Raw genomic sequence first — 72,089 nt, forward strand, 5'->3', positions numbered from 1 at the left:
GCTGTTTTGGAACCTATCTTGCAAACAGTTTAAGGTATCCCAGCGTTTCTGTGAGTGTCAGGTGTAAGAGAGTTCTGAAGAGTTATTGGAAACATCTCTGAAATGTCATCCTCTGTCAATCGGCAATCTTCATTAACAGGTTTCTCGAATCTCTTGCACCAACTCATCAGTCAAAATGGAAGGTCCTCCACTCCTCTGTTCGTTATGAGCATTCGTTCTGCTTCCACTAAACTCCACACACCACTTAAACACATTCCTTCTGTTCATAGCATCTTCCTAGTAAACCATTTTGATTCGCGAAAAATTTTGGTATGTGGTATTCCTTCTGTGCGTAGGAAGCGCATCACTGCACGTGGATCCCTCTTTGCGGGATTTCTTACGGACATCTGTCACGCTACTGGACACTATAGGTCGCGCGGGATACGGTGGGCCATGCGCAGTGACCAGTTTTCGTCCAAAGAGCTGGGAGAGTTAATTCGTTTTTTTTTTTTTTTCTTTCGGTCGGTCGGCGATGATAGAATCGACGCGCACGTCCTGCAGTCTTTCTAAAACGATTTTACAGAAATTATTCGTTAAGAAAATTGCTGTACTTGTAGCGTTATATGTCAGGTTCATTATGATGATGCCATCATTTCGTTAATGGTCATAGTTACTGTGATATTTACGTGGAAGTAAGACACTGCTCGAAATACGAAAAAATGTATAATGAAAAATAGGGGTCACTATGATTTTGCTTCTGATGGATATTACATAATATGTTGCCGTGTATGATACTTAGCTAACATATTGAAGTTTTCTTTAGACTTGGTTCGAGGTTTATATCTGTCAACAATCTCAAGAAAACTGATCCGACGCAGTGCACTCATTCGAGATCGCACCGCCCCAGCGATAAATCCAGTGGGAAATATCCACAGTATTCCTTATATTTCTTCAGCCGGCCGCTGTGACCGAGTGGTTCTAGGCGCTTCAGTCCGGAACCGCGCAGCTGTCACGTTCGCAGGTTCGAATCTTGCCTCGGGCATCGATGTGTGTGATGTCCTTAGGTTAGTTAGGTTGACCATAGTGCTTAGAGCCATATGAACCATTTTGAGCTTTATATTTCTGTGGTGTGCATACTGTAAGACCTTCGGTACACACACCATCACATTATTTGACTTGTCGCTCTAACGAAGTAGGCGAGTGTCAGTAGTATGTCTCGTGGTCTAATCGTGGCGTGTTTATCTTCTGCCGTTAGGTCAGACGATAGAAATGCCACTTGCACGCTTAGAGTAGCAGATTGACGGTGACCAACTTTAAACAGAACTTGATTAATTTTCACACACATTAACTAAAATAATAAAAAGCATAGACGTTACGTCACTTGATTCTGGATGCTGTTTACAATTGACAATCTAAAGTTCCTTTCGTCTTGGTACGTTAATCTTATTCTTACATATCTCTGATACTTGACAAAGTGTCTATACATTTATCTTCATGGCCATGCACAGGAATATGATAATCTTCTTAGGTGCAGGCTGAAACTTGACTGGTACAGACTAATGCAGACTGGTACAGACTGGTGCAGACAAATGCAGACTGGTGCAGAAAAATGAAGACAGACTAATCGGAGGTCTGTACACTTGTTATAATATCTCGCGCATTAGTGTATCACTGCGCGAGTGTGATCCGTGAGGAGAAAATGTTCTATGTTAGCAGCAATCTCATTGGCTACGTTACATATTAATACGTGGATCGGCGGAAGCAGAACTTGGTCTGTCTCTAAGGCAGCGCCATCTCGTAGAGCGGAGACGGACAAGCGCTGCGCCTGCGCTGTTGTGCTTAGGGGGATGCGCTCTAGTGGGAAAGTTGTGTATGCACTGACTACACGGAACTATGTACACAACAATTTAATAAACAGTTTGAGACATCAAAATGAGATTTTGGCAAATGATAGCACACAAAGAGGAGAGTATTTGACACACGCCATTTACAAAATTTATTAAACAATGAATCTGGATGATATTTCATCTACAATTTTAGTGCTGAAATTAGCGTTTGACACTGATCTTGATGTGTGTGTGTGTGTGTGTGTGTGTGTGTGTGTGTGTGTGTGTGTGTGTGTGTGTGTGAGAGAGAGAGAGAGAGAGAGAGAGAGAGAGAGAGAGAGATTCAATGAGACAGACTTTTTTTTCTTGGGTCATTTCGTTTTTCAAGCTGAAAGATTCTTTGAAATTTTGAAAAGATGGTTTGTCTGATAAGTCCTCCTGCCGGAAAACCGTCGAAAGTCCTTCCCGAGTGCCAAGGCTATTACCATATGCTAGCACCGACGTCTGCCAGCTCCTCATTTGAACACACTATCGTAGCACTGTCTGGGAAACCAAGTCCGTGACGAACACAAAACAGTTGATGTTACGTGCCTGATGTTATTAGAACAATGAAATTAGTCGAATGTCAACACAAGCAATCAAGTTCGTCACACCTCAACGGTAGCTTCACTCAACTGGAACGACAAACACTGGCGATGAACCTACGAATTACAACTTACTGTACATTCTAACCAAGAGTAACCAAGAAAGTATTTCGAACATTTTATGTAAGAAAATGTTTCATGTAATGCTGGTATGTTCTGTCTCCTTGTGTTTCCCTTGATTAATGTGATTAGGAAGAGTAGTATAAAATGAGCTCTAACATGGAAATAAAGTGCTTCCGGATCCATTTCCATATAACAAGTTATATTCCTTTACGTGAGAGGAATTTTTCCTGAAAGTTCGTCCGCATCTTATTATTTCAATCTGTAGAGACGAACACTACCAGTAAAAAAGCAGTAAACCGCTTTCGACGCAATTAAAATCACCCATACTTCAACTATAATTGGTTTTCGAACGTATAATTATAGTGTTTTTCAGTTTTGAAGAGTAATATTTCCTCTAAGTGTACATTTAACTTTTTTGACTCCCTATGTAATAAAAACCAACCAGCCTCCTTTTTCTTCTACTTTTATGGCTCATTGGACTACTTCATTCATTTTCTGGTAATCTTCAACAGTAAGTTTTTTTCTGAATTGGCTAGTTCCTTTCCATTCGTTCTCAACTTTTTTGTCATCCGAAAATACCCTTTTTATTGTATTTCGTTTCTCTAATTTTGTTTTAAATCTTATTTTTATGTTTTTCAGTTTCTTTAAGTTTTCTGTTTTGTTTTGCAAATTGTACAAGGTTAACTCTAGATCTTTCGCAGCTCCCTGATTTGGTTTATCAGTCCTACTTGTTGATTCATGTTCCAAAGTTTCTCAATATTTTTTCTTGTTAATCTGGGTCAAGTTGTACTCATAATACTACCAAGGGACCAGATCCTTTTCTTATGTATTGTATCTGCAATATGGTGCGGTTCAGGGTACATCAATTCAAGTGCCACTATTTTTACTTTCTTTTCATTAACTGTTGTGGGACTCATTACTTTTCGATCTGCTGTCATTATCTCAATCTTTTCGAACGATATCTGGAGCCCTATTTCTTTCTTTATTATGTACGCTTGTTATTTGATTTCTAGATTCATGAATGTTATTACCTAGTAACGCTAAGTCATCTGCGAATCCCAAGCAACTTAAGTTTATTTGATCCTTCTTGGTTCCAACTCTTGTTTTTGTTAGGATATTCTTTGTACTATTCCCTCATCACGTACTCCAGAGCACAGTTGTAAAGTAATGTCGATAAACCTTCTCCCTGTCTTACCCCTGTCTTAATCGTAAATGGTTCAGATATTTCTCCTCTGAACTTTACTTTAGATCTGGTGAAGGTTAGAGTTAATTTTATCACTTTTATTAATGTAGGATAGTGGCCGAAATTCCTTATTACCTTCATCAGTGAAGATCTGTGGATACAATCATAAGCTTTTTCGAAGTCTACAGATGTTATGACTTGTCGCTTTTATCTTCTTTTGTAGTAATCCATTATCTATTCTGGGCAGCTTCTTCAGTGCCTAAATCGATATTCTGCTAGTTTCATTTCAAACTGATCTTTACGACGTTCGTACAGAATTATTGACATGAATTATATGTGAAGTCCAAAAGGAAAATTACTCTATTTTTATCTGCATTTCATTTTTGTCCTTTTTTGTGTAATGTGTTTCTTATAGCTGTAGTTCGGTGTTCTGGTAGTATTTCTTTGTTCCATATTTTCTCTATGCATTGGTGTAATGATATATTCACTGGTTCTGCTGCGTATTTGCAAAATTCCGCAATAGTTTGTTCTTCTCTACAAGCTGTGTAGTTTTTTATATCTTGCAAAGCTTCGTAGATTTCATGGACTGTTGTTTTAATAGGGTATCTGTGTTATTGGAAGGAGTTATGGAGGATATTCGCGATTTATTATTTTGTTAAATGTTTCTTCTAAAATTTTTGAATATTTTCTACTGCTATTTAACAGTTCTTATTATTTTAACAACAAATAAAGTTAATAAATATGACAGTAATATATATATATATATATATATATATATATATATATATATATATACTCCTGGAAATTGAAATAAGAACACCGTGAATTCATTGTCCCAGGAAGGGGAAACTTTATTGACACATTCCTGGGGTCAGATACATCACATGATCACACTGACAGAACCACAGGCACATAGACACAGGCAACAGAGCATGCACAATGTCGGCACTAGTACAGTGTATATCCACCTTTCGCAGCAACGCAGGCTGCTATTCTCCCATGGAGACGATCGTAGAGATGCTGGATGTAGTCCTGTGGAACGGCTTGCCATGCCATTTCCACCTGGCGCCTCAGTTGGACCAGCGTTCGTGCTGGACGTGCAGACCGCGTGAGACGACGCTTCATCCAGTCCCAAACATGCTCAATGGGGGACAGATCCGGAGATCTTGCTGGCCAGGGTAGTTGACTTACACCTTCTAGAGCACGTTGGGTGGCACGGGATACATGCGGACGTGCATTGTCCTGTTGGAACAGCAAGTTCCCTTGCCGGTCTAGGAATGGTAGAACAATGGGTTTGATGACGGTTTGGATGTACCGTGCACTATTCAGTGTCCCCTCGACGATCACCAGTGGTGTACGGCCAGTGTAGGAGATCGCTCCCCACACCATGATGCCGGGTGTTGGCCCTGTGTGCCTCGGTCGTATGCAGTCCTGATTGTGGCGCTCACCTGCACGGCGCCAAACACGCATACGACCATCATTGGCACCAAGGCAGAAGCGACTCTCATCGCTGAAGACGACACGTCTCCATTCGTCCCTCCATTCACGCCTGTCGCGACACCACTGGAGGCGGGCTGCACGACGTTGGGGCGTGAGCGGAAGACGGCCTAACGGTGTGCGGGACCGTAGCCCAGCTTCATGGAGACGGTTGCGAATGGTCCTCGCCGATACCCCAGGAGCAACAGTGTCCCTAATTTGCTGGGAAGTGGCGGTGCGGTCCCCTACGGCACTGCGTAGGATCCTACGGTCTTGGCGTGCATCCGTGCGTCGCTGCGGTCCGGTCCCAGGTCGACGGGCACGTGCACCTTCCGCCGACCACTGGCGACAACATCGATGTACTGTGGAGACCTCACGCCCTACGTGTTGAGCAATTCGGCGGTACGTCCACCCGGCCTCCCGCATGCCCACTATACGCCCTCGCTCAAAGTCCGTCAACTGCACATACGGTTCACGTCCACGCTGTCGCGGCATGCTACCAGTGTTAAAGACTGCGATGGAGCTCCGTATGCCACGGCAAACTGGCTGACACTGACGGCGGCGGTGCACAAATGCTGCGCAGCTAGCGCCATTCGACGGCCAACACCGCGGTTCCTGGTGTGTCCGCTGTGCCGTGCGTGTGATCATTGCTTGTACAGCCCTCTCGCAGTGTCCGGAGCAAGTATGGTGGGTCTGACACACCGGTGTCAATGTGTTCTTTTTTCCATTTCCAGGAGTGTATATATATATATATATATATATATATATATATATATATATAAAGCGCCACAATATATATATATATATATATATATATATATATATATATATATATATATGAATGCCAGTGTGTTTATACATATATACAGGGTGTACATAAAGCCTGGGAACACTTTCAGTTATTTATTGCAGACGAACTAAACATTGTACATCTCATACATATTGCATTTTGAAGAGAAAGTCTTAAAGTTTTCGTTACAAACATTCGATGTACACGACCCACCAATTTCTTTGGACTGCGTATGAATGTCTCTTGTACGTGCTCCACATTCACTTCACTCTTACTGGGACGTCCGCTTCTCTTTGCCGGGAACAAGCAACCCGACGTAACGAATTTGTTGTATCAGTGATAAATGGCCTTCCTTGCTGGTGGCTTCTTACCGTACTTGGTTCTAAACATCCTTTGAACAGTTGTAGCCCACTTGTTTTTGTCAAACTCCAACACACGGAAAGCTCGCTCCGCACCTGATCTCGTCATGTTTGCGACGATCGCTGTGGCCATATACATGAAAAAAACTTTTAGGGTTTATCTTCAAAATGACATATTTGACATCTGCACAATGTTTGGTTCTTGTGCAATAAATAATTGGAAGTGTTCTCGGACTTGATGTACACCCAGTGTATATACGTTCATTCCACTTTTATAAAATATGTACACATTCTGAGTTACAGTTGCAGTCAGTGAAGCCTATAAATCTGTATCCGGAGCGCTGTAGCACTTTAGTTTGAGTCGTGCTTCAAGCAGTGGCCTTCCGTATCCTACCAGATTTCCATATCAGGTTGCTTGTTGCTTAGCACGTATCGTGTCAGCCACCGGATGTGGTTCTGGTCCTCCGCATTGTGTTACACTTCAGACACTTGGGTTGTGCCTTGCTGGTGGTCAGCTGGATCGTAGATTCACTGGCCACGGAAGGCACGGCACGCACACCTGGAACCACGGTCATTCTTTGCGAATTCAACACTGCTGGTCCTGCGTGTCAGGGAAATTATCAGGATTAACATGTCGAAACTTGCCATGATTTTTTTATCACTAGTAATTCACGTCAGTGCTAAATTTTAGCTGCCGACGTGAATTGAAAGTTACTGAACAATAATTAAGAAATATAGCATTTTTTGCATCGTTTCGACTTTTGAAACTATCTGTTGTGCAGCCTAAATTATATCTCTGACGAAGAGGTTTTCTCTTGTCGCCGATGCTACTGGGTTGTCAGGCGAGCGCTGTCGCCGATTGAATACGATCGTAATATTATTAAATACAGAAATAGAGAAATATCTCATATTTTATCAGCATAGTTCCTTTCAAATGTGTACGGGGTATAAACAAATAAATAAATTTGTATTACTGAGAACCATAATTATACATGCGCCGCAGACAGGCGTAGTCGTTTTTAAACCAGGAGTATCGTTGAACACGATCTAAAATCTGTATATTTTGAGGAGAGCAACCCACCGTATCAAATTTGGAAACCGAAGAGGGGAAAACTGTTAGTGTATTAGTGATTGCAACATGAGAAATTTTAGTAGACCGTAAAATACAGTGATTTGTTAATGTTAATGTCCTGAAAAATACCTTTCACTGACGGATAAATTCTCTGTGTAACGGTCAGGACAGGACGCACGAGGTGGTGAAATCTGAAGTATCTCTGTCTCCTTGTCAGAGTAGTCTCTAAATGCGTCAATTAATTATTAGAAACTTCTATCACCTGGCCAAGAATCAGAAGAAATGATCTGTTCCAACAAAAGAGATGAGAAGGTTATCGCATAATAGTAAAAAGTTTTCATTTCATATTTTCCAAACTGCGATGACTCTACCCCAACATAGTCTACGGGGCACATGTGATCTTTTCACATGTGCCCAAAATTTCTGGTCGTTCCTTGAAGACAAACATGTTGCTCAGATACCAATGAAACATCCACGTGGAATATCGTCCGAAGCGTCATATGACAGATTACGCCTGCACATGGGGGTACTGCTCGCCACGCAACGCAGGAGACGGTGACAGACATTGTATTAGCGCGCGATGCAACACAAGGTTGATCCCTAATAATAATAATATCATGTGAGTCAGCGGCCTGGTGCAACTCTTTCAATTGGCCACAACGTCGTCTGCTGGCGTGTCACAGTTCTACACAAGTAACCCTCTCTGGGAAAGGAACGCTACAGTTTAAAGGGGGATCCGAACCGTGTGTCGTTCCTAAGTGAATCTTCACATCATTGACAGGTAGAGGCTACATTAAAGGCAGGTAGAAAAAATTCTGTGATTCAACGTGTATTTGATCCATTGACCTATCAGGTTCCAGTCATGCACTAAATCACTCTTTTTTTCGTCCGTGTTTTTTTTTTTTTTTTACGCCCATGAAGCTATCATTCCCGAGCCCCGGCAGTGAAATGAATGAATAGCCATGATCGCAGATAATACTGCGTACTTGTATCACGCCCCAATACGTGACAGAATTAAGCAGCAGGACAACAGCTATATAAACAAGCTGCAGTCTTGGAAAGACAACTGGAGATAAGATCTAACCTCACAAAAACCCGGTTAATACTGTTCCGTAACCGACACCTCGTTATCTTGCAAGCACAGAAACCACACTAACTACACTACTGGCCATTAAAAACGCTACACCACGAAGATGACGCGCTACAGACGCTACATTTAACCGACAGGGAGAAGATGCTGTGATATGCAAATGATTAGCTTTTCAGAGTATTCACACAACGTTGGCGCCGGTGGCGACACCTACATCGTGCTGACATGAGGAAAGTTTCCAACCGATTTCTCATACACAAACAGCAGTTGACCGGCGTTGCTTGGTGAAGCGTTGTTGTGAGGCCTCGTGTAAGGAGGAAAAATGCGTAGCATCACGTTTCCGACTTCGATAAACGTCGGATTGTAGCCTATCGCGGTTGCGGTTTATCGTATCGCGACATTGTTGCTCGCGTTAGTCGAGATCCAATGACTGTTAGCAGAATATGGAATCGGTGGGTTCAGGAGGGTAATTCCGCCGTGCTGGATCCTAACGGCCTCGTATCACTAGACGTCGAGATGACAGGCATCGTATCTGCATGGCTGTAACGGATCGTGCAGCCACGTCTCCATCCCTGCGTCAACAGATGGGACGTTTGCAAGACAATAACCACCTGCACGAACAGTTCAACGACGTTTGCAGCAGCATGGACTATTCAGTTCTGAGACCATTTCAGCGGTTACCCTTGACGCTGCATCACAGACAGGAGCGCCTGCGATGGTTTACTCAACGACGAACCAAGGGGCACGAATGGCAAAACGTCATTTTTTCGGATGAATCCAGTTTCTGTTTACAGCATCATGATGGTCGCATCCGTGTTTGGCGACATCGCAGTAAACGCACATTGGAAACGTGTATTCGTCATCGCCATACTGGCGTATCACCCGGCGTGATGGTAAGGGGTGCCATTGGTTACAAGTCTCGGTCACCTCTTGTTCGCATTGACGGCACTTTGAACAGTGGACGTTACATTTCAGATGTGTTGCGACCGTGGCTCTACCCTTCATTCGATCCCTGCGAAACCCTTCATTTCAGCAGTATTATGCACGACCGCATGTTGCAGGTCCTGTACCGGCCTTTCTGGATAAAGAAAATGGTCGATTGCTGCCCTGTCCAGCACATTCTCCAGATCTCCCACCATTTGAAAACGTCTGGTCAATGGTGGCCGAGCAAATGGCTCCTTACAATACGCCAGTCACTATTCTTGATGAGCTGTGGTATCGTGTTGAAGCTGCATGGGCAGCTGTACCTGTACACGCCATCCAAGCTCTGTTTGACTCAATGCCCAGGTGTATCAAGGCCGTTATTAAGGCCAGAGGGGGTTGTTCTGGACACTGATTTTTCAGGATCTGTGCACCCAAATTGCGTGAAGATGTACTCACATGTCAGTTCTAGTATAATATATTTGTCCAATGAATACCCCTTTATGATCTGTATTTCTTCTTGGTGTAGCAATTTTAATGGCCAGTAGTGTAAATATATGTCTCTAGGTGCCTATGTGCAAGAAATGATCCCATAAACGCACGTAAAATACCTTGGAACTCTCTTGCACGAAATGTTAAACTTCCAGAGAAATACAACATAAAAAATAAGACAAACAAATAATAGACTCAGCCTTGTGCGATTATTCTGTGGATACACCCGTGTCACTGTTTAGATACAAAATTTTCGTTCGTCCAACACCTGAATATTGAATGCGTATCGTACATGGCGAATGGCAACAGACTAACAAGAGAGCTTTGCAGTCTAATATGTCGAAACCTGCCCTCAGATTTCATGTACGGGAGGAGTACATCGAATGAAACATAATGCCAATATTTTTGCTACTAATAAAAGCTACTGGCTGAAAACGGCTCCGTTGCAGTGGAAGAAAATGAAAAACTCTTAAAGCTAATAACAGTCTACAAGACTGTCAGTTCCGTCTTTGCCGAGAGTGTGCCTTATTTCATGCTCATGTACATTCTTGTAGATGAATTCAGTGACACATTAGCCTAAGGGTAAATACTTGGACTGGTAATGGAAGAGACGTGAATTCAAATATGCAGCCAAATTTTTTCAAACCTTATCTGTTGTAGGAAAGTACAACTCGAAGTCGGTGAAGACTATTCTTAAAAGTACGTAGAAATCAACTCGCAGTAAAAGCTCTCTGGAATACCACACTACCTACTAACTTAAGGAAAGTCCCGAACTTACATAAAGCTGCCAACAGAGGGAGTATTCCATCCCCTTCCGCTCTGGGCTATCTTCCAAAACTTCCATTGAGGGACACGTCTGTCTCATCGTCATCGACTGCGGTAGTCCACGAAAACGTTACTTTCCGCATTGAACTCTGACTCGTATAAGTCTTCTTGCGACGCCATTAGATCCTGGGAAACAAATACGTTATAGTGATTCCCCTTTTTTGTATGTGTTCATTACTATCATATTTCTACTAGTCATTACTGGACTTCAGCTTATATTTTTTGTTTGAAAATTCCAATGTTTTCCTGGTTCTTTCTTAGTATATTTGTTTGATGATTTTTGTAGGGTGGCACCTGCTTCTTCAAGACGTATTATGTCCTACACACTAATGTAAATCTGTCTTCAACCCTAAAGTTGGTTTGAAATCCCAAGTGTTTTAACAGGAGTGTTTTCCGGTGAAAGAAGCGACAAATAGCAGCAAAAATTTTAGGATGAATTGGGGTATTACCCCTTGACATTTGGAGTTGAAGTGTGGCACTCACCTACTGTGCTGCGCTTTTCAATTATTTGTTTTATTTATTTCTCCGTCACTTCACTTCTTTAGCTGATCCTTACTGTCGCCAAAAGTTTTCCTCCATCGCCGTAGGCCCATAGTTCTGCACTTCCTACCTTCTAACGGTTTTTCCGTCGAAAACCAAAAGTTCTATCTTGAAACAAATCTTGTTCGTGTGCGAACACATGCCCGTGTAGCGAGGAGGCAGTATAAAATGTGCTCTGGCTCAAGTCGTTATACCACTCACGGATGTTCAAACGCTTGACGTTGCTGGGACCACTAGATGATTTTATTCAGAACTTCTTCTGATGACTGGAATTCTTTGATCTGTAGGATCTTCTTTGTAGGTCTTGGAGTATGAAATCGTTTCTAGTTCACTAAAATCTTCTAGTGATATAAAAGCCTTTTGGGATACTGAGCCTGCAACTTCTTAGAATGACTGTATTCTTTCCAGCTTCAATCGTGACTCTGTATCAAGCGCCTTCCTGTACCCAAAACACAAAACGAAAGCAAAACGGTCTCGGTGTGCAGCACCTACCCCCAGGCTTGTGTAAATTACTCTGATGGACGACCACTGCCACACCAAGACGCCATCTCTGATAAAAGCTCTCGTTATTTAGCCTGGGCAGGCGTCACCCTCAGGCCAGGCCCCGGTATAAATTGTGCGCGATGTCCAATAAAGCCGACGCCCGATCCCTCATGCGGAGAGAGTCGGCCGCCCCGTAAGTGAAGACCACTTGTCAAACATCCAGGCTTGCCAACATAAATAACGGCCGGGAAATTGCTCCTCCCGGCACACGCCCAGCGCCCACCACCGTGGGCTCTGGCGTTGCGACTGGGAGAAGAACGGCGAATAAAGAGAGGGACAGAGATCAGAGCTGAGCAAAGAGGAAAGCAAAAGGAGTCTGCCTGTGGCGTTAATGGCTGGCAGACACGGGAAGACAGTTCAGCCGTTGGGCCGAGAAGCTTTCCTCACTCTGACTTTAATTAGAAGGCTTCCTCTTATTGTTTCTCGCAGTTAATCATGTTCAGTCAGTGTGATGTGTGTGATTTTTTGTTTGTGTCGTTGATGCAAGGGTAAAGTACTAAAGTGCTTGCCACACTGTAATGCACCAACAGTGTCTAATAATTCACTCTATAACACAACGGAGAGAGATCTATGCATTATTCACGATGCTGATGCATAATGTGGAAATGATGATGTACGCGCTGCCTCTTCCCTTTGCGAGTAAATAGATATTACTTTTTTTAGAATCGGAACTATATATATGTATCAAAGCACCACTGTTCAGAGGACGGCAAGTAAGTGGGGAAACCATGATTAGAAGCAGAACAAAGAGAGTAAACGGATATAAATTGTTGATGGTTTACAGCAGCCAGCCACAAATTAGTTTTGGGTTACTTTATTTAAAAGGTACCGCTACTGGTTTTCAATTTATACACTTCGTCGTCAGACGGCTTTCATGCTTACATTAAAACAAATGATACACTGGTTTACTGGTGAATTGCTCTAGGATAAACAATTATTCACAGTTCCACAGTGTAATAAAAGCGGGTGCTCTACTGATTTGGTTGGATTGCAACTTCCGTGAAATGTCTATCGAATGCATTTTCACAAGTAAGTTTCCAAAGTGCATCACATGTTTTGATTCTCAACATATGGAATAAAATAGTACAGAGTTTACAAAGCACATGAGTGTCAAAGATACTGCGCTATAATGACACAAAGATATGGTATCTTTGAAAAAGGAAGCGTAAATTACTGTTGTGTTAAACGTAAGAAGTATTTTACATCTGTAGAGAGGTGTACGAACATTATTGATATTGAGTGTGGAAATTACTTCCTGGAAGAAGTGTTAGCCAAATCAATCTGCTCATTGAGGATACTATCAGGTGAATCTGCAAATCACGTAACTAATCTTACAACAGTATATGTATCTACCAAAGTCGGTATTGTTCATGGCTCTAAATGTTAATAAATTTTAATGTACTATTATCATCAGTGTTCGAATACGACGCAAAGATTTCACACACTATGTTGTCCACGTTTGTTTCTCTACTGTTGTATAAAATTAGTTTGTAACGCTGTAATTCACAAAATACGATTTATTTATCATTATCTACCTGTATTTCATGTCCTACATTTAATGTAAAATACTTTTTCTGTTTAACGCAATGGTAGTTTACGCTTTCTTTCCCAAAAATAACATTTCTTTGTATCACTGTGTCGCAGCATCTTTGACAGCCATGTACTTTTTAAACTCTGTACTTGTTTTGATATGTTGTGAATCAAAACATGTCGTGCGCATTGGAAATTCGTTTTGTGACCAAACAAATGTGTTTTATAATGCAAACCAGCGTATGTGATGGTGAAAATACGGACATCTTTGTGAAAAACTGCAAAAACATGTGTGCCAGATAGACGTTTCGCGTAAGTTGCGTTCTAACACAAATCTGCAGCGCAACGATTTTTGTTACACGCTTGTAACTGTGAATTATTGTGGATCCTAGAGCAACTCACCAGTGAAGTAATGCATCACTTGTTTTGATAAAAGCATGAAAGACGTCTGATGATGAATTGTCTAAATTGGAAACCGGTGTCGGTACTTTTTTGAATAAAGTAACCTGCAATCAATTTGTTTCTCTACACCATAAATAATTTATTTCATATGGCAGCCATGATCTGAAACCACGTCTTTAATTGACAAAAATGCAGTAAACGGATATGCTGAAACTGTGCTTTAAGTCACTAGAAGAGGATTATATCATTTTCTTTCCAAATAAACAACGGAGGAGGTAGGAAGACGAAAGCTCAATGCTTTTTAATATCTAGATATTTCATGACGGAACAGTACTTCAGATAAATGAAAATCGTAGAGATTTGAGGCAGTATGCTTAACTAAATGACATCTGTTTTCTGTTTCTGTCAAAAAAGGTGTCACACATACTTGACACAAACGCAATATTTGCAACACAATTAAATCCACCTGATGATGTTGGCATGACCACTGAGACGTGAAGTAGATGTAAACCTAGAGTTATTGAAGCAAGAAAGCTGCGTAACTTCGAATTATTTAGGCAGTCGCACTGAGCCTTTGTTAACGAAACGTTCCTGAATCGTGGCTGAAATAACTTATATTTCTCTGTTCTCGTCTTCAGCCCGAAGATTAGTTTCATACATCTCTTCATGTTAGTAGATAATGTGCAAACATTTTCATCTCTGATAAGTCCCACACTTCTTTCAACTACTGAACTGACGCTTCCTTGGTGCTTTGTGATTTGCCTTATCAACAATCCCTTGTGCCTTACCTAAACGTCCTTCTTTTAATGAATCTGTGCCATAAATTTCTTTTCCGCTCACTTCGATTCACTGTTTCCTCATTAGCTACTCGATCTGCCCATCTCACCTTCTGATGCCGCTGTTTATTTTTACCAAAGTGTCATCCAGCGACTCCTTGGAGCATATCGATTCCATTTTCCCGCAGGACATCATCAAGCTCTTTCAACCAAGTATTGTCACGGACTGCTTTATATAGAATACTGATTTTTACAAACAGTTCGAAGGCGTTACCACTGAGTTCAGTGGTTCCCAAAACCTGCATGGAGCATTCAGAAAAAAGATTGATGGACTAGGCACGTTGTAAACCTGAAGGCAACCACAAGTAACTTCAGAAAGTACCTTCTGAGGTGTTTACATTAGAGCAAAACCTTGGGCAAGTTTACTTTTGCCATTCGCTTAGGCAAGTTAATTTCAGGATCGCGCTGCAAGTACCTGCGGGAGTATTTCCACCAGACACGTGTCACGAGATCGGCAAGTGTAAGTTTAAACTGTTGTGCTTAAAAATCAGAGCTAATTGCAGTAATCGCTCCTGGATACTTGATGATGGATAAATTCCGAAACGCGTCATATGAGCAATAAAGTCATTTCTTGCCTGATGTTTGACTTTTACTACTGCGATCCAGCGAGTCTAAATGAAGAATTACTCATTGTTTCAATTTCAAGTTTGACGTAGATAAGAAATAACAAAGGAAATGCTTTCATCGTGAAATATGACTGCAAATTTACAGTTTACGGATTTTTTTCCTTTGGTTGTGTAGGTAGGCTGTTAAGGTTTTTATATTGGTAACGTCATGTATGAAACGCTCTGTATGAAAATCACTGGCTGTGCTGTGTGCAGTCTGTGGCTAGTTTGCATTGTTGTCTGCCATTGTAGTGTTGGGCAGCTGGATTTGAACAGCGCGTAGCGTTGCACAGTTGGAGGTGAGCCGCCAGCAGTGATGGATGTGGGGAGAGAGATGGCGGAGTTTTGAAATTTGTAAGACTGTCATGAACTGCTATAGATATTATGACTATTAAGGTAAATACATTGTTTGTTCTCTATTAATATCTTTCATTTTCTAACTATCCCTATCAGTAGTTAGTGCCTTCTGTAGTTTGAATCTTTTATTTAGCTGGCAGTAGTGGTGCTCGCTGTATTGCTGTAGTTCGAGTAACCAAGATTTTTGTGAGGTAAGTGATTTGTGAAACGTATAGGTTAATGTTAGTCAGGGCCATTCTTTTGTAGGGATTTTTGAAAGTCAGATTGCGTTGCGCTAAAAATATTGTGTGTCAGTTTAAGCACAGTCCTGTATAAATTGTTCAAAGGGGGAGTTTCATATGGCGACCCTGGCAGGATACCTCACTGGAATCTTTCGATTTTTTTCTTGTAGTTTGTGTAATTAGTGTAGCTATTTTTATTGCTAGCACATAATTGTAGAGAGAATCTCCTTTGTAGTTGCAGTCTTTCAGTGTTGTACAGCAAAACAGTTGTGGCATGCATGTAGATTTGCACCAAGTATTTCGCAGCTGTGCTTGCAATTAACTACATATTATTTTCAGTGCTATGTTAATGTGTTCTCTTATTTTTGCTCTTCAAATTGTGCTTTTCTGTGTTATCGTGTGAAATATTGTGACAATAATGGCGTGTGAAAAACGTAACACTAGGCTTCAAAGTAAACAGAGAAATAATAGTGACGATGAGCGTAGCTTATCAGCACCACTGTGTAGTGAATTAACAGACATTCGAAGTAGTAATTTGGTAATTGTGCATAGGGAAAGGGAGCGGCCGGCAAATAATGGTGTAGACAGTGAAACAGGTAGTGAACAAGGAAGCATTATCGATCGATCGGTCGGCAACAGCTCGCCTCAGGAATCCTAAATGACAGAACACAATATTGCAAATACTGTAGACTTAGGTTTTGGGTCCTGACCGTTTTCTCAAATGAGTCAAGACACATTTTCTGCTTGTCAAAATGTGAATGTTGCCGGTGAAAATGCACTGCCAAAAAGCATAGAGAAACAGATTCCAGACACTAATACATATTTATTGCAATTAATGCAACAAATGGAACAAAATCAGAGACAAATGGGACAAAGGCTTCAAAAGTTAGACACAATGGAACAACACCAGAGACAAACACAGCAACTGTTAGACACAATGCAACAAAATCTTCAAAAGTTAGACACAGTGGAACAAAATCTTAAAAAGTTAGACACAGTGGAACAAAATCTTAAAAAGTTAGACACAATGGACAAAATCTTCAAAAGTTAGACACCACGCTTGAACAAACACGTGAAGATTTAACTACTGAGTTACATAACATCGAATCGAAATGTCAAAAAGTCTGTAATGACGTAAAAACACAAATTTGTGAGCATTTCCAACCTATTTTTTCGCGTCATGAAAATGCATTACAGAATCACGAAGCAGCCATAAAAGAACTGCAAACTATTGTTCATGAAAATCACGACACCTTGCAAGCTAAAATTGACTCAGTTGCATCTACCGATTCGGTTACGCAACTTGCAAAAACTCAAGATAACTTAAAGGACACAGTAGATACGATTTCAACACAAATGGATACTCTGAAACTTGGTTCAGAAAAACACACTGAGGAAATAAGTACACTATCGGAGAAAGTAGCCGAACTTTCGGATCAGTTCACTAACTTATCTGCAAAGGTAGATGATGATCTGAATGACACAAGACCTGTAGCCACCACTGACACATAAGAGTATGAACAAATTAAGAAATTCAAACAAAATCAGAATCAAATTAATACGCAACACCAAAGAGAAATCCGGGAAGTACAAGATCAGCTGACACAGGTAATACAAAAATTACAAATTTCAGAGGACACTCGCGCTCCAACATGGGAAGAGGGACTCAGAAATACGGAAAAGACGCAAAATAATAACACAGGGCATTTCGGAAGTTACGAAAGAAACTGGCAATGTGCACCGAATTTTGAGATGGAACCGCCGACACGACCTAACAATGACCGATATGCGACTCGCCGACATGATGATTTTGACTATAAGCTGTTCATTACTACACGTAAATTCAAAACATTTAAGAATTCTGGCAACGACATTCATCCACAAGCGTGGCTTCATCAATTCTCTCATTGCTTTCCTCCCAACTGGTCACTGGAGCACAGGTTAGAATTTATGTGTGGCTACTTAGAGAATGAACCAGCTGTAAGAATGCGATCGGTCATTCACGATTGTCACAGTGAAGGAGAATTTTATCATGCCTTCCTCTCAGCGTATTGGTCTCAAGCTACACAAGACCGAGTAAAACATAGCATCATAATGATGAAACACTTTGAACTATCTAAATTTTTCAGGCTTGTCAAATATTTTGAAGACATGTTGCATAAGAATCAATATCTTTCAAACCCATACAGCCCTTCAGAACTCATCCGCATTTGCTTAATCAAATTACCTGAACATTTACGACATATTATTTTAGCAGGACGTTGCAAAGACGACATTGAAGCTTTTCAGGGATTGTTACAAGAACTGGAAATTGACACTGACAATCGCGGAACGCGAAAACAGGAGCACAAAAATTACAGGTCACATCTGTCACAATTCCGCGATGAAAGAAATAATAACTGGACATGACAAGGCTATTCTCACAACACATATTGTGACCAAAACAGACACCACCCGTATGACAAACGTTGGCAGAGTAGTAATAATTACAGGGAAAGATCACCTCTCCACAATAATGACTATCACAGAGACAATCAGAGAAACAGACAATATGGGAACCAAAACAATTATTATTACGGGAGACAGAATAACTTTAGACGCAACGGTCCAGCGCGCAGTTACGATTCAGGGAGAAATTCTCCACCACGTGACCGACAAGAAAGAAACTATGGCATCTACCGACATGACGACAGACGATATGATCGTAACGACAGACCTGAATTGCATCAGAACTGGCGGGATTCAAACAGAGCAGAGCCTTCTCGGCAAGGTGAATTTTTAGAAGTTAGGTCTCCTAATCCCAATAACGACGCGCGCCAACAAAGAGACAGACAATGACTCGCACCGCAGGCAGCCGCGTGCGCCGGCTGGCTCAGAGAAAAATAACATAGACGCTAACCTTGAGAAAAATTTTAGCATTCCTTACTGACGTATCTCACATGATAACTGCGTTGAAGTTGATACTCTGTGTACTAGGAAGAGTAAAGGTTTACACCACATTTCACATGTAAAACCGTTTATTGAAAGATAATCTGCTTTCTAACTTAGTCTTTGCCATAAAATTTTTCGCTTCACATTTCTAGTATGCTTTGTCAGACTTAGAATCTGTTAACATGCAACAACGTTTGAAGTAAAATATCCAGTCAAGAACCAAGAGAACTTATTTAAACAGAAATTACGAATGCATTGTTATAGTGAACAGACGACACAGTGTTGTTATTTGTACATTCTTGCTTGTTAGCTGCACGATTACGTAACGACTATCAGGCTTACATACTTCGAACATGTACCGGTACTGCTAATGAGGTTTTAATGCAACATTTTGGTTTACTTGAAAATATATTCTGGAGTTTATGTGACAACTACACGGTTTTATCACGACACTACTAATGAGTGACAATTTACAATGTTGCTTTTGCGGTGTATCTGTTTTATATCTGCACAGTTTTTCTGAATTCTTCTGGAAAGTAAAACATATTTTAGTAGTAACTTTTGTGGTATAGCTAGAAGGAGACAGCCTTTTCTGTAGCACAACAATACGTTACAGCACAGTACTTTCTTCATCACGGCAATAAGCGTAATAACTAAGATATCTATACTCAAAGCATTTCACTTTTGTTTATCATGAGGTAAGTACATTGACTTCTGCAGAACTTAGCTTTCGGAGGACGATAATTACGATACTTCCACAGAATTATCTTACAGCAAGACGCACATTTAGCGCTACAGTGATTAATTTTGTACTTAAAACATTTATTTTTAAAGATATCTGAAGTACAATGATACAAAGTTTTTCTGTGATACATTTCATTCCATTGCAATTATCTGTAACACCTGAGGGTATAATTACATTAATCCTCAGGGGGGTACACGCCTACTTTGTGTACCATGTGGTTAGCAAGCACAAGGAGCCCTAGCTAATATGGTATTTGCTTATACAACTTTACACATCGATACCATATTTCTCTAACACAGAATTACACAGCTATCTGATTATTTGGCAGAGAAACAAACATTCTTTTTACTACGTCAGTGACAGATGTTTACGCAGTTACACAGTTGGATACCTTCACACTTATGAAACTGTATTTTGTCTGTACTTTGTAAACTGTTCATATTTTTTTCGGACCATTGTGATACTATGAGAGCTTTGAATGATATATTTGGTATGGGATCACGATTTTTAAAGTGCGTTTGAGGTAAATGACACTATTGAAATGAGCAGAGAATTTTTTTAGGTTTTGAAATTATTGGAGGAAGCCACGACGATTTTGAGATTGGACTGAGGTGTTATGATGTTATTTTTACCATGACGATGTGTATTATGCTGTTGAGGTATGTTTATGATCAATAAGCTGTTGCTATATGAGGAATTTGATTATGCTATGTATTTATTATGATGAAATATTGAAGTGTTGTCGCAAGATTGACGTGTCGACGAATATATATGTGTGTAATAAGGTAAGGAGTAATGAATAGTGGTTAGGGACTCTGACTTGTGAAAAAGGATGTTGGAAACCAAGAATCGTACTTTAAGAGTTATGAAATGTGTGTAAATGCGTGAATGTATCACAATGCCGGTGAACATTTTTTGGACACTTTTATGTTTACAGGACTTTGTTTCTACATTTGTAACGCAAATTCTCGACCTATGAAATTTTTATATGAGACAGTCACTATAGCAGAAACTGCTGTCATAAATATTTCGTTAAGAAAGGTAAGTGACCTTGATGTAATGAGTTTTTGGCGCCCAGCTGAGAGGTAGTCGTCTGACAAAAGAAAGCCATTAGTGGGAGAAAAAAAGAGGCCATTATCCTCGCCATTGACATTCCTTTAGAGAAAGCATCGCAAATACGACACGCTCATTACTTGGAAAGATACATCTGCACACCTGATTATGACAAGCGTCTTTCTACGAGAGTTGAGAGAATTTCTACTAACTTATGAAATGTCACATGACTATTGAATGATATTTTAATGCTTTGCTTTTCATAGTTGCTTATTTCATTTGATATCTAGTTTCCAGCTGTTTCCAGCTGTGTTGCAGCATTGCTTTTATAAAATAAAATGCATTTGCTAATGTGAACACTTTCTGTCAACAGATCTATTAAATAATAATTTTGTAATCCACATTCTTAAAAAAAGGAGCAATTGGAAAGGAAAGAACAATAAGAAGGGACTAGCAACAGTAACTGCACACATAATTTTCTTTTCAAGTACATGGTAATATTTTTTTTACAATAAGTTGTTGTGGTGCACCACTTTAATTACATAGACATTAAGATGCGATTATACATTTCCTTTATCTGCATTGTTGTCTTTAGTGTACTATTTTTTCTGCTTGAGCTTTGTCATGCTTAGGTATACGTTATAGCATTTACTGCTGCTGTTTGCCAGGCTTAGTGTTACTGAATTTGACTTTGTGTTACTCTGCTAAGCCAGTTTACTACTGATTTATTATTCTTGTTTGCTGCACAGTGCCTTATATTAGTTGTAATATTGCAATTGCTTTGCCTATTTAAATTTTTAGTCATTGATGTTTGTGTTAATTGTTTTGTGCTGCTGCATTGCCTCGTCCCTTAGTTTAGCATCTGAGCTCAGTAGATTTAAGTTAGCTTAAGAGGGGGTAGCCTATAAGAGAATGAGTTGCGATGAATTTGAAGAAATGCACTGAGAGGTTATACGAGAAAAATACAGAAAGCACGCTTGGATAGGATTTTTTTTGGTGAAAGCAAAGGTTGAAATAAGATGAAAGATCTATGGAATGAAGTTTTGGGTTGGACTGCAGTACCAAATGTCACACTGAAAACAAACCCTGTCCTGTCCTTTTGTATCATTCCACTATGTGTTTGTGTACCCTTGTGTATTTGTGTTCTTCCTGTCTTTATGTGTTTATCCGATAAGACTTATGTTGTAGAATTTTTCTAATACTCAGCTACATGAACTATGATGAGGTATACTGTTATCCTCAAATATAATTTGCATTACTAATATGTTATTTACTTTGTAAAGATTTTAGACATTATTAATTCTGTTCTGTTTTAATGCTCATGTGTGAAGTTGATGTTTCAAAAGTCATTCTGATCTTTTATGTATTTACTTATGTCATAATTCCTGTAACACTGATGTATATGTAATTTTGATTCTTCTGTAAAGCCTGCATTACCACAAATGTTATCTGTATTGTAATGTTCTTTGATGATGTATTTTGTACCTTTGTTATTGTATTCTCATGTTATAAAATTGTAATTGACACCAGTTCATCAAATTAAGTAACTTGTAAGTTACATTTCACTGCACACGTTTCTGTTGGCCATAGTATATGGACAATATGTGAGAAGTAGGGAATGTTAGTGTTTACACGTGTGTTAATAATTCAGCAAGGGACTGGTTAACAGCTTTGCTGGTTCTAAGGACAATTCCAAAAACTTTGCAAGTGCACAAGTGGTGGTTTATGGACTTGCTATATTATCTGCAAGACACTTCAATGGTGATTGTGCACCTGCACAGTCACAACAGATGGCTGCTGGCCATCTCTACAAGGACTACAGTGGGTCTGCATCTTTGATGACCCACCAATACCATTATTTCTACAAGGACTACAGTGGGTCTGCACCTCTGGTGGCCCACCAATACCATAATCTCTACCAGCACTACTGTTGGTCTACTCTGTGATGACCTACCTACCAATACTCTTCAAAATTTCGACTGACTCTGCTGTGGGTTTGTTCTGTTGTGGACCAATAACTGTCTGCATGTCAAGAGTCAGCACTGTCTTTCCGTTGGAAGGACAACACTACTTCTTCAAGATTGCATGGAAATCCACTACTTCCGTGTGCATTTTCCTTTACTGCTCAGATTTTGAGAAAAACACAACAATTTTACTGTGATGAATGATCAGGACTGCCTTTATGGACTGTGAGACAATTTTAGCTTTTGACCAACATTGTATCAATAAATGTGTGCCATCGACCTTAGTACGTGGCGCAAATTTCAGGGTGATACACCTACATGTACCTGGAAAAAAAACGAGTCTTTTAACAGGATCTTACGTTTATTACACCGCCAAGGGCCTATAACCATAGTATGTGACATAAATTTGCTACGTGTACCCATTCCTGGAAAAAGGGTTCAAATTGTTCAAATGGCTCTGAACACTATGGGACTTAACTTCTAAGGTCATCAGTCCCCTAGAACTCAGAACTACTTAAACCTATTTAACCTAAGGACATCACACACATCCATGCCCGAGGCAGGATTCGAACCTGCGACCGTAGCGGTCGCGGAGTTCCAGACTGTAGCACCTAGAACGGTTCGGCCACCCCGGCCGGCGGAAAAAGGGTTTTTAACAACAGGACAGGACAGATGGACAGACAGACGGATGGAAGGACAACAAAGAGATCCTGTAAGCGTTCCGTTTTTACCGATTGCGGTACGGAACCCTAAAAATCGAGAAAAAAGTGAATTTTCGGTGAAGAAATGTATACACAGCCGAACGTATTTAAGCTATCATGAAACAGTAAGGAATGAATTAAAATTAAAGGACTTTCATCAGATTAAAACTTTTATGAGAATGTTATTTGCATGTCTCGAACATCATTTTTCTGTTGAACAATCAAACATTCAAAAATAGGATATAAAAGAGCAGCAAGCCATATTTCCAAAAGATCGCCTTTTAATTATTCCTCGATTGTTACAGATGTAACGCATTTATGATTGGGCTTAGGTATTTAAAAAATCAACTAAAACTTAAAGACATGTGTACTGCCATTCTACTTCCACTTCTGGTGAAAGTAAGTAATCGGAAAATTCATTTCGCACTTACTCGGTTGATGGCAGCCAATGCTTAGGGTTCCGTTCTTACCTTTGTTTCAGCCCATCTGTCTTTGTGACGTTCTCCTTTCATACACTGAGATTTTAGTACTGCTACAGAACACACGAAATTTCTGCAAGTTTGAGAAAAATATCCTACTACTGGCAAGTTGGGTGAGTACTTGCAGAAAATTGCAAGAATCTGTTTCCGCTAGCTTGCGGAAGCTACTTCTGCAACATGACAAAACTAGCAGAATCGACTTTCTGAGGGTGTTTCCACGTCAAAGAAATAGTAGAAGTAGCTTTTGCAAGCGACTTAAGGATGTTTTCCGTGCTAGTGGACACACGACTTGAGGTGTGGTATTTACACGTCGACGGAGACCCTCGTCTTGTGGAGCCGTTGTGACAAACAGCTCGGCGACTCCCTAAGACATCTGAACAGTCTCTACACCAACATAAAATTAATTATGGATGTAGCTACTTTTTATAGAAGTGCTGTCCACGAGGAATACTGAGAACCTGGGACACAACATGTATCGAAAACCAAAACACATGACCGATAGTTACACAGACTGTCAAATCATCACAGGCGCCAGAAAAATGAGCGGTTACTACGAGGGCTATTCGGAAAGTAAGGGACAATAGGTCGCGGAATGGAAACGACAGTGAAAATCAAAACTGCTTTATTTGCAACAGTTTGCTACAACTCCCAGTTACTTTTCTCCATAGTCGCCGATCCAACTTAGACGTTTGTAGTAGCGTTGTACCAACTTCCCAATACCCTCTTTACAGAAGGCAGCCACCAGTGCTTTCTGCCAGTTCTCTACGCTGGCCTACAGCTTGTTGTCTGTGCCAAAATGTTGTCTTCATAGCCAGCAGTTCATGTGAGCAGAGATGAAACTCAGAGGGACACAATTACGGGCTATATTGTGGGTAATCAAATATTTCCAATTGAAAACGATGCAGGAGCATCTTTATTGCCCCTGCAGAATGCAGCAGAGAATAATTGTCTTGAAGAAGAAAATGCACGACAGTTATGTAATGTTGGCTACATAGCTTCAGGCGAAATTTCTCTCCAGGCCCTCGTACTTGTCGGAGACACTATTGTTCTAGGTATCTTTATGTACTCCCTGTGTGCTCAGAACTAAAAAGAAAGACGTAACGAGATCGACGGGCATACTGGAGACACTGCCGAATACACCTGTGTAAAACTTCATCGGATTTTCACTGCGGTTTCCATTTCGCGACCGACCGTTCCTTACTTTCCGAATAACCCTCGTATGTTCGCAACGTGTCCAAGACGAATACGTGAGCCGCAGCACCTCGGACATGAGATGTATCACCTGGAATGCATTCTAAACAGCAATGGGCACTCCACCATCTGTTTTAGAAATTTTATGAAATTTAACACTGGGCGAAGTGTAACGTTAGAAGAAAACACATCGGATACGGCCTTTTCTGCCATACATCGCCATGGTGACTGATTGGGTCTGCCGTATACTCCAGAAACACAGTGTAGAACTATACTCATGGAAAAAAACATCACAACACCAAGAAGGTGCTGCATGAGGTAAACAAAAGTTGGTAGGCCTGTTTCTCAATCTGAAATATCACGTCTATTCACATTTCATACCAACAGCTTGAGAGTGGTTGCAAATCAGGTTGTCTTTAAATACGTGGTGTAAAGGTGGTGTGAGTAAGTTACCGTTGAGATTGAAGGTAATGAGTCTATTTAGTCAAGAGTGCTTTTAAGACTATGAAACCGCTATTATCAACTCATCAGTCAGTCTGAACAATGTCACATAATGAGGTACTAGAAGTTGGATGTTCCTTCCGAGATACTGCAGAAAGACTTGGCAGGAATGAAGCCAGTGTACATGGTTATTAACAGTGGTGGTCACGGGGAAGTATGGTCGCAAGAAAACTGGGCTGCGGACGGTCGCGTGGCACTACGATGAGGGAAGACTGTCGTTTTTGGCGTATGGCTGCAGTGCACCGTATTGTGTCTGCAGCAACAATTCGAACAGCAGTTGGCACCACAATGAACAACGAACTGTTACAAATCGGTTACTTCAAGGACAGCTCTGATATGCCCTACAGAGAGTCGACATATTGCCTTGACATGCTGGATCGCCAAATTTTTCTTCAGTCGAGCATATATGCCACTTTTTGTTTTCTTTGGGCCATCAGTCTTCTGACTGGTTTGATGCGGCCCGCCACTAATTCTCCTCCTGTCCAACCTCTTCATCTCAGAATAGCACTTTCAACCTACGTCTTCAATTATTTACTGAATGTATACCAATCTCTGTCTTTTCTCTACCGTTTTCTACCGCTTACAGCTTACTCCAGTACCATGGAAGTGTTTTCCTGATGTCTTAACATTTGTCCAACCATCCCGTCCCTTCTTTTGTCAGTGTTTTCCCCATATACTCCTTCCCTTGACGATTCTGCGGAGAACCTCCTCGTTCCTTATTTTATCAGACCACCTAGTTTTCAACATTCTTCTGTAGCACCTCGTCTGAAATGATTCGATTCTCTCTGTTCCGGTTCTCCCACAGAGCATATTTCACTACCATACAGTCCTGTGCTCTAAACGTACGTCCTCCAGAAATATGTTCTCTAAATTAAGTCCTATGTTTAATAATAGTAGACTTCTCTTGGCCAGCCAACGGCCTTGCCGCAGTGGTAACACCGGTTCCCGTCAGGTCACCGAAGCGCTGTCGGGTTGGGCTAGCACTTGGATGGGTCACCATGCGGTCTGCCGAGCGCTGTTGGCAAGCGGGGTGCACGCAGTCCTTGCCAGGCAAAGTGAGGAGCTACTTGATTGAGAAGTAGCGGCTCCGGTCTCGAAAACTGACATACGGCCGGGAGAGCGGTGTGCTGACTACATGGCCTTCCATATTCGCATCCAGTGACGCCTATGGGCCGATGATGAGACGGCGGCCGATCGGTACCTCAGGGCCTTCAGGGCCTGTTCGGGAGGAGAGAGTTTTCTCTTGGCCAGGAATTTCCCTTTTGCCAGTGCTAGTTAGCTTTTGATGTCCCTTTTGCTCCGTCCGTCATGGGTTATTTTGCTGCCAGGGTAGCAGAATTCCTTAACCTCTACTTCGTTATGACCAATCTTAATGTCAAGTTTCTCGCATTTCTCATTTCTACTACCTCTCTTAACTTTCGTTTTCTTTCGGTTTACTCTCAATCCATATTCTGTACATATTACACTGTTCATTCCATTCATAAGATGTTGTAAGTCATCTTCAGTTTCACTAAGGATAGCAATGTTATCAGGGATTCTAATCATTGATATCCTTACACCTTGAATTTCAGTTCCACTCTTGATCCTCTCTTTTATTTCTGTCATTGCTTCTTCGATGTATAGATTGAATTGCAGGGCCGAAAGACTAAGTCCCTGTCTCATACCCTTTTGAATCCGAGCGCTTCATTCTTGGCCTCCCACTCTTATTCTTGCCTTTAGGATCTTGCACTTATTGTATTTTAGACATTTTGCCTTGTAGCTTACCCTACTTGTCTCAGAATTTCGAACATCTTGCACTGTGTCACATTGTTGTTGTTGATGTCTTCAGTCCTGAGACTGGTTTGATGCAGCTCTCCATGCTACTCTATCCTGTGCAAGCTTCTTCATCTTCCAGTACCTACTGCAACCTACATCCTTCTGAATCTGCTTAGTGTATTCATCTCTTGGTCTCCCTCTACTATTTTTACCCTCCACGCTGCCCTCCAATACTAAACTGGTGATACCTTGATGCCTCAGAACATGTCCTTCCAACCGATCCCTTCTTTTAGTCAAGTTGTGCCACAAACTTCTCTTCTCGCCAATTCTATTCAATACCTCCTCAATAGTTATGTGATCTACCCATCTAATCTTGAGCATTCTTCTGTAACACCACATTTCGAAAGCTTCTATTCTCTTCTTGTCCAAACTATCTATCGTCCACGTTTCACTTCCATACATGGCTACACTCCATACCAATACTTTCAAAAACGACTTCCTGACACTTAAATCTATACTTGATGTTAACAAATTTCTCTTCTTCAGAAACGCTTTCCTTGCAATTTCCAGTCTCTCTACTTCGACCATCATCAGTTATTTTGCTCCCCAAATAGCAAAACTCCTTTACTACTTTAAGCGTCTCATTTCCTAATCTAATTCCCTCAGTATCACCCGACTTAATTCGACTACATTCCATTATCCTCGTTTTGCTTTTGTTGATGTTCATCTTATATCCTCCTTTCAAGACACTATCCATTCCGTTCAACTGCTCTTACAAGTCCTTTGCTGTATCTGACGGAATTACAATTCACGTTATCAAATCCTTTTTCCAGGTCAATAAATCGTATGAAAGTGTCTTGTTTTTTTTGTGTCTTGCTTCCATTATCAACCGCAACGTCAGAACCACCCCTCTGGTACCTTTAAATTTCCTAAAGTCAAACTGATGGTCGTCTAACACATCCTCAATTTTCTTTTCCATTCTTATGTGTGTTGTTCTTATCAGCTACTTGATGCATGATCTGTTAAGCTGATTGTGCTGTAATTCTCACACTTGTCAATTCTTGCAATCTTCGTAATTGCGTGGATGAAATTTCTCGAGAAGTCAGATGGCGTATCGCCAGGCTCATATATTCTACACTCTAACATGAGCAATCTTCTTTCCACTTCCCCTAATGATTTTAGAAATACGGTTGGAATATCGTCTATCCCTTCTGCCTTATTTGATCTTAAATCTTCCAAAGCTCTCTTGAAGTGAAATTTGGACGTATCTCCCGGCCTCTTCACGCGATTCTTGAGCAGAATATTCGTTGTTACCAGCTGAAATTTATTGTAGAGCTCAACTAGTCTTTCTCCTCGCCCATACCTAGCATCGTTCCCGTACTGTCCCATAACCCTTTCTCCTATTCCTTCCCCTACAACCGCATTCCCCCATGACTATCAGATTTTCACCTCTCTTTACGTACTGAATTGCCCGTTCAATACCATCATACGTTTCCTCTGTCTCTTCGTCTCCCACTTGCGGCCTCGTCATATATAGTATCTGAAATGTAGTTGGCGGCGTTGGTTTGCTGTCAATTATGATGAGAATAGTCCTATCACTGAGCTGCTCACAGTAACTGACACTCTGCCCTAACTTCTTATTCATAAAGAATCCTGCTCCCGTTACACCATCTTCTGCTACTGTTGATATTACCTTATTCTCGTCTGACGAGAAATCCTTGTTTTCTTCACTTCACTGACTCCTGCAATATCTAGACTAATCCTTAGCATTTCCCATTTCAGATTTTCTAGCTTCTCTACCACTCTCAGACCTGTGACATTCCACGCCCCGACTCGTAAAACGTTATCCTTTAGTTATTCCGTCTTTTTCTCATCATCACCTCCCCATTGGCAGTCCCCTCCCGAATATCCGAATGGAGTCGGCTGGGGTGGCCGAGCGGTTCTGGGCGCTACAGTCTGGAACCGCGCGACCGCTACGGTCGCAGGTTCGAATCCTGCCGCGGGCATGGATTTGTGTGATGTCCTTAAGTTAGTTAGTTTTAAGTCGTTCTAAGTTCTAGGGGACTGATGACCTCAGAAGTTACGTCCCATAGTGCTCAGAGCCATTTGAACCATTATCCGAATGCGGAACTATTTCGGAATCTTTTGCCAGTGGAGAGATAATCATGACAATTTTTCAACTACAGGCCATATGTCCTGTGGATATACATTATGTGTCTTTAATGCAGTGATTTCCATTGCCTTCTGCATCCTCATGCCGTTGATCATTGCTGATTCTTCTGCCTTTAGGGGCAGTTTCTCATCCCAAGGCAAGAGAGTGCTCTGAACTTCTGTCCAGTGCTCCAATCTCTTTGGTAAAGCAATTGGCTTAGTGAGGGAAACTTCTTAATGCCGTAAGTCCTCGGCCGGCATTGGTTCTGATTTCTACTCAAAATTTAGGAAATAGCGAGATTAGAACCCGGGACTGGGGGACGTTTTTTATTGTTAGTCAAAGTCGCTGCCCATAGACTACAAGTGTACGAAATCATCGGTCGACAAATTCGGTGTCATCCAAAACCAGCGTTGACGACTAAATGCAACAGACGTGGAACTCCAACACACGAACTGACATCTGACATCTGTGCGACACAATACATGCACGTTTGCATTCAACATCATGCTGGCTATATCAGTTATTAATGTATCAGCGTTTCACATTTGCCATAACTTTTCTCGCGCTTAAATTAACGAGTGATCCTGCAACGTTAATCAGTTAAATATGTTATCTAGACAAATGTATTTCCAAATATCATTAACTTCACATCGATTATTTTTTGAGTTTGCGAATTTTTTTGCGTCAATGAGTCTTGCGCTAGTTTGCAATCTGAACGCTTTCTCTGGGTCGACGTATTCTGTAGTAAAGCCTCGTCTTGCTTCTATTATCTGGAGTACTGTCAGAAGAGCCTCTAGTGATTAGCCATAATCTGTGCGCTTACCACCATACATGAGTACCTGGTATATTGTTCAATTCAAGAGAGTCTCTTTTAGCTGCACAATGTATGTGACGGACCTCAATAAAAAAATGATGCTCCATGATCATTAAGTTTCGTTTACGGTGACGATATCGAAACACTTATTTAAAAAAAATTAAAAAATAAGTTTCAGTATTTACACAGAAAGGACTATTAACCTAAGAGAATTAGGGACATTACTAAAGCTAAAAATGAGGTGTGGTAGAAAGTCGGAGAGTACGTAGTAGAAAACTTTGGAGGTACTAGAGCAAGCAGAGCGTGGGAGATACTAAAGACGATGAGAGTTCAGAACATAGATAATACTGGGATTAGTCTAAAAAACACGGTGGGTTGGGTAAAGTATTACCAAATCTTGTTTGCAAAGAAGAGAAAAGTATTCATACAAGGAACTTTAATTTTGACCGAAGAAGACGAATGTTCACGTACATGACGGAAAACCTCACAAGAAAATGTAAAGATGAGAAGCCTACGAAAAATGGGAAATTACCGGGTCCTGGTGGAATAAAACCTTTGTGTATTCCACCCGGAAAGGTAGCTTTTATTGTTGTGTGTGATACCTTGGCCCAGCTGCGTAATAAGATGGACCGGGTACCCAAAGAATGGGGAATGTCTATTACTACTTCACTCTGTAAGAAGGGGATAGACAGGACCGCGGAAATGAAATGGGTATAAGTGCGATGCCTCAGTAGTACGATTATACAGGAGAATCTTGAAAGAAAGAATAGAGATGGAGACTATAGAACAGATTGCTCCTACACCAGGGCGCTTATGTACATAAGGAATTATCACATTATGGAATCTAACAGAGAAGGAAACTGCCGGAGAATTAGAGACTCAATAATCTTCGTGTATTTGCAGAAAGTCTATGGTACCTTCCTGCAAAACAGTCTGCGGTCAAGTATGAGGAATAATGGCGTGTCAACTACTTCTATCAAAGCAGTTAAACAGTTCTGTACCGACCGTGTTGAGTGCAGTCAAACTAAGAAGTTCTGTGTCACCGGATTTTCCCGTCACAGAAGGGCTATGCCAAGAGTGTGTTATAGAGCCGATTCTGTTAAAGATATATGTGGAGGAAGCACTTAAAACCTAGAGGAGCAAATGTGAAGCCATGGAAGTCTCAAATGGTTCAATTGGCTCTGAGCACTATGGGACTTAACTTCTGAGGTCACCAGTCCCCTAGAACTTAGATTTACTTAATCCTAACTAACCTAAGGACATCACACACATCCATGCCCGAGGCAGGATTCGAACTTGCGACCGTAGCGGTCGCGCGGTTTCAGACTGTAGCGCCTAGAACCGCTCGGCTCCCCCGGTCGGCCATGGAAGTCGCGGCGGGACAGAAAATCTCGTACACACTTCTCTTCGCTGATGACCAGTCATCGTAGTGAGAGACCAAGACGATGCTGAAAACACGCTGCGGCAGTTAGAAGGAAGTATTAAAAATACGGCTACGCAATCAACTTGACAAAAACCGAATACCTGATGGTTGGCGACAGTGTCATAGGAGACGTTGTGGTTGGAATAAATATGATCAGAGGATATAAGTGTTTTAAGTATCTATGGGTTATGGTATCACCAAACGGAGAAAGTGACATTCACATAAATAATAAAATGCGCCGCGCGGGATTAGCCGAGAGGTCTCCGGCGCTGCAATCATGGACAGTGCGGCTGGTCCCGGCGGAGGTTCGCGTCCTCCCTCGGGCACGTGTGTGTGCGTTTGTCCTTAGGATAATTTAGGTTAAGTAGTGTGTAAGCTTAGGGACTGGAGACCTTAGCAGTTGGCTCTGAGCACTATGGGACTTAACTACTGTGGTCATCAGTCCTCTAGAACTTAGAACTACTTAAACCTAACTAACCTAAGGACATCACACACATCCATGCCCGAGGCAGGATTCGAACCTGCGACCGTAGCAGTCGCGCGGTTCCGGACTGCGCGCCTAGAACCGCTAGACCACCGCGGCCGGCCCTTAGCAGTTAAGCCCCATAAGTTTTCACATACATTTGAACAATAAAATGAGCCAAAGCAAGACGGCCGTATGACAACTGAACTAGATAATATGGAATAACAAGTGACAAAGAGGAAAAAGCAGATGATAACGTCGTTAAGTTGTTGAAAACACCGTTACGTACATAGCAGAAACATGAGTAGTAACAAAGCGTCAGAGAAACAAGCTGCTTGAGCTAGACATGGGCTTTTGGAGACAATGTTTTAATATCTACAAGCTGGGCCGTGTACCAAATACTAAGACAAGAGACGCTATACGTGTCAAGAAAACAGAAATAGACACCAAATAGACGAAACGTTTAAAATGGGGTGGACATCTAGAAAGGATGGACGATAGCCGATGGCCAAAGTCAGAGAAGCGGAATGCGTGAAGCGAGAAGCGCCGCCAGCCGTATAATACTGGCAATATGATGAAGGCTAATACGAAGACTCTGAGAACAATTAACTACAGCTGAGGACATACGCTATGAACTCCGTACAAAGTCCAGCAGTCTATGGAGAGAGAAATATTACTCAGGGGACAGTTCATAAGCACTGCACGATGTAGGAATAATGACATTGTCCCTGATGGATCGTTATATCCTAATTTCCCTTCCTTTTGTAGGTACGAAGTTAGGTGTCTTAATAGGCACGTATATGCCAAAGCCATCTCTTGTCCTCACTTAATATCTTTATTCTGTTTCGGTTATAGCTGCATGATAATATAGGGAGTTCGGGGGATGTAACTGCAGGTATTTCTATTTATCACTGAGGGCACTGTATTTACCAATGCTGCAACAGTACTTGTTGTATTTGCTTTTCTTTTTAAGTTGGTTAGTACCTCCAAGTACGAGTAGTACAACCAAATCATTAATGTTTACTTTCCTCCGGGAAGTAGTCCAGTTATTAAAGTGTGGACAATGGACGCAAAACGGAAAGTCTATATTGACAGGCGCAGGAGCAGTTACAATGTACAGAAAACATTTGGTAGTATATTATGTAATGTGTTCGTGGGGAGACTGTTAGATATAAACCAACTAACACACACAAGTAGATACATATTAAGGTACCAATTATCAAAATATTTGTACCTGTACTGCTAACTCCTTGTATATTTCAGGTATAATTGAAATACATAGGAAAGTGTGACAGATATACTCAAGGCATTAGCCTGTCCACCGTTCGGAGAAAGGAGACCTTGTTCTCGTGATGTCCTGTAAATTCGGAGAAACGCTACGCGGCAGTTTCAGTATCGTATCTTATATCTGTAACACAGAACATTAAAAAATAGGATGAGAGACCAGCACGCTTTCCGAGACATTCACACACTTGCGGCATCGCTGTATACGCTAATGGAAGTGGACAGAAGGACGCTAGTACTGGTACGAAATATACTCCGCCACTCACTGTACAGTGGCTTGCCCAGATGGTAGACGCGCATTCTTACAATTACCGCTTTAAGCAGACATTGTCGAGAGTTGGTAAAAAAGATGATGATTGTTCTAAATATTTGACAGTAGTGTCAACACCAACATACATGCAGTGCTAAACAGCAGCGTTAAAAACAGCCGTGAATTACGTGCACTAAACGCTGCTGATACTGTAGTTATTGATCACTGTAATTTAACCAGCGCTGATCGTAATGTAGCTGTAAAATAAAACGTGCATTATATATACAACACACCAGAATGGCCCATCATCACCGATGACTATCAGTATATGGTAAAAGTATAAATTTTATTGAGCCATTTGCTGTTATTCGTCAGAAATTCGTCGCACCAACGTATTAACTGTACTGTTAGTGAACGCCTCGACAGTAACGGCGTCGTTAGAAAAAGACGTTGACTGTCTACGATAACAATTCGTAACGAAATTGAAGTAAACACCTAAACGATTGACAAGGATCGAGTTGACAGCAAATCGATAACTGTGCTGCTTGAGATAGAACTAGCTGGACATAGTTTGTTAAGAAACAGTGATGTCAGACGGAGATAAAGAATAACCAACGCCGTATTACACAAAGTAAGGAGAAAAAGCAGGTGAATTGCCGACAAGTGTTATCCTGTCGTAAGGGTATTTTCAAAGAGGATTTCTGTGAATACGAATGCTGTCTTCCAAAGATGTTGACCTCCAGCCGTCTACAGCATTGGAACTACCTTCAGGAACAGCAAAGAACTTGTTTTCAAATCATCAATGTAATCAAAGCAAACGTATAAGAGTGATAATCATAATGGAGTTCCTAGTTATTTGATTATAAATATATCCATTCACTGCGACGAGTTCTGAGTTAAGAAGTAACCTTTTTGTACGTGTAGGAAGAGATATGATAATGCAGGAGATCGTTTAAATAGTACTCAGGCTAGTTTTCTGCCTTAACGCGCAATAAGGAACTGACAATAACAAGTAGATGACACAGTTTGCGAAAACATATCAAGAATTGTCATCTCTAATTTGACAAATAGACTACTGAAAATGGTCTCTAAGAATAAATGAATTTCTATTATTACCTTGTGTGTATCGATTGCTCAACCGTTTCAGCCGATACGGTATTAAGAAACCTACATCTGCATCTACATCTATTCTCTGCAAAGCACTGTTAAGTTCATGGCAGAGGGTACTCCCCGTGGTGTCACGTATTAGGGCACCTTCTAGTTCCGTTCTTGTCTGCGAAGTCTCCACAGGAGCGTTATGTATGGTTTCTGACTTAATACTGATTCCTGAGATTCCGTAAGTACGCTTTCGCAAGATAAATGACAAAAATTTTCAAGCATATAACAATTCATGTTTTTCACCATCTCCGTGACGTTCACCGGCGTGCCAAACAATCTTGTCGCCATTAGCGATGCCCTTTATTGTATAATTTCAATTTCCACTGTAAGTCCTGTTTGATGGAGTTTTTTGTAAGCCATTTCCTTTGTAAATGAACTGCTTTTATCAAGTGTACTACCAGTAAAATCAAAGTCTGTCACCATCTTTAACTCCGAAGGAATCTGCATGATGATACCATTTCTTATATGTACAAATAGTTACACTTTTTGTGAAATGGCTGTTTCCGGTTGTGATCTATTGACATTAAAGCCATATGGTACAATATTTCAGCGTTTTGTGAAAGATACAGTTTTACATTCCTGACCATTAATGCCAGTCGCCAAGTTTTGCATTACTTTGAAATATCATTAAAATCTTGCTCAAAATTTGAACACCGTTTTCCAGACAGTCCTTCAGCGCAAATAGCTGCATCACCTGCATTAAGTATTAGTTAACTAGTAACTTTTTCTGACAGGTTGTGCGTTGTGTTCCAAAAATGAACAGTATAGAGACAGAAGTGATGACACTTTCTGCAGGACCTGACCGTCATTTTGCAGGACAATGCTGAAGCACGTATAGTGCAAGATGTTACTGATTTGTTTGAGTGATGGGGCTGCTAAGTGCTATACCACCTACTGCACTCCCCTGACTTAAGCCCTCGTGAGTTCAACTCGATTTCTAAATTGAAGGAAACACTTAATGGCATTAGCTTCAGAACTGCTACAAATTCGTCGGTCAATTGACCGCGCCGCTCGAACTGTCAACACAAGTGGCAGTCCTAAGAGTATCCTACGACTTCCACATCGCTGGCAACGGGTTATACACAATGCTTGTGACTACTTTGAAGGTCAGTAAAACTTTGAAACACTTAACTATTTTGTACGAGCTGCAAATAAATAGTTGCCTCTATTGAAGTTCCAACCCTAGTACATTTAAAGCAAGTTGCCAGTCTTTGCACCATTCTGAGATGTTAACAACATCTGGTTTTGATGTCCATGAGAGCTTAGTAAACTACTCGTATGTACGTTAGTAAATGAGTTCACCATCAGTGAACCAGTCAATCTGAAAATTATTGTTCTGTCGCTTTATTAATTTTAAAACTTTAGTGTCTGTAGGTAGACAGGAATGGGGATTTTTGTTACTCAGAGTTTTACAACAATAGAATATTTCTATGCCATAAAAGAAAAATTAGATGGTATGTGTACTCTTAGGAAAACCCATGGCTCACAAATTTGAAATCTTAAATTTGGTCTTGATGTATTAATCCGAGTACCATTTACGGAGTTCTTAAACCTCTACGTGACACTTATCTCCTCCTCACCTCAATGAACTGAATCGTCTTTCCATAATCAGTGACATTCAACGTAATATTTTTATAGTACAAATGTTAACCATATTTCTTAAACAGTTTCCAAACCACTGGCGACTGCTAATTGTAGGAAGAACTACAGATCTGTGTATTTATTACTTTCCTAACACATTACCTAACTGATAGTACCATTTTCTGTTTTATTTTCCCTACCGGTACCAGAAATGATTAAAGATGGTTGTTACCCATATTTCGAGTCTCAATCTAGATAGAGCGCAAGTTACTTTCGTCTCCGAACCAATAGACAGTCCCTTAAAACGTGTTAATAGTGATTTTTTCCGAAATTGAAATTTCCCAGTCATTGTATAATACTAGTTCATTCTTATGGCAGTGAGAGATGAACCCTTAATGCGAAAACCATTCAAAAATCGAGGGTTGCCCAGAACTGAATGTAGAGGAACTTGTTGCAAACTACTGAGAGCGAAAAGTAACTTGCCACTGTCGATCAACATATGCCGATATCTTCCTGCTTTAAACCATTTCCTTCAAAATTACTGCACACTGACTGGTAAGCACGTTTTGTCAGGAAGTTCGCATTACTGTTGATGTTACAGTTCCTGCGTTCGCCTTGCAGTCCACCGGGAAGCCTTACGAAAAATTTTTCATGTTAGGTGTGCCTTGGTTTCGTTAGAGTGACAATTTTACTTCAGCCAGATTTTCATAATCCGGGTGTAAGTGTCTATTACGCAGATATTCATAATCCGGATGTAAGTGTATATTACAGTACATATCATCTCCTGAGATCCTCTTAAGATACGTAGCCTCCCGTGAAGTATGAGGTGATGTATCTGAACAAAGAATGGTTCTGGGTACCTATATCTATTGGCTTACCATCACATCACGCTGCGTGAGGCCGCATATTTCTCACGACATTGACTTCATGTTCACATATTTAACCATGATGTTTAATTACGCCGTCATTTTCAGTAACGAAGAAGGGGTGAGCCAACGGTAAAGTTTATAATCACCGTTACAGTGGATGTCCAGCGAATCGTGTGGTGATGATTACGTAGACACTTGATGGCTTCCCTCTTTCGAGGTATTGGTACACCGTATCAAAACTGACGAGTTTTCGAGGCACCATCGATGTGCTGATGCTTTGAAACATCATATGCTCATAGGATATACGTTATAATATAAAAACTGCCAAATATAGGGCTACAAGCGCAAATTACATAATACAATGAGGTTACAAAAGTCATGGGATATCTGCTAATATCGTGTCGGACCTCCCTAGCGCAACAACTCGACTCAACAATTCGTTGGATACCCCTGCAGAAATACTGAGCCGTGCTGCCTTTATAGCCGTCCACAATTGCGAATGTGTTACCGGTGCAGGGTCTTGTGCGTCAACTGACCTCTCGGTTATGAGTGATAAATGTTCTGTGGGTGGCCAGATCATTCACTCGAATTCTTCAGAACGATCTGCAAACCAATTGCGAATAATTGTGGCCCAGTGACATGGCACATAGTCATCCATAAAAATTCCATCGTCGTTTAGCAACATGACGTCCATGAATGGCTACAAATGGTCTATAATAACCGAACTTAACCATATCCAGTCAATGATCGGTTCAGTAGGACCAGATAACCAAGCCCATTTCATGCAAACACAGCACACATCATTATGGAGCCACCACCAGCTTGCACAGTGCTTGTTGACAACTTGGTTCCGTGGTGTCATGGGGTCTGCGCCACACTCGAACCTTATCATCAGCTCCTACCAGCTGAAATTGGGACTAACCTGAGCAGGTTATGGTTTTCAATTGGATCAGGATTCAAGCGATATGGTCACGAGTCCATGAGAAGCGATGAAGGCGCTCTCGTGATATTAGCATTTGCTGCCATAACCTACTGCTACCACATTTCGTCGCACTATTCTGACGAATATGTTCGTCGTACGTCCCACACTGATTTCTGCGGTTATTTTACGCAGTGTTCCTTGCCTGTTAGCACCGACAACTCCATGCAAACGCCACTGCTCTCAGTCGTCATATGGAGGATGTCGGCCACTGCTTTGTCCGTGGTGAGAGGTAGTGCCTGAAATTTGGTGTTCTTGGCACATTTTTGAGACTGTTCACACGAATCACCTAAGTATAAATGACAGCTCTGCCAATGCATTATCCTTTTGTACCGTGTGTACGCGACACTACCGCTATTTGTGTATGTTCATATCACTATCCCATGATTTTTCTCACCTCAGTGTATGGTGTCTTCTGATACAATCGCAAATGGAGCGAGAGAGAAACGACTATCTACGCTACCACTGGAGTTCGCTAAGAATCTCCGTGCACTTGCTAATAAACCTGTAACGAAATGAGCTGCTCTCCTTTAGATTTTCGCTTTTAACTCCACCAGATGATAGAGATCCCAGATGACGAGCAGTATTCAAGTTCTTGTCGAACGAGGGTTTAGTAATTTACTTCCTTTGTAGCTGGAATGCACTTCCCGCTGATTCTACCAAAGAATCGCCGTACCTGCCATTAGTTTTATATGATAATTCCTCTTTAAATCGCTCTGTGCCCATACGCTTAGACACTTTAGCGATGTTACTGCTTCCTGTGATTGTTCTGCCATCCTGTAACCATACAATAATGGGCCTTTTCGTTTATTTATGCGCAGTAAATTACATACAATAATTGTCTTTTCGTTTACTTATGCGCAATAAATGACATATGTTTATATCGAGGGTCAACTGCGAATCCTGCACCAAGTGTCGATCGGCTCCATGTCTTCTTGCATTTCGCTACGTCTTTTTAGCTTTGCAACTTCTCTGTATACAACGGCATGATCCACGAAATGTATCGTGGAACTTGCAGCGTTATCCTCCAGGTTATTAGCATACAAGGTGATTCAGCTGCCCCAAGTGTCGATCGGCTCCATGTCTTCTTGCATTTCGCTACGTCTTTTTAGCTTTGCAACTTCTCTGTATACAACGGCATGATCCACGAAATGCATCGTGGAACTTCCGACGTTATCCTCCAGGTGATTAGCATACAAGGTGATTCACCTGCCCCTACCGATCCGTTTAACGCAACCTGGGCTACATTTATATCAGGAACGGTTTCCAGACAGGCGACAGCCAAATAATCGATGTAAGTTCCCTCTAAGAACTTTGGGCGATTGTTGACAAACAGAAACATACTGTAAAAAATACAAAAGAAGACTGGCCATGCATGATTTTCTAGTCTGAGACATATCTTTCTTCTCCCATACTTACCCTGGTGCCCCCACTCTTTCTTTGTGTAATTAGTAGTGTAATCATACAGGTTTTGGGTCACTCTGTAATTTTATGCCTTTTGTAGTACTAAAACTTTCGTAAACGGTTCACAAACGTTGCCTTATACAGTGTGTTTCACAATCGAAAGCAACGAAGTAGCAGGAGATATCAAAGTGGAATTTGTGGAAGTACCAACTTTCCGGTGTATATCTCATTGGAATGATTAATACACAGGGTGACTCAGCTGTCCCTACTGATTTCGTTTCATGCAACCTCACACGAGCACTTCGCTCTGAAGATGTGAAGCACATTGTCAGAATGTATACCTGCTGAAATATGCGAAGACATCTTAGGCCTACTGTACAAATTTTGTTTATGAGACTTGAACCATGGTTCGAGATATCGGCTGGGATCGGTTGTCTGGTTTGTCTTCATAGAAAATCTTTGGTGGCATTGATGAGGTGTGCGAGGCCAGTGAGAGAGCATGGAGCTCGCGGGCAAGGGTGGCAAGTGGCTCTGCGCGCGCAGGAGGGGTTTTGCTAGCGTAACGGCTAGCGAGTGGACGTGTTTTGATCAGACTGCTGGGAGCAGAGGAGTGTGTGTAAAGGAAGGCACGTGCCCAGACTTTCGCTAGTCCGGAGGAAGAGTACGGCATGCCGTAGTAGCCATCTAGTGTAGAATGATGGTATTTCGCTTTTGGAACTTTTGAAACTTTTGGGACTGGTTTCGGGTTCACCCGATGAAGTGATCTTGTTATAGAAGCTCGTAGACCTGTGTTGTCAAGCTGATCTTCTAAGAGAGGGAGAAATACGGACAGCGCCGGTAACGAATAGGTTGATTTGGTTTGGTGGAAATAAGGCACGAACTGTAACCTGATGTATTGGTCGAGAAGAGCCTGTTGTCCATGTAGTCAGCTCTGAGAAGAGTAGTAGGAGTAATATAAAGGCACGACCTGCCCAAGGGGTGGGTAGACATTAAGGTATTTTAAGTGAGGTCAGTCTGTACTTGGTATTTTGCTTAAAGCTTGTCTTTCCTGTTATTGTAACATCTCACTGTGTACTGTTATATGGTACACTGGAATTTTTCTTGCTTGAGGACTGTGTGTATTGACACAGTGTATTAATGATCGGCAGTAGTGTGTATTGGCTCAGTGTAGTAATTACCAGAAATAGTGGAGATCTCTCAGGTTAATATGTTAGTAACTGTTCTTGGTACACTTAATTTTATGAACTTCATTTCCTTTGATTAGCCGCCAGGAGTGGCCGTGCTGTCTAGGGCGCCGTGTCACAGACTGCGCGGCCCCTCCTGCCGGGCTAGGGTGTGTGTGTGTTGTTCTTAGCGTAAGTTAGTTTAAGTGGTGTGTAAGTCTAGGGACCGATGACCTCAGAAGTTTGGTCCCGCAGAAATTCACACACATTTGAACGTTTTTTTCCCCTTTGATTTGAGAGGCACCCACATGCCTTGTTCATACTGTGGCATCGAGCAGTCAGGCCTGCAAGATGAGTGGTCTGCCAAGCGAGTGGATTCATTCTTATTTATCGAGTAACATGAACTCTCGTACTCGCAATTAAGTTACAAATTATCCTCCTATATGAATAATACGCAACGGAAACGCACATCCGACTATCAGTAATTTACAGAACTCTGACTGTTCACTACACACTGGCAATACCACATTTTCTTTTTTTATTTAACGGCTTTTATCAACACGTGGCCATCGCACTGAATATGAGTCGCGCACACATTATAAATTCTGGATATCATGACAACATACAATTCGCAGGAAAATCCCATCAATCTTTTTCTTTTCACTATCTTATTTATTCCGATAAATTCTATAACCTAAACACACAAATTCTATAACCTACAACAATAACACATGAGAAATTCCGCCCAGTGGGCATGGCTTTACATTGGTGATTCTCTACCTTATGGTCTCGTAATTATTTAACGCTACAGTGCACTTTCTGGATAGGATGGTGGATCTCTTGCTATACCTCTTACTTCGACTCTCACAAGCATCATCACGAAACTTTCCTCCAGACCGAGTGGTACAAAAGGAACAAGCATAACCCACTACCTCTGAAACTACCTTGCTACTCTCCCATGCAAACCACACATACTTAAATTACATGACATACACCACACTACAACATGAAATACAACACAGGGAATAGTCACAACATTATCACTTTCAGCTTTCCCACTTCAATTAATATTTATCCCAGTTTCACACGACACTGCCCCACTTCGTAATTCTACTTTCCTACAATGAACTCTGGAGATATATGCACGTCTTCCTGTGCAATGCAAGCCAAGTGGCGTTGCTGGATAGACGGCTGACTCACCTTGCTTCTCTCTCAGAGTATTATAGTTTGAATCCAGCGTCACACGGAAACATATCACGCAAAGTAATATTAAGAACATATTCATCACACACGCGAGTCCTCAACTGATACCATGGACGAGTACTTCTCTTTATCCTTTGTCTCATACACAGATTGAGACTCACACAGTACTCACCACGTGGAAGTACTCGCCTCTAATTTCAAGTCCTGCACACGCAATTTCTTAAATATTTCAATTTATAGTACACACGCTAGTAATTCCGCTTAACTTAAGCACACGGAAGTATTTCAACTTATTGCTACACGTGGTTTCATTGTGATCGTTGGTCACTTCCGAAGATTACTACGATCCCATTAATATTACCTGCCTGATATTTAATTCTGCCCACAAAAGTTCCTGAAATAGTGAAATTATTATTTTAAAGTACTGTTAAATATTCCACATGCATATCATGTCTCCACTCTTTTGTCTTTACAGAGCACACCTAAGACAGGTCTTAACAGCACAAGATCCAGCGGCAGAGTGCTGGAACATGGCCGTTCTTCAGGTTCTCTTGCACATCTGCCGAAGTGGGGGAGCACCTTGCTACCGTATTGGTCAGCCACATTTCAGGCGCTCAAAGCTCAGGTAAATTTTATCTCTTTGGTCCCACCAAAGGTGGCCAAAGGATCGTCTCAAAGATGAACACATATTCACATTCACTATCTGCGGTTATCAGATGACCATACATTCATTTATTTCACAGATCTCACCAAACTGGATGTAGGGATTTATTTTGTGGGAGTGCAAATGTGATCAATTATATAAATAAATTGTCATTCTTTCCCACACTGGTATCCGGCTTCGCCGTATTAATTGAAATTGAGTTATTTTACAAAAAAAATGTGTTGTTCTGACAAAAATAATGAAGTATGCTGTACCTATTTTCTATGTCGGGCGGTACTGTACCCTTTCAGGTTAACTAACTGTAACTGATCACGAGAGAACACACGCTGATCATTTTCTGCATGAACTTTGGTTAAATTACTTGTCATCAAGCTCTGGAATTGTTAGTTAGTTTTATTATTCTAAAAGAACTGTCTCCATTAAAGTGATAGTGATGTGACATGAGTGTTAATAGCCAAAAGTGTTTAAATGCGTTCTGCGCATTGAACTGTGCTTACTTCTGGTATTGTCTGAGATTATTTTATATTTCAACTTACGGGATTGAAACGCAACATTGTTCAATGGAGATTGGTTTAGAAAATTGTTTTAATGTTGTTGTTTAAATTTTTTGGATGTATTGTCTTTGCATAAGCTCTTGTAAGTGAATGTTAAGAAACCAAACAAAAGGATTTCAGTGTAAGATCAAACTCATAAATTCATTATTGTTGGTCCTAAAGAAAGGGAGAGACTGATGATGATGAAGTCCCATACTCCGTAACAGAGCATAGGGGACGATGCGGGAGACCCGCACCGCCGTACTTGGCAAGGTGCTAGTGGAGGTGGTTTGCCATTGCCTTCCGCCGACCGTAATGGGGATGAATGATGACGATGAAGACGACACAACAACACCCAGTCATCTCAAGGCAGGTGAAAATTCCTGACCCCGCCAGGAATCGTACCCGTGATCCCGTGCTTAGGAAGCGAGAACTTTACCGCGAGATCCAAGAGCTGCGGACAAGAGACACTAACACTTGAATTTGACAAAGTAAATGAAATGGTGGGGCACGGCGTTGACTGTTCCGCCATGTATGAAAAAGGTTGTTGGGCTACTGAAAATTAATAAACTTGTATAATAAGGAGTGTTCGACTTTCAGTGTACAACTAGTCTGCTCCACTTCTCCGCTAAATCTGTGTCGCTGCCTTTCAAAACCACTTTGTCACATTAACGCGGCGAGTCAGATACGTATTAATCTTTTCATTGGGTTACATACCAGAAAGCTGTTACTTCCACGCTTCCCATTTTGCTATATCCTGTTACTTTTGTTTTTTCTGGTGGTGAAACACACTTTATAAGGGAACATTTCTGAACCATTTATTTAAGATTAAGTACTATAAACGGAGCTAGTTTACAGAGACGTCCGAAACCTGTGTGACTACTCCGCTAATTACACAAAGAAGATTGGAGCTATTTGGATAAGTAACCCTACGGCAGAAGTTAGATATATTATCGTCCAGACATACTGTGTAACTCATGGGCAGTCCTCACTTGTATTATTTACGGTATGATTCCGATTGCATAAAAGGAGCGGCAGGGACAGCTGTTTCACTCTGTGTATTATGAAAATTGGATTGCACCTGAAGTTACACTATGTGATCAAAAGTATCCGGACACCTGGCTGAAAATGACTTACAATTTCGTTGCGCCCTCCATCGGTAATACTGGAATTCAGTACGATGTTGGCCCACCCTTAGCCTTGATAACAGCTTCCACTCTCGCAGGCATACGTTCAATCAGGTGCTGGAAGGTTTCTTGGGGAACGGCAGCCCATTCTTCACGCAGTGCCGCTTTGAGGACAGGTATCCGGCGAGGCCTGTCACGAAGTCTGCGTTCCCAAGCATGCCGAAAGTGTTCAGTAGCATTCAGGTCAGGACTGTGTGCAGGCCAGTCCATTACAGGGATGTTATTGTCGTGCAACCACTCCGCCACAGGCCGTGCATTATTAACAGGTACTCGATCGTGTTGAAAGATGCAGTTGTCATCCCCGAATTGTTCTTTAACAGTGGGAAGCAAGAAAGTGCTTAAAACATCACTATAGGCCTGTGCTGTGATAGTGCCACGCAAAATTATCAAGGGGTGGAAGCCCCTCCATGAAAAACATGACCACGCCATCACACCACCGCCTCCGAATTTTACTGTTGGCACTACACGCGCTGGCTCACGACGTTCACCGGGCATTCGTCATGACCGCACCCTGCCATCGGATCGCCACATTGTGTACCGTGATCGTCACTTCACACAACGTTGTTCCACTGTTCAATCGTCCAATGTTTACGCTCCTTGCACCATCGTTTGGCATTTACTGGCGTGATGTGTGGCTTATGAGCAGCCGCTCGACCATGAAATCCAAGGTACCTCACCTCCCGCCTTATTGTCATAGTACTTGCAGTGGATCCTGATGCAGTTTGAACTTCTTGTGTGATGGTCTGGATAGGTGTCTGCCTATTACACATTATGGCCCTCTTCAACTGTCGGCAATCTTTCTCAGTCAACAGACGAGGTCGTCCTGTACGCTTTTGTGGTATACGTGTCCCTTCACGTTTCCATTTTACTATCACATCGGAAACAGTGGACCAAAGGATGTTAAGGATTTCGGAAATATCGCGTGCCCAAGTGACACCCAATCACGTGACCACGTTCGAAGTCCGTGAGTTCCACGGAGCGCCCCATTCTGCTCTAAAACTGGTTCAAATTGCTCTGAACACTATGGGACTAAACATCTGAGGTCATCAATCCCCTAGAACCTAGAACTACTTAAACCTAACTAACCTAAGGACATCACGCACATCCATGCCGGAGGCAGGATTTGGACCTGTGACCGTAGCGGTCGCGCGATCCAGACTGAAGCGCCTAGAACCGCTCGGTCACAACGGCCGGCGATTCTGCTTTCTCACGATGTCAAATGACTACTGAGGTCGCTGATATGGAGTACCTGGTAGCAGATGGCAGCACAATGCACCTAATACGAAAAATGTATGTTTTGGGGGGGGGGGGGGGAGGGGTGTCCGGATACTTTTGATCACATAGTGTACTTTTACGCCCCAAGATCTCTCTCCATTGAGAGTGATACACTGTGTTCTGTTATCTGGGAGTTCTCCAGTCATGTCGCACGGCTCGTCTAATATTCTGTTCGCTAGTATTTTGTTCATTAGGTGGCACTGCGTAACGTATCGAACGTCTTCTGGAAGTCAACGAACACAGCATGATCAGATTTATTAAGGTTTCGCTCTCCGACAACACTACACCAGATGACGAATAGTGCGAACGTCTTGCGCCAACTATTCACGAATGGCATGCGTCCACTCGGTAGCAGTGCTGCGGGCTACAGGTGATCGAGCGTCGCATTAATCATGTTGATTCACGTGTTTCCATTATTTTCGTAACGGTCTGTGGACGTGTTTCGTGCCGATACGGCGGTGTTTTGCGGGGGGAACGGCGCCTTTTTCTGGCGCTGTCGTCTTTGTCCCCGGCCCGTGCAGACGCGCGGCTGCCACAAAGGCCGGCGCTGGCCGCGGACACCTGACGGACAGCCCCGTGGCAGGTGATCGATGCGCGCCGCGGGATAAGCCCGCAGAACAATGCGCCCTCCGCGGCCGCTCAGGTGGTCGCCGCATCGATTGCCGCCCAAAAAATAAGCACCACATCTCCGAGAATGTCGAACTGCGAGAGCTCGCAGTCGCGGAGGGACGTCTAAAAAATGAACTGATGCTTTACAAAGAGGCTTTGTCTCTCGGGCGATTGATGTTGCTCTTCTGTGAAGTGATAACTGTACCTCATCGCTCGCTACAGTGTTTTAAAATACCGGCCCGGCGCGCGGTTTTTTGCCTATCACGTCGTGGTCTGTACACCGCTGAAGGGTTGGAAACATGTCATCCCAATAACCGCGCTGTGTTTGTTCTTAATTCGAATTGCGAGCTACACAATTTATATCAGGAATATCATTTTCACAGCTTACTGAGATAGTGGCAGTTCGAAAATTTGTGTACGGCACACAGACTGAAACAAATTTCAAAATACATTATTGGTTATTAAAATTAAACACTGGGAAGGATACAAAATTAAGAAATTGTACTTGTAGGGTTTGTGTTAGCAGAAGAGCCAACACCGTGTGTAAGTAGGCTGTTTATGTTTTCTTATTGGCAACGTTACGTAGCGCTCAATATGAAAATCACTGGCTGTGCTGTGTGCAGTCTGTGGCTAGTTTGCATTGTTGTCTGCCATTGTAGTGTTGGGCAGCGGCAGCTGGCTGTGAACAGCGCGTAGCGTTGAGCAGTTGGAGGTGAGCCGCCAGCAGTGGTGGATGTGGGGAGAGAGATGGCGGAGGTTTGTAATTTGTCATGAACTGCTATATTTGTATATGATGATATCAAGGTAAATACATTGTTCGTTCTCTCTTAATATCTTTCATTTGCTAACTATCCCTATCAGTAGTTAGTGCCTTCCATAGTTTGAATCTTTTATTTAGCTGGGAGTAGTGGCGCTCGCTGTATTGCAGTAGCTTGAGCAGCGAAGATTTTTGTGAGGTAAGTGATTTGTGAAAGGTATAGTTTAATGTTAGTCAGGGCCATTCTTTTGTAGGGAATTTTGAAAGTCAGATTGCGTTGCGCTAAATATTGTGTGTCAGTTTAAGCACAGTCCTGTATAAATTGTTCAAAGGGGAAGTTTCACGTGTTACGAGTGGGGGCCGAAATGCATGCGTTTCACCTCACGCAGGCTGGCGTGAGGGGGGAAAAACTATACTGACGTGAGGTCTGGAACATGCAAGGAATGAGAATTCAGAAAGAGGACGTAATTAGTTTGATTCCTAACTTCAATCCATTAATGATGAACGTCGCTCTTGACGGTACATGATTCACAACATTATCTGTCCAGAATACATTCTTGAAGTAATTATAGTAACTGAATATGGCGCCTTGCTAGGTAGTAGCAAATGACGTAGCTGAAGGCTATGCTAAACTGTCGTCTCTGCAAATGAGAGCGCCTGTAGACAGTGAACCATCGCTAGCGAAGTCGGCTGAACAACTGGGCCGAGTGCTAGGGAGTCTCTCTAGACTAGAGCTGCCGTGTGGCGGCGCTCGGTCTGCAATCACTGATAGTGGGAACATGCGGGTCCGACGTATACTAACGGACCGCGGCCGATTTAAAGACTACCACCTAGCCGGCGCTCGGTCTGCAATCACTGATAGTGGGAACACGCGGGTCCGACGTATACTAACGGACCGCGGCCGATTTAAAGACTACCACCTAGCAAGTGTGGTGTCTGGCGGTGATAGCATATAGTGTAGGAATTAAAATAAAGACTGGTATAAGAATGAAATACAAGAATATGAGAATTTAAAAAGATTGTAACCCCTGAAAATACCACTCACACATTTATTACGTATTGTATGGCACCCATTGTGAATCCAATTGTAATTTTACAATTAATGTAACGCTTTAGTATCCCCTAATTTGATAAGAAGCATTCTCTGAGTTATCTTCTACAGACATGGGTAGATAAACGAAACAATAAATTAACAAAAAATATAAAATGTAATCAATAATCGGATTTCGAACAATGGGTCGCAAAAGCGTTAAGCCACAACGCTAACTACCGTGCCACCACTTCGGTGGAAGTTACCGCGTGCTAACACGAATCTAAATTACGGAGGAAACTTTGACCGTCGTTTTCTCAGAAACGGTAGAGTAGCTACCGTTGGGCTGAGACACGTAGTTGCTTATTTTGACCTCTCTTCCACTGACCAAAGTATCTGAGAAATCGGGTGATGGCACTTGCCGTGTTCACCTGGTTAGCCTAAATACCCCGAACAGTTTACACCATTGCTGAAATCTTTAAATATTGTAATGTTGTTGCTTTAATTTGCTATGAAAGCGGTGCTGATAGACAATAAAAGCGGGTTAAAAGCTGTGAGCTGTCTGGGGAAGTTATCCTTGCATTACTGAGCAACTGTTTCACCAGGTATCCAGTCTAGCTTACCAAATTCCCAACCAGACTAACATTAACTATAATCTTTTAATAGTCATACGACAACTGGTGTTATATATATATATATATATATATATATATATATATATATATATATATATATATATATAAAAAAGAGAATTCAAATAAAAAGAAATAAATCAGTTCATATTTGGAAACTTATTTTAACACTGATCATTGAAATTTCAGCATATTAAACTTGACTCATAACTAAATTGGTGCCTTATTTAGGATTGTGAAAATGTGAGATTGTAATCTTACAGAACACATCAAATATGGAGCCAGGATTGGGAGACTGCATACAACACTGCATTCATAAAATAACACACGAAGAACGTTGAAACATATGCAAGAGGAAATTAACCACAACCAACCGATTCAATTTTCACCCAAAGAAGTTACGTTCGTAGCGCAATCCTGTCCGTCATGTAATTACCACACACTGGTATACTAAATTCATACTAACTCTCTGTGAAATCTTCCTGAAAAGAATAGCTGAGGGCTACTTTGATGATTACACCACATGCTTCACGTGGTCAACTTGGTTTACACAAAGAGTCTAACTCCACAATAATTTTGATAATTAAAATAAATTAGATCGAAGAGCAGTTTAGAAAAGAAAAACCTTGAACTGGTTACTATCGTCTTACTATTAACCTGATGGGTCAAACAATTTTATAAGCACGTGGTACTGATCTCACAAAGTACACCTCTCTTGGGTTGAACATAAAGAAAAGTTACTATATTGAAAAATATTGTCAAGACGAGACGTTATAATCTCACGCACATTCGCATTTAAGAATGATGATCTTAGTTAGAGCTACTGATCAACACGTGGTTCCACTTTACTCACAAAGTAGTGACAAAGCAACTACCGGAATATATTCTGAACTTCACACTCGAATTACACTGCACTGCAATTTAAGATAACATTAGATATTTTAGAGCTAAACCTGAAATAAAGGTGATTAAATTTTCAGTTAAGCTGAACTTAAGAAATCCATTGTCCTACGGACTTAGCAGACACGCGCTTAGCCGGACATCTTACCACTTCAGACGCTCGCCGCGGACAGACTGCAGTGGTCCCTTCCTGAGGGTGGCTCACTAATACAAACGGAAGTGGCCAGAGGGGCAGCTTCCTATACCAGCATGACAAGGGACGAACAGTACCATACTAAGAATAGAAACCTCTCTGCTTTTAGAAAGCGTAGCTACCTGTTCCGACGTTGGTCCTACTGTTCTCTAGCAGACAGGCTTGTCTGCTACCCTCAAGCATGCAACTAGAAATACATTTGCTCATTCATCCTCTCACACAGAAGGGGAGGGGGATGACAGTATCTTATCATATACAGTATATAAAAGAAAGCGGATGTAGGTTCCGTATGAGACTGTGTGACATGAATTACATATAAACTGTGTGTTAAAGTGTAGTAGTGTGACAGATCGTTCTTGTTTATGTGTGAAAGTAACACGTTCCACTACTCAGTCTCCTCCCAGATAGTCAGAAACGCCACAGTAAATTTAGAAGAGGAATTTATGCCGTAAATGACAACAGATTTAAGAAATTAACATGAAAGGAATCCAGCAGAGACCTTTCAATATTCATCAAGTTTTCTAGTTCCAAACATTTGAAATTGACTGCTTCTACATCCCTCAAGATTCTCCTTGATGATGAAATCTGCCACAAAGATTATTGAACGATCGAATGAATAATTTACCAATGTTGTAATGGCACCAGCGTTGCCACACATCATTGGTAACTATCAGTGCCGAGTACATTCCATGCAGGTACGGGTAAGATTGGAATTACCTGTCCTTTGCTTGAGGATAGGACAAGGAAGTTGTCTGAATAATCTCACAGTCAGCTGCTACTCAGTAGCTTCATAATGAGAGGAATTTGGAATGTGTCATCGCTTCCTCCGTACTCCAGTATCCGCACAAACGTCGCCACTGTTATTCTTGTACAAAACGAGACGTATTATTAAATATTAATCTGTTGGCTTTCCTCATTTTGCTCACGTAATGCACTACTTTGTCGGCGAAGAGACAATGCGCAACATTTCATTCCATCAGTTAGAAACCTTACCCGCGTCCTACTTTCCACTTCAAGCACGCACTGTAGCCATAACGATTAGTCGTATGGAGTCGTACACTGATTTCAACGTCTTATAACTTCCATTTCAACTGCAATATTCGATCGTTATGCTGCAGATTTCACAAATTTCACTATTCCATTGTCTAAAGTGAGTGAATTAATCCAGATATCATATTTGTCAATTACTAGAATAAACAAAACGTTCACGCTCCTTCAAAGAATTTCCTTTCATTACTTTGCAAGGAATACTTCTTAATAACGGAGCTCCTTTGCCTTGATTGTGATCTCTGTAATGGTCGTCACTACCGTTGGCATCTACTTGTGAGATACTTGTATACCTAATAATTTTCACAAGTGTTAAATCTCAAAATAAATTGTTATAATAATAGTTACAAGTGAAGCAATAACTACCTAAATTGGACGTGAATGTATCGTGAATGATATAGTTTACGTAAAAAAAGATACCTAAACATCTTTTTCATTGTCACGCACCAGGAAATATGTTGTAGTTCAATTACATAAATAATTTGAAGTGAGATGTAGATGAATACACTAGCAAACACCTGTCGTTGCCAGTTTTCAATTTTCTGGACAATATCGGCCAGCACCTGCGAGTCCCGCGGTGGTGCCTTGGCTGCCATGAAGTGCACAGTACTATATGGTGTGGGACACGAGCATTCAGCGAATTTATCTGTATATTGTGGTTTCAACATTGAATTGCTGATGCATCGTGCATCTCGTCCCTCAAATTCCTGGCAATGTTTTAGAAAGAGTAATTGTGCAGTTGGTACAACAGACATGTAATAACATTTTATCGAGGTATGTTGTAGCACGTTTTTGCTATTACAGTATACTTAATTTTACCTTTGTACAATTTCACGTTATACGAATGCGTTCACCGATCTGAAGATGGTAGCCATGCTAACCGAAACAAGTAATCAACAATAAAGGTTGTTCAAGAGCGATCTTGGCTAAGAAGTTCGCTTTCTCTGAAGTATCTAATCATTACACTGAAATCACTTCAGGCCATCTCCGTTCTTGCGTATAATTCATTTGCGATGTATACAGGTATCTTGAGTAGCCCTAAATAAAGAAACACGTTAAATACCAAGTTAATATTTAATGTTAATGCTATGTAAATTGGTCGTTCACACGGCACAGCAGTTACGTAGCACCACTACAAGTTTCAGAACTGATCTGCGCCCCGGAGTTCGACATTATAATTTAATAACGCATGTCATCCGTCAAATTAGTATCTCGCTGATAACATTTATTGCAAATGACTCATTTTAACCGTGTATGAGGAAAGGAAACGTGTTTACGAAAAGAGTGCTCTGATTTAATTGATCATCAGCAGAAAATTCATATATTCCAATGCGAAAAAATTTAGTTTCAGGCTTATCTAAAGAATATATTCCTAGTCAAATATGTATTATTTGTCATGGTGTTGTCAGCAGGAAAATGTAGAAACTTACCTATTGAAACTGTTTTCAGCAGCTATCAATGATTTACAGCACAATAAAATAGTTTTACGATATAATCACTGCTTTTAAAAACTAAACTAAACTCCGCCCCAACAGGCCATGAACGCCCGATGGCACCGACCGGCCGCCGTGTCATCCTCAGACCACAGGCGTCACTGGATGCGGATATGGAGGGGGATGTGGTTACACAGCTCTTCCGGCTGTATGTCAGTTTAAGAGACCGGAACCGCTACTTCTCAATCAAGTAGCTCCTCATTTTGCCTCACAAGGGCTGAGTGCATCCCGCTCGCCAACAGCGCTCGGCAGACTGGATGGTCACCTTTCGAAGTGCTAGCCCAGCCGAGGGCCCTTAACTTCGATGATCTGACAGGAACCGATGTTACAACTGCGACAAGGCTGTTGGCAATCACTGCTTTTGATATTTATCACTCAACGCCAGGTCTGCCTTATTAAACAAAATGAAGTGAGCAGTTTGTGCGCTATTAAGAGGTATACGATAATGTCTGGAAAACAAAACACTTAACATAGTTACTAATCTTTCTTAGAAGTTCCATAACTAAGTGGAGTAAAGAGAAAATTTCAAATTAGTTAAAATGCAGAATATGGCGTATGACAAACCAGTTGGCAAAACCTTTAAACAGGACGAATGTGTGAGGTGTTAGAAAGATTGCTCCGAACGGGTGGGACTTTGTACGTTATTGGATGACATTGAACCCTGGTAGGCGAATGAGATTCATGGGAAAGTTTCCACCGATTAAAGGAGAGACACCAGCTTCCAACACCATCCGCTTCAATTTCAGCATAATATTTCTGATTAATTTCAAGACGTATGCACATTTGAACATGGTGCGTTAAAAATTTGTGTCGAATCGGGTCTCGACCCATTTTGGATAGGTACAATCAATTCGTATCTTCGCTCATCGGCTCCAAGCGAGATAAATTAGTGTAACGGTTTTCTGTCAATTATTGATTTCTCATTTGTAATACACAGTGAACTGCTAACTGATAAGTGACGGGAAATTTAGCAGCATTGTAAGGCATGCGCTCATCGGAGTATCACTACACTTTTGACTCGTCATTCATAGCTCAGAAGAAGCAATGGCAAATCACCTTTAGTAAGATCCGGTCATCTGTGCAGGCGGTTAACGAACCAGATAATCTGGCCTCACATAAAGACGAAATCCTCACTGTTTACATGAAAATACTGCTGGCTATTACTTTTATGTAAGATTTTCTTGTTGTAGAATGAGTAGGACGTACTCGGCTTATGGCATTATTTACCAAGTCAATAGAAAGGTGTTTTTCAGTGAAGAAGTAAGAGTTTGGTTTACATATTAAGGTAAAGAAAAAATGTAAGACTAACCTATAACTGTATCGTGTGCAGCTAAGGACTACCTTGGTTCACAGGACTCACCGTGGATTTTATTATACGAGGGGCGTTCAGAAAGGAAGCTCCGATCGGTCGCGAAATGGAAACGACTATGAAAATCCGATAAAGCTTTGCACAGCTGTGTTGGGTAGTGTCTCTAGTATAACCCCAGTTAGCATCACGTCGCTCTTCTCATTTCTGAGCTCGCAGTGAGTGCGTAAAGATGTCTAGAAAATAGTGTCTGCCGCCAAGTACGAGGGCCTGGTGAGAAATTTCGCCTGAAGCTATGCAGCTAACATTACATAACTGTCGTGCTGTTTCTTCTTCAAGACAATTCTCAGCCGCATTCTGCAGGGGCAATGAAGATGCTCCTGCATCGTTTTCAAATGGAAATGTGAGATTACCCACAATACAGTCCGCAATTGTCTCCCCCTGAGTTTCATCTCTGGTCACATGAACCGCTGTCTTTGAAGACAACATTTTGACACAGACAACGAGGTGTAGGCCAGCGTGGAGAATTGGCGGAATGCACTGGCGGCTGCCTTCTATGATGAGGCTATTGAAAAGTTGGCACAACGCTATGACAAAAGTCTAAGTCAGAACGGCGACTACGTAGAGAAGTAGCTGAAAGGTGTAGCTAATTGTTACAAGTAAAGCATTTCTGATGTTCACTGTGGTTTCAATTTGGCAATCAATCGGAGCTTACTTTCTGAACAGGCCTCGTAATATCTGAACTGCAAATATAGCATTTTAGGCGAACTTTCGAACTGAGTACCTAGAACGTAGTATCTATGATTTATTATTCATTTGTATAAACTAACATTATGCAGTTTGTAATTTAGTGAACTGATGAGATAATAGAACTAAAAAGAACTGAAATCATGTATATATTCAACACGATTTGATAGCACCGCTGTAAATAACTACCTTTTTTAAATAGGAAAAAGAGGTGAAATTCGCACCCATTAAAAAATCGGATATAAGCATAAATGTTTGTTTGTCAAAATCAAGGTCACAAAAGAGAAATAACCAACAAGTAAGCCTTACTCATTATTAAGTCACATGCTTTTCCAAACGTCTTTAAACTGTATGTTTCAGATAATTTTATCCGTTAGTTTGTTTACACCTACACGTCATTCTAAAGTAGCTACTTGTTATATAACTTGAAAAAGACGAAATTCAGTGAATCTTGCTTTTAAAAGTCTCTGCATTCTCCAGTTGAAGTACTATGCTTTTAACGCTTCGCCACAGTGAATATGAAAGGAGAGAGCGCTTCATTTGAGAGATGTATGCTCACTTAAAAATACCAGCCAACCACTGGTAAATTCAGCCGAATAAGACCACAGCAAATTATAACATCTACCTCTTTTTACGATTACAAGAGGCCTTACTAGTGCGAGCCCTCTTGTAATCGTAAAAAGAGGTTTTAAAACGAAGCCTATTTTAATTGAAATTTTTGTTTTGCCGGACTCCAAGTTGTAGCATGCAACAGTTCAGCTGAGCTGATAACGAAAACCGCAAGGAAAATTGAAACGATGGTCTGGTGCTTTTTTACAAGAGTTTTCACCCACAAAGAAGATAGAAGAACTGCTAACGTATATATAATTGTTACATATGACAGCCGGCTTCTGTGGCCGAGTGGTTCTAGACGCTTCAGTCCGGAAACGCGCTGCTGCTACGGTCGCAGTTTCGAATCCTACCTGGGGCATGGATGTGTGTGATGTCCTTAGTTAGGTTTAAGTAGTTCTAAGTCTAGGGGACTGATGTCCTCAGATTTAAGTCTCATAGTGCTTAGAGCCATTTGAACCATTTTTTACATGTGACAGGAATGAAACAACATAATAAAAATATTATAGAAGTTCAGGTCATAATACTTCAGTACCGTAGTTCAGCTAGTAAGGCAGGTGATCGCAATTATAAATTATCCTCACGTTTTGTTCTGAGGTGATTTTTGTACAACACACGAAAAATTCTGTAAACAAAATAAATTATCGAATCGAAGACTATACGCTCCTGAGGGAAAAATTGCTACGACTGACGGATCAAAAGTCATCTCTCGGATTTGTTAGTTTTTCAGAGACAATTTATTTGATGAAATGTTACATGGCAACGAGAAGACTGTAAAAATGTAAGTCTCATTTTATTATGAAATAAGGGAGCACACAATTATAAGCAGCCTGTGGATAAAATGTTATCATGTGTTGAAGATTTCGGCCGTAGCATGGCTTTTAAATGTACTTCCTCCACTTGAGGAAGATGTTCCTCGTTCATTTGTTTCACAATGTGTAATCTCCACAATATTTGAAAGAAGGTGTAATTGTTGGTGACTTACACGGATAAGCCAGAACATTATGACCACTACCCACTGCGACGTTGCATGTAGCCTGCTGGCGTTGCGGGCACGGGACACAGTAGCAAACACACGCAAGCGGAGCAGGCACAGACGGGGGATCGCCCTCGGAAAGATATGGGCTGCAAATGGGAAAATCCACTGAGATAAGCGACTCTGACAAAGGGCAGATTAATACTGCGCAGAGCCTGTTTCGAGTATCTCGAAACTGGCGAAGCTGGTTGAATGTTCACGTGCTATTGTCATGAGCGTCTACGGCAAGAGGTAGAAGAACAGTGAATCTATCACTAGGGGTTAAATGGTTGGAATCCACGACTTTGCACAGAACGTGCGTTTCGGAGGCTTGTCTTGTCTGGAAAGCAAAATAGATGTTGATCTGTTGGTCTCTGCCGAAACAGCACAATGGTGGTGCACGCACAAGTGTTTCGGAGCACTCCGTTCATGATACGAGGGTCACTCCAAAAGAAATGCACACTATTTATGTAAAAATGCAGTTTTCATTCTGCATGTGTGTACGTTTTACAGTGTAGATACATCCTTCCTGCTTGTTTTCAAACTTAGATCAACCTCTTCCCGTGAGTGGCGCGGTCACAGCATATCCTCGAGGTGGGTGCTACACTTGACGTTCGTCAGAAGCAACGTGCTGTCATAGAATTCCTGTGCTGTGAAAACGAGACAGTGGGAAACATCCACAAGAAGTTGAAGAAGGTGTATGGAGATGCTGTCGATCGCAGTACTGTTAGTCGATGGGCAAGCAGGTTACGTGATGAAAGCGGGCACGGCAATATTGAGGATTGTCCTCGCAGCGGCAAGCCTCGTACTGCACACACTCCAGACAATGTGTAGAGAGTTAACGAATTGGTGACTGCTGACAGACGCATCACAGTGAACGAATTGTCACGCTATGTTGGGATAGGGGAAGGAGGTGTTTGCAGAATACTGAAAGTGTTGGCGTTAAAAAAGGTTTGTGCCAGGTGGGTTCCCAGGATCTTGACAGTGGAACAGTACGAAAATGGTGGAGATGAATTTCTTGGAAGAATTGTGACAGGTGATGAAACATGACTCCATCTTTTTTCACCAGAGACGAAGAGGCAATCAATGGAGTGGCAACATGCAAATTCACCCAAGAAAAAAAATTCAGAACCACACCTTCTGCTGGAAAAGTAACGGCTACGGCGTTTTTCGATTCCGAAGGACTCTTGCCTGTGGACATCATGCTAAGTGGAACCACCATAAATTCTGATGCATATGTGACGACACTGAAGAAACTTCAAGCTCGACTGAGTCGTGTTCGACCACATCGGCAAAAGCACGATGTTTTTCTGTTGCACGACAATGCACGTCTACATGTCAGTCAAAAAACCAGGGAAGCGATCACAAAACTCGGATGGACAACAGTGAAACACCCGCCTTACAGTCCTGACCTGGCTCCATGTGACCATCATCTGTTTGGGAACCTGAAAGACTCTCTTCGTGGAACAAGGTTTGAAGATGATGACTCCCTTGTGCACGCTGCCAAACAGTGGCTCCAACAGGTTGGTCCAGAATTTTACCGTGCGGGTATACAGGCGCTGGTTCCAAGATGGCGTAAGGCAGTTGAGAGGGATGGAATTATGTGGATAAACGAAAATATTGTTCCTGAAGGACGTATCTACACACTATAAAACTTTCAAACATGTAGAATAAAAGATGGATTTTTTTTTAAAAAATGTGTGATTTCTTTTGGAGTGATCCTCGTATATTGTTGAACATGGAGCTCCGCAGTTGACCACCCCTACGTATTCACATGTTGACCTAACGGCATCATCAGTTACGGCTGCAGTGGGCACGGGACCGTTAGGATTCGACAGTCGATCAATGGAAATCTGTCGGCTCTGCGGGTGAATCACATTTTTGTTACACTATGACGCTGGCCGTCACCACAAATGCCGTCATAGAGGTGAACGGAGGCTCGAAATGTTCAGCGCGCCACGGGCACAGGCTGGTGGTAGCAGTATTATGCTGTGGGAGACAGTCTCCTGCGCTTGCATGGATCCTGTGGTAGTAATCTTAGACACGCTGACAGCTGCGAACCACCCTCATGTTTCACATCAAACGAATTCGCAATTGCGAATAAGGACTACCATCAGGTGTAGAATGGAATGACGACAATGAAAAATTGTGCCGGAACGGGACTCGAATCCGGATTTGCTGTCTGTCGCAAGGAGTCGACTTACCATTTGGCTAACCGTGCATGATTTACAACGAGACTTAAACTTCCACACGTCGTCAACCAAGCGTCTACGGCCTGCACTCGTACATCCATTATGTATATTCCCGTACAGGTCGTAGACGCATGGTTGGCTACACATGGAAGTTTGGGTCTGGCCTTGAGTCGGGCATGGATAGCCAAATGGTAAGGCGACCGCTCGCGATAAGCGGCAAATCCTGGTTCGAGTCCCCGTCAGGCACAAATTATCACTGTCGTCTTCAGAATAACACAGGCACTGCAATATCGTACCAGCATATTTTACGCCCTTTCCGACGGCGATGTCATCTTTCAGCAGTGTATGTGTTCGTGTCTCAGGGCCAGAACCGTGATACGGTAGTTTGAGGTGCAGTTTAGTGAACTCACATTGATGTCTTGGCGAGCAGTTTCGCTTGATGTAAATACTATTGGACCCATCTGGATCGCTATCGGGAGCGATCACACCGCACGCAAATCAGCGGCCCATTATTTGCGCGTATTACGTGACCTTTACGTAGACACGTGTTCTTTGGGTCCCGCACTGAGGAGGTTTTTGTTATGGCTGTACTACTCGCTAAATTCTGGTGTGTGTACTGAAAGATGGCGTTCCGGCGGATATAAAATATTTATCATCCTATTTTTAAAAAATTATTGGGTTTAAGCATTTGATTTTTGCCCATTTTACAGTCTGGTGTCTTAACTCGATAAGGAACTGATTTTTTTTTCTTTTCCTTATGCTCGTACTTACTGGGCTGCATCAAATTAAGCGAAACGTTGTGCGAAATTTTAAAGATTTTCCAGAACTAGAAAGACATTGCGTGAAGTTTCGTATGGTCCATTTTAGTACTGTTGCGGCCACATGCAGTAAGCGTTGCTTCACGCAGTGGAGAATGGCAAAACAGAGGCACGCCGGCGATCGAGGTGTGAAGTAAGCAGGCACAGATAGCCTTGCTGACAGCAGCAGTCTACCAACAGACTGATGCAAGGACACACGGAGACCGGGCGCCAAGCGAGGCCTGGAGAGTGCTGAGTAAGGGGAAGTGAGGCCAGAACGCTAAGTTACGCTGCAATATACTGCGGGAGTAATAACAAAAAGCTACCACCGTGGGTAAAAAACGTCTTCCTGCTAGATATAAATAGTGGAGCGCAGGCAGCAACAGACAGAAGCCATTAGGAAGCAGTTCGTATCTGAGGTCGGACGTAGTCCATGTCCGAATGTTCAATCTTCGTACGTGACGATTCCAGAAGTCTGTTCCAGCTCGCAGGAGTCATCCGTTCACCACCAGATGTCATCTTCAGCTCTGGAGGTGGGCCCGAGTTCGGTCGGCACCATGGTTGACTAACTACAGCGAGAACTTCCGGCAGGACCGGCCGCAGCGCGCTCTTGGTCACAGGCGCCGCTGGGGACTGACGCCCAGACTTCACGGCAACCCGGCCCCAGGGCGCATGGTCCGTCCATGACAGCACCTCACGGACATGGCGACTGACGGCTTCCCAGCCACCGGTGCAGCCGAGCGGCGACGAGTTCATCTCAACCACAGGGCATCCTGGCTTCAGCGGAGCACTGGTGGCCTGAGGCTCCCGAGTGCCATCAGCGGCGCGCGTTGCGCGCATTGTCGGAGAATCTACACAGCAGCAGCCAGGCGGAGGGATCCGCAGGGCTGGGCAGCGACGACGAGGGAGACATTGTAAAGAAAGTTCAATAAATATTTGTAAAACTCCTCGCTGTCTCAGTCTTTGGCGCAGCCACTGTGTCTGCTGCTAACAAGTGGTGCAGAAGTTGTAACAGTACATACGATGCAGAAAATGAAATGTGCATAAGATATCGAAATCTTATATAAAATTGAGAGCAAAAGAATATTTCATTTCGTTCTGGAGTTACTGGGTTTTATATCCGACGGACGCGCCAATTCAAGTCTCTGCGCATCACGTATCATATGGTCATACAAATCGCCATCTCTCGTAAATGATTCGACATATTGAAGCGAGGTTTTTGCCAATGCTAGCACGCAATGAGGCACATACGTTACATGATAAATACTTGAAACTTTTTTATTCACCGAGATGAGGAAGTAATTCGTATGCTGCAGTGAGAGGTGAGCAGCTCAGGACGCAGTCAGACGTGCAGAGCACTGTAGAAAATTCAAGCGGCGCTTGTATACACGTTCACATATGGGGAGCGGCGTAGCAGGACGTGTACACATGCCCACTGCAGCGAAGGATTTAATCTGTCAGAAAATTTCGATAGGTGCTCTGACTGTTAACTTACGTAATCTTGAGCGAGTGTTTGTGTTTTATCCGCCATTTGCTTTGCATTGTGCGTGACAGTATACCAACCGACAAAATGGATACGTCTAAAAGGAGACACCAACCAATTCTCACACTTCACCCTTCCAGCTGAAGAGTCAGCACCCGCCCCCCAGGCGACGCTACTGTTAAAGTGACGTTAATCACGCAGCCGACAGCAACCACAAGGCTGTTCGCCGCCTATACGCGGCCTCTTCCTGGCTTGAAGAACTCCCCGGACAGAGTATCACTTAAGATGCACGCCCCACGCCCTTCAGGAGAGGTAGCGAGCTGTCATCTGCGCGGCCTGGTTAACCCCGCTCACAAAAGAAACGTTGACACCCAGCGCCGGAGCGCCGGAGGAGCGGTCTGAGAACGGCCGCGGGATTAATCCGTGTCGGCTCCGCTTGCTTATGCACAGACACGTTTAATGCGGGGCCCCTCGCGGCTTAGCGCCCGGCCTCTTGACAAGCGGTGGCGCGTGAAACCGTAGCCGCGCAACGGCCGTCGCGCCGCCGTCGGGCCCTGGACTCCAGCCGGGGGGCGGGCGACACGGAGGGGCTGCGTCCTCTGGAAGACCTCTCGACAGCCTGCCGGCCGCGGCTCACGCCCAGCACCGGACAAACACGTTACACAGACGAGGGCTGCGCGGCGCGGAACTGAATAGCTGTCGCTCCTGCAACTGGCCCTCCTGCAACTCCGCTTTACTGGTTCCGCTGGTTTTTCCTATTACCGTCACCCTCGTGCGTCAAAAGCCTGTAAGCCTGCTCCCCATTGTGTATTCAGTTTGGAGGGATGTAGTGACCTCTGGCCTGATTTTGGCAGCAACCTTTGTGTGAAAGTGAAAAAAAAGTGAAGCGGACTGACCACTTACTGAAGCATGCAGTACTGTCAGTTATTTAGAAATGTCCGTAGAGGAACGTGACCGCGATTCTGAAAGGTGTTTCAGAGTTGGAAAAATATATATGTACGATCTCCGGCTGTCGAAGCATTCTTGTTCGTCCTCTCCTGCCTTAACTTACCAGTAATGAAATAAAATAAAATTGTATTTTTTAGAATGTTGAGCATGAAGTGTGTAGTAGTGATATGTAGCAGCGTAATTGGTTGTAGTGCAACAGTCACCGTAGGCATAGTTATGTCGGTAGGTGTTGTGTTAATTAACAGTCGGAATTTCGCAAGTTTTTTTCTGACTGGTTTGCTACTGCGCCAACCTTTTCATCTCAGAGTAGCACTTGCAAATTACGTCCTCAGTTATGTGCTGGACATACACGTATTCCAGTCTCTGTCGTCATCTATGGTTTTTACCCCCTGCAGCACCCTCCAGTGCCGTGGAAGATAATCCCTGGTGTCTTAGAGTACGTCTCAGCATCCTGTCGCTTCTTCTTGTCAGTTTTTTCCGTATATTCTTTTCCTCGCCGATTCTCTGGAGAATCTCCTCATTCCTTACCTTCGAAAGTAAAGTTCTATGTACTGACTTGGCAGAAAATCCTAAGAAATTTTGGTCTTATGTCAAAGCGGTAGGTGGATCAAAACAAAATGTCTAGACACTCTGTGACCAAAATGGTTCCGAAACAGAGGATGACAGACTAAAGGCCGAAATACTAAAACTCTTTTTCCAAAGCTGTTTCACAGAGGAAGACTGCACTGTAGTTCCTTCTCTAGATTGTCGCACAGATGACAAAATGGTAGATATCGAAATAGACGGCAGAGGGATAGAGAAACAACTAAAATCGCTCAAAAGAGGAAAGGCCGCTGGGCCTGATGGGATACCAGTTCGATTTTACACAGAGTACGCGAAGGAACTTGCCCCCCTTCTTGCAGCGGTGTACCGTAGGTCTCTAGAAGAGCGTAGCGTTCCAAAGGATTGGAAAAGGGCACAGGTCATCCCCGTTTTCAAGAAGGGACGTCGAACAGATGTGCAGAACTATAGACCTATATCTCTAACGTCGATCAATTGCAGAATTTTGGAACACGTATTATGTTCGAGTATAATGACTTTTCTGGAGACTAGAAATCTACTCTGTAGGAATCAGCATGGGTTTCGAAAAAGACGGTCGTGTGAAACCCAGCTCGCGCTATTCGTCCACGAGACTCAGAGGGCCATAGACACGGGTTCACAGGTAGATACCGTGTTTCTTGAATTCCGCAAGGCGTTCAATACAGTTCCCCACAGTCGTTTAATGAACTAAGTAAAAGCATATGGACTATCAGACAAATTGTGTGATTGGATTGAAGAGTTCCTAGATAACAGAACGCAGCGTGTCATTCTCAATGGAGAGAAGTCTTCCGAAGTAAGAGTCATTTCAGGTGTTTCGCAGGGGAGTGTCGCAGGACCGTTGCTATTCACAATATACATAAATGACCTTGCGGATGACATCGGAAGTTCACTGAGGCTTTTTGCGGATGATGCTGTGGTACATCGAGAGGTTGTAACAATGGAAAATTGTACTGAAATGCAGGAGGATCTGCAGCGAATTGACGCATGGTGCAGGGAAAGGCAATTGAATCTCAATATAGACAAGTGTAATGTGCTGCGAATACATAGAAAGATAGATCCCTTATCATTTAGCTGCAAAATAGCAGGTCAGCAACTGGAAGCAGTTAATTCCATAAATTATCTGGGAGTACGCATTAGGAGTGATTTAAAATGGAATGATCATATAAAGTTGATCGTTGGTAAAGCAGATGCCAGACTAAGATTCATTGGAAGAATCCTAAGGAAATGCAATCCGGAAACAAAGGAAGTAGGTTACAGTACGCTTGTTCGCCCACTGCTTGAATTCTGCTCAGCAGTGTGGGATCCGTACCAGATAGAGTTGATAGAAGAGATAGAGAAGATCCAACGGAGAGCAGCGCGCTTCGTGACAGGATCATTTAGTAATCGCGAAAGCGTTATGGAGATGATAGATAAACTCCAGTGGAAGACTCTGCAGGAGAGACGCTCAGTAGCTCGGTACGGGCTTTTGTTGAAGTTTAGAGAAATACCTTCACCGAAGAGTCAAGCAGTATATTGCTCCGTCCTACGTATATCTCGCGAAGACACCATGAGGATAAAATCAGAGAGATTAGAGCCCACATAGAAGCATACCGACTATCCTTCTTTCCACGAACAATACGAGACTGGAATAGAAGAGAGAACCGATAGAGGTACTCAAGGTACCCTCCGCCACACACCGTCAGGTGGCTTGCGGAGTATGGATGTAGATGTAGATGTAGATCAGTCAACTTAATTTTCAACATTCTTCAGCAGCATCACATCTCAGATGCTTCTATTCTCTTCTGTTCGGGTTTTCCCACAGCCCATGTTTCACTACCGTATAATGCTGTGCTCCAAACGCTCATTCTTAGCAATTTCTTTCTCGAATTAAGGTTAATGTTTGAAAGTAGTAGACTTCTCTTGGCCAGGAATGCCCTTTTTGCGGGTGCTAGTCGGCTTTTTTATGTCGTCCTTGTTCCGTCCATCGTGGCCTATTTTGTTGTCTAAGTGGCAGAATTCCTTGACGTCGTCTGCTTTGTGACCCCCATTCTGATAAGTTTCTCACTGTTCTTATTCCTGCTACTTCTCATTACCTTCCTCTTTCTTCGATTTATACTCAATCCATGTTCTTTGCGCATTATATTGTTCATTCCGTTCAACAATTCTTCTTTATCTTCACTGACAATGGCAATGTCACCAGCGAATGTTGTCATTAATATCCTTTCACCTAGCTAGCGAACTGACGCATGGTGCAGGGAACGGCAATTGAATCTCAATGTAGACAAGTGTAATGTGCTGCGAATACATAGAAAGATAGATCCCTTTTCTTTTATATCCGTCATAGTTTTTTCGATGTGTATATTCAAAGTAGATGTGAAAGACTACATCCCTGTTTTACACGCTTTTTAATTCGAGCTTATCGTTCTCGTTCTTTAGGTCTTATGTTCTCACTTGGTTCTTGTAGTTATTGTATAGCACCTATCTTTCTCTACAGCTTACCGCTATATTTATAAGAATTTCGAACATCTTGCACCATTTTACATCGTAGAACGCTTCTCCCTGTCGACAAGTTCTATAAACCTGTCATGATTTTTCTTCAGTATCGAATCTATTATCAAGCTTTAAAGTCAGAACCGCGTCTCTCGTGCCTTTACATGCCTCTACCGATAGTCATCTAACAGATCTTATGTTTTCTTTTCCATTCTTCTATTCATTTTTCTCGTCAGTAGCTCGGGTGCGTGAACTGTTAAGATGATTGTGGGAAAATTCATGCACTTCTCGGCCTGTTGTATCTTCGGTAATGAATGAATGATGTTTCTCCGAATGTCTCATGGAATATCACCAGTGTCATACAATCTACACAGCAGCGTGAATACTTGGCACTTCCCCCAATTATTTTAGAAATGCCGATGAAATGTGATCTATCCTTTCTGCCTTGTAGGGTGATAGCAAGTATAATTATGTCAGCTGCGTTTGCTGCAGAATGTAATTTCCTTAGGGACCAATGTTTAGTAAATAGCATTAACCGTTGACAGTAGTAATGTAAGTAAACATAAATGCAACCTGTGTGCATGGATATCCTTAAGTTAGTTAGGTTTAATTAGTTCTAAGTTCTAGGCGACTGATGACCTCAGAAATTAAGTCGCATTGTGCTCAGAGCCTTTTGAACCATTTTGCAATCTGTGTCTAAATTACAGGTAACAATAAATTGTGAGAAACAATAATAATGTGCATAATTTCGCTACGACAGCTTTTGAGAACGCACTAGGCCAGTCCATATACTTCCACACAAACAGTTATAAGTCACTGTACAGTTCAAGGCGGAGGGAACATTAAAGGCCTGCCTTCCTCTTCTTTCGGTTCGCTTTGGCCAACTATGGAGCGCATCAGATCAGCTGTTTTTATCCGAGCTTTGACTGCTGCTCAATGCTTCTACATTCGTTTACGGTTTTGTTCTCTTCTCTCTTGGATTCACTCCTTCCCTATCTTCAGCTTCGGCTTTTTCTGGACGTTTTGGTGTGTTCGTAGTTTTTCCTTAAGCCCTTGCACCTCTTTGGAAGAAATTGCCAGTTCTTGTAGATCTGTGAACCTTGCCCCTTTAGTTTTGTTATCTTATAAGTGGGTTAATACCCTTTTAGATAGCCTTCCTATGCTCATTCGTGTGAAATGGCCATTAAAGACAATCATTGTTTCTCGAATTGCGTCTTTTGTCTTCTCCACGTGCTTACATAGTTGTGTAAGGGTCAAGGGCTTGGACGCAGCCGTTACGTGAGAGTAGGAGTGCAAGGTGGCTTTATCGTGGAACGATGCCAAACTGCCGTGTCAGTATACGACGGTCGCAGGTCACCTCCACGCACACAGTAGTCGCTGGCCGCCTGAAAGGGCAGAACTGTTTCCAACGCGCGTGGTTTCAACGCGGGATTTATATCTTTCCAGGCTCACAATGGTGTCTCGACAGATTCGCACTTGTTCATGGTAGGACGTCACACACAGTTATAATGCGTCGGCGTAGCGAGCACGTTATTATAATTGTCCTTACAGAAATAAAGTAGTGATCCTTAATAACCTGTAGCTGGCGTATTTCTGTACGTCATGGACCCAGCAACCGCAGTAATTCTGACAAATACCAAGGCCCACCCTCAGCCGAATATACAAACCTCATAATTGCATTATAGTTCGTATTTATGGCGCCTTCTGTACTCGCTGTTTTCTTCGATCAGACCCAAAATTTTTCTCAGTATCTTTCTTTCTTTACCTTCAAGTTTCTCCATTATAGCTGTTGGCTCATTAGAAGAGTACCGCATGTAGATTCTCCAGTCGAATGACAGTGCAGTAGTATTTAATTTTGGCGTTTAAGATTATATAGATTATATATTTCTTATTATAGCTGCCTTCAGTTAGTTGGTAGGCCATTTCCATTTTGCTTCTTACTCCTATGGGTTAGGCTCTATCCATTCATAAAGGTATTTAAACGTTTCTGCCTACGTAATTTTTCCTACTCCGATCTCCAGTCCTCCATTCTCTACCTCTGAATTGTTCGTTTCTTTTCCGTCGTTTTCGGATGTCCTTTTCTAAAACACAGTTGAAGATAAGAGGGATATATGCCTGGCTAGATGCCATTGTATGCCCTAATTTCTTTTTTCTTATTCTCATGATACTTAGGCGAGATGGCAACATAACAGTCGCACATCCTTCTGTTAGCACAGGTGCTCTAATTTTACCGAACAAGATATCGCAACAAGTCATATTTCTTCCAAAGATTTCGATTTATGTTTCCCGAACATTTCTATTATACATTCGAATGGTATACAGGCCCTAGTGTAATACTATTAGTCTGCCTCTGAGTTCGCACGATATCTGTTATCATTCCAATTCGGCGGCGACTTCGAACACTGCAGCAGTCTTGCAGAATTGTGCATACTGAAGATGTATATGTGAGTTCCTTCATAGATGCACCGTATATTCCTACAGCTCCCACTACAGACCTACCTTCCATTTGCTTACCCTAACACGGATTTTACATGATCGTCTTATTTCATATCGCTTGTTAGCACTACCGTAAATATGTATAGATGTGACCTGCTCAAGACGTCCACCACTAGTCTTTTAATCGGTACTATGCCGTTCTTTCTCATTATTGTAGGCAGTAACCTACATTTATACAGAATTACAATACAGCTTTTTGGGTCTGCAGACTGATGACAATTTGAACTTAAAGAAAAATACTGTTCTGCTCCATGTTAACATATTTTGCCTATTTCTATCGATTAGCGTGTTACGGCATATTTTTCCGGAGTAACCCATCATTTATAATACTGAGAGGATCAAAGTGTTCAATGAGAGCAATATGTCGCATTCACCTGCCATCATACTGTAGACACCGCTTGAAAGATTTACCTATTTTGACCGGTCCTTTACAATACGTACCTTCACAAAGGAAATTTTTCATCAGTAAATTCATCACAATTCGTGAAGAACCTTAATGCCTACAGGTACAATATTAGCGAAAATTGTCATTTATTATTCAACAGTAAAGCTGTTACTGGTTCAGAAAATATTTCAATAAGCCTTCCACAATCATTTGTCCATAATATACCAAATATCTATCAGGTATGAAAGCAAATTTTAAATCTAGCCTAATGCTTTTCCCTTTGAACAGCTCTTTATATTGCTTGAGCGAATTTTGAATTAACGCTTGGCAGAGCATGTAGCTAAAAGTAAAACTAAGTTTAAGATTAACATAAGTTACATAAGTCGTATTCAAGACTAACATGTACATTCATATTAAATTGAAGACTTCGTGCTATTGAGTAACCTTTATAGGCAATCATGTAGCCATAATCACAAATCAAGAGTACAGAGTCTGTAAACTGATTCCCCTCACATATTGCCAATAAAAATTGGGCACATTATCTGCACAACGAAATAAATGGCACCAACGATGAATAAAGTAGCGAGAATGTTTTGAGCGTGGACTAGAGATTTATTCCAAGGAACACAGGGTAGAAAAACCGAATCATCACAAGAAATATTAACACGGTGAATAATTAAACGTCGACAGAAATCTCAGCTTATGAAATTTGATGCTTCGGAAAAAGTACCCACAATTACAATAATCTACAAGACAGGGACGTTCTCACTTTAATAAATGTGGAGTATCATAAGATAAATATGGTATTGTTCCTAATGTTATTTTCGGCAACAGTCTTTTACGAAACGCAAATCCATTGAAACAAACATTCATTCTCAGAAATTTCTTCCTCAAACTAAGGCCTACGTTTGGTACTAGTAGACTTCTTTGGCCAGAAATTCCGTCTTTCCCTGTAATAGTCTGTTTTCTGTGTTCTGCTTCGTCCGTCATGCGCTGTCCTTGTTCCAATTCAGCTGAATTTCTTAACTTCATCTATATTGTGACCAACAATTTTGATGTTAACGTTCTCGTAATTTTATTTCCATAGCTCCTCATTACTTTCGTCTCCCTGCGGCTTACTCTCAGTCCACACACTGTGCTCATTAGACTGTTCATTCCATTCAACGGGTCCTGTACTTCTTCTTCACTTTCACTGACGATAGCAATGTCATCGGCGAAACTTAAAATAGATATCCTCTCACCCTGAATTTTAATCTCACTCTTGAAACTTTCTTTTACTATCCCCATTGCTTCTTCGATATATAGATGCAACAGCAGAGGGAAATACGAGGGTGAGTCAAATGAAAACCTTAAATTTGAAATAACTAACTTAAATTTCGCTCCGTTATCCTGTAAGTTGGTAAGCGTACTGCAAACAGAGTGCAGAATGGCCTGTAGGTGGCAGCATAGTGCAAATGCACACATACCGTCGCAGTATCAGTGTAAAGATGGCCGCCCCACTTGCGACTTGCACCAGGGAAGAACAGCGTTCTGTTATTCGGTTTTTGCGTAGTGAAGGTGTGAAACCTATTGAAATTCATCGACAAATGAAGTTTCAGTACGGTGATGCATGTTTGTCACAGCAGCAAGTCTACGAATGGAGTATGAAGTTCGCAAATGGTGTGACTTCAGTGGGAGATTCTCCTCGTCCAGGTCAGGAACAACGAGTTGTGACTCCACAGAACATTGCAGCAGTTGGAGCCATAGTGAAGGAAGACCGCCGAGTGACACTGAATGACATTGCAGCATGTTTACAGATTAGCCATGGGTCAGTACACCACATTGTGCATGATGTGTTCCAGTTCCACAAAGTGTCTGCAAGCGGGTGCTACGGCAGCTGACTCCTGAAATGAGAGAACGACGCGTTGATGCTAGTGAAGAACTTCATCGGCGCTTTGAACGAGAAGGTGATGGCTTCCTTGCTAGAATCGTTACTGGGGACGACACCTGGGTTCACTTCCATCAACCGGAAACGAAGATAGCGAGCAAGGAATGGCGCCATTCCTCATCACCAAAACCAAATAAGTTTCGAACAGAACTATCAGCAGGAAAGGTTATGCTGACTCTCTTTTGGGACGAAAAAGGCGTCATTTTGGAACATTACATGCCTAGAGGGATTACTGTCACCAATGAATCATACACAGACCTCCTAAAAAATCATCTGCGGCCTGCAATCAAATCAAAGCGACGTGAATTGCTGTCAGCAGGTGTCCTTTTGAAACATGACAATGCAAGGCCCCACACTGCCCGTACAACAGTTGCAACAGTCACAGACCTGCGTTTTGAGACCTCATCCACCATGCTCAACAGACCTTGCCCCAAGTGATTTCCATATGTTTGGACCACTCAAAGACGCAATGGGGGGAAAGAAGTTCCGTTCTGATGAAGAGGTACGCCACGCGGAGAACGAGTGGTTGCGCGCACTACCAAAAGAATTTGTTTCTAAAGGAATTGATGCACTTTGTAAGCGCTTGAGGACTTGCATTGAGCGTGGGTGAGTTTATGTTGAAAAGTGATACAGCTTTGTACCACTTCTGCACAATAAATAATATTTAAAAAAATGTTTAAGGTTTTCATTAGACTCACCCTCGTAACGGCTTCCTTAGCCAACGCTGAGCACTTCATTCTTGGTCTTCGAGTCTTGCTGTTCCCTCTTGGTTCTTGTACATATTGAGCATTATCCGTCTTTCCCTTAAGGTAACTCGTATTTTTCTCAGAATTTGGAACATCTTGCACCAGAGTCGAATCCAGATATTGGTCTGAGGTGGTGCGGGGTGAGGGGTTGGGGGAACGGTTGGGGGAGGGGAAATCTGCGCTCCTAGAAATTATTTTACATCACTGTGCTGACACCAAGTTCTCTAGAATAAACGAAGGTGCTTTCTTAATCTGTTAAATACGAACTACTATATCTATGAAATTTTCGAGACCGTTAAGTCTGAAAGTTATGATGTACAGAATCAGAAGAGGTGTAATTCTGGAGGGAGGAGAGAGGGGAGGGGGGCTGTAGCACCATAGACCCCTCCTCGTATCGGCCTATGGCACCATTTTACGCTGCCGAATGCTTTTTCTAAAACGACAAATCCTAAGAGGGTTTACTGATTTGTTTAAGCCGTGTTTCAGTATCAAGTGCCACGCTAGAACTGTCTCTCTTGTATTTTATGTAACTAATCGTCATTTAAAACATACATCATTTTCTTTCCATTTTTATGTATATTATTCTTGACCACAGTTTGGATGTACGAGCTGTGAGGTCGATTGTATGATAGTTCTTGCTTTCGGAATTGTATGGATGATTCTTTTCCAGAAGTCTCATTCTACACAAAATCTTGAATAGTTAACAGATTGCCACTTCCCTTAATGTTTTTAGAAATTCCGAAGGAATGTTATTCATGCCTCCTCCCTTATTTACTCTCAAGTCTTCCAAAGCTAATGTAGACCTGTGGCCAGTTTTGGTTGGTAGCCACAGGACACATACAATGTAAAATAAAGGGTAATGACAACAGAATCTGATATATCATATACCTTAACCTAAAAATAGCCTGTACTTATATTTTTAGGCAAAATAATAAAAAAAACCAATGAGGATGCTACAACTGTGGTTGAACATTGTTGGGTGATTAAACAAAACAGTAATTAGTATATTTGCAGAAAGAAATAAAAAAGGAAATGCAGACCCATCCTGATTCCATTATTATTTTTCTGCAAGCACGGAAACTAAGCTCAAAACTCCTGTGTGATCTGAGTCTAGTACTTGATCCTTACGTCTTCTATACCAAGGTCTATTTTTTTTCTTCTGTCACTGATTCAGACAAGTGCTCCCCTCGTAGAGTATTTCATTGTACTCATTCCACCTATTCGCTCTCTCCTCTGCGTTGAATAGTGGAGTTCCCATTGCATTTTAATGTTTCCGCTCAGGTTTTTAATACCACTGAATTTTGTTGTGACATTTCTACACGATGAATCGCTCCTTACGACGACCTTTTGGTTTTCGATTTCTTCACTGCTTTCCTGCAACTACTTGACTTTGGCTTTGCTGCCGATTAGTGAACGAAATACGTGTGAAATTATAGATTATCGAACTAACTTTGTGCCTTAATTCAGGCTATCAGAGAGCACACAAGAAGTTAGGACCATTAATGTCCTGAATATGTATAAAGGATCTGATGGGTAACATCAGAAGACACATGAAGCTGTTCATGGACAGTGCTTTTGTAAGTAGCAAAGATATAGCGTCAGAGAACCGTATGAAATGCACGGAAGGCTGCAGGATATCAACGACTGGTGAAACTGACTCCAAGTATAAGAAAAAAATGTGGCCACTCGATTACACTGTTGATGTTAAATCACAGGAAACCGAAACACCGGTTAAATATCCATGAGTAGCTGTCAGAAGAAGCAACCTGAAGTGGCAACTTAAAACTTACATTTATTCCTGTTGTATGGAACTGATTGAAATCAATGACTTGAGTGAAAATATATTAAGTAATTTTTACTGCTTCAGTTACGTTTTACTAATATTTATTAGCAGCACGCTGCCACAACATATTGTCTCAGTTGCGTGACTAGATTCGTGATTTCATGTCAGAAACGTCACAAATCAAAAAATGATGGAAAACATCGAGTAAATCTGAAGTAATACCTGGCGTTTCCCAAGGAAATGTTACAGGTCGTTTGTTGTTACTGATTTACAAAAACAATTCAGGAGACAATCTGAGAAGCTCTCTTAGATTGTTTGCAGATGATACTGTTATTTACCTTCTCATAAAGTAATCATATGATTAAAACGAATTCAAAGTGACTTAGACAAGATATCTGTATGGTAGAAAAAGTGGCAGTTGACTCAAATGAATGAAAAGTGTGAAGTCATCCACATGAGTACTAAAAGAA

This window comes from Schistocerca piceifrons, chromosome 4 (assembly GCF_021461385.2).
Source record: "Schistocerca piceifrons isolate TAMUIC-IGC-003096 chromosome 4, iqSchPice1.1, whole genome shotgun sequence".
NCBI lineage: Eukaryota > Metazoa > Arthropoda > Insecta > Orthoptera > Acrididae > Schistocerca > Schistocerca piceifrons.